At 48.5% G+C, this 70,613-nt stretch overlaps 2 protein-coding genes and 1 long non-coding RNA gene across 5 annotated transcripts in view; 2 read left to right on the forward strand and 1 right to left on the reverse strand.

The window, feature by feature from the left end:
- Window positions 1-13,013, reverse strand: part of LOC136571183 (serine/threonine-protein kinase PAK 3-like) — a 19,201-nt gene extending 6,188 nt beyond the window's left edge. The window contains 7 exon segments of the mRNA XM_066571522.1: window positions 3,533-3,868; window positions 4,149-4,283; window positions 7,712-7,843; window positions 8,301-8,338; window positions 9,264-9,485; window positions 11,938-12,093; window positions 12,980-13,013. Of these exon segments, the coding sequence (XP_066427619.1) occupies window positions 3,533-3,868; window positions 4,149-4,283; window positions 7,712-7,843; window positions 8,301-8,338; window positions 9,264-9,485; window positions 11,938-12,093; window positions 12,980-13,013 (1,053 nt within the window).
- A 13,598-nt stretch (window positions 13,014-26,611) lies between these two features.
- On the forward strand, window positions 26,612-31,835 carry LOC136571189 (uncharacterized). Of its 3 annotated transcripts, XR_010785685.1 has the most exons (5): window positions 26,612-26,637; window positions 26,889-27,076; window positions 28,536-29,767; window positions 30,208-30,315; window positions 31,168-31,835. It is a non-coding gene; the product is annotated as an uncharacterized lncRNA (long non-coding RNA). The 3 variants fall into 3 exon arrangements; XR_010785684.1 differs by lacking the exon at window positions 26,612-26,637 and having other exon boundaries at window positions 26,673-27,076; window positions 30,673-31,835; XR_010785683.1 differs by lacking the exon at window positions 26,612-26,637 and having other exon boundaries at window positions 26,675-27,076.
- Window positions 31,836-34,849: 3,014 nt separating this feature from the next.
- On the forward strand, window positions 34,850-54,050 carry LOC136571184 (serine/threonine-protein kinase PAK 3-like). Its single transcript, XM_066571523.1, is given in 13 exon segments — window positions 34,850-34,883; window positions 35,770-35,925; window positions 38,378-38,599; window positions 39,525-39,562; window positions 40,020-40,151; window positions 43,580-43,714; window positions 43,995-44,330; window positions 48,175-48,287; window positions 48,953-49,070; window positions 49,889-49,988; window positions 50,437-50,633; window positions 52,457-52,594; window positions 53,964-54,050. Coding segments are annotated over 13 exon segments (1,806 nt in total).
- Window positions 54,051-70,613: the final 16,563 nt, after the last annotated feature.

The raw sequence follows: 70,613 nt of genomic DNA on the forward strand, positions 1-70,613 counted from the left end.
GATACATCTTGGCCTATGGGCAGGGCTTCTAGGGACACCTTGCAGATCTCTCCCTACGTGCAGTTCCCAAGGGCAGCACTGCAGGTGGCTAAGGAACTACCAATAACTTTCAGATGTATTTGCTGGCAGCCAGAAATGAGAATTCAGGACTCTGAAGCTGTAGCCCCAAAGAGCAGTGAGGTGCTCGAAGGCACCACCTTTGTTTTAGCAATGGAGAGCGAGCAAGCGCGTCCTTCTCGGAAAGGAACCGCTGCCCTCCGTGCCTTCCTTCCGAGGAAGGCTGAGGAGGACAAAGTCCCAAATGTATTGTGCAGGCTGGCACCAGTCTGTGCTTCTTGTGCCTTTCAGCACAGCTCTGCCCAAAGCTCCAGCCACAGCTCACACCAGAGGGGAAAGCCCTCGAGTGCAGCAAAGTCTGCAGGTGCTGTTGACATTTACCTCTCCTCCTGTGGCAGTGTCAAGTGCTTTACAAACATCTCCAAAAGTCCTAGAAACAAAACAGAAGCAGAGAAAGGAGAAGCCATTTAGATCTTGCAGTGAAAGCCAGCCCACACAGGAGATCTGTGCTGTAAATGCCTAAGACCTGCAGAACACTGGAAGAATGGAGATGTCTTTGACAATGCCTTCTGAGCACACTTAGAAATTCTGATCCGCACTGACAATCTAAGACCAGTGCCTGAACACACTTGCAGCTTGTCTGACTTCACACTTGATACCTATTCCACCAGCAAAACACCTGATGCATAGTTTTGTAAAATTAACATTGCTTGGACTCACCCACTGCCAATATTTTCCAGCTCAATGTATTTTATAATAGGATTTTCCATCTTCACCATTCTCCCTGAGGGAAACAAAATGCAAGATGTTCACTTTAAAGCAGAGATCCCACCTTCTAGGAGATACAAAAGGCAGCCCCACTGTCTGGGGCTCTGAGGCCTCCCTTTGTGGACAGCTGGCTAACAACAACAGGAACAGGAACTGGAACAACAAGAAAAGAACAGCAGGTCCAGAGCACAAGTGGCTGGCACAGAGACTGATTTCTAGCATCCTTTGAAGTGAGAGACCTCTTGACAGCCGACACACAGGGAAGCACAGGGAGATACATTCAGAGGAGACTGAGACCAGAAGGGAATACCTACCAAGGCAAGTAAGTTTGTCATCTAGAAACATTAAGGAGAGCTGGAACTAACAGTGCCTTTGTTTTCTTGGGAATAAACACTGTGAGATTTACAAAAGGTTTCCTACTTGCTAAGATTAAATGCACCTGGACATCCAGAATCAATTCCTCTAAACAGATGTCAAGTTCAGAACAGAAGGAATATTGCCAAGTGTTCCCATCTTTTCCACCTTGCAGCAGTTTGCCAGAAGAATGCCTCTGTGTTTTGTAAACCAGAGCAGCTCATGCTAGAACCAATCCCGATGGGGCTTTCAGCATTAGGACCCTCACCCTTTATGAGCAGGCTGAGCTCAAAGATGCCCTTGCCCGTGCCCCGCGTGAAGAACCACGCCGCTTCTCTTCACCCTGACAGCGCGGATCAGTCGCTCCCATTGCACTCGCCCTCTCGGCACCGTACACGTCCCCATCTTCCCATCTCAGCACGGCGGGCACAGGCAGAGAGGACAGCAGTGCTCCTCAGGCGCCCCTATGACACAGAGAGCTGCCCAGAGGAGATGCTGACCCTCTTGTGAGTCCAGGCCGTGTGACGCAGAAGCCAGCCCAGAGAAGGGGCTGCTGCCTCAGGCAGCTCCGCGCTGCAGCAGCCGGGCAGCAGCGGGACCCTCCCAGCCAAGGAAGGCTCCAGCCTCTGCAGTCCCTCCAGCCCTCAGGGGCAGGGCAGCCAGCACAACAAGGCTGGCAAAGCCCAAGCATGAGCACTGACAGGCACTGATGGGAAGAAGCCAGAGTGAGCCTGAGCCCTGTACAAGCTGCTGCCTCCATACAGGACACAACAGGATGGGCTTTGAGATCAGCCACACCGAGGTGCAGATCAGTGCCCTTTTGGTCCCAACAGGTGATGGTAGACACAGAATCCCCTGGGCTCTGGTTTCAGCCCCACCAGGTCTTATCTGAGAGCACAGCACTGGCAGCTGTTCCGGGCAAGAAGCAGATTCATTGGGTGGTGCTGCAGAATCACAAAGGGCTTGATGTGTTCTCCTGTGATGTGATCTCAGCAGGGCTTCTGCCAGTGGCTAGGACTCAAGCAGTCACAGCCTTCTGCTGATCCAGTAACAATCCCTGCTTCTGCCTTCGGCAGAGAGGGAAACCCAGGCAAACTCCAGCCAGTCTAAGCTGCCCTCAGAGGCAGCAGGAACTCCCAGAGCTCTCTCTTGCTGCCTCGGAGCAATACCAGCACTTCTGTGACACTAAACTGAGGAGAACCCCTTGGTACAGCTATGCTGACACATGCACACAATACACTGTCCCTCAGATAAGAAAGATACCAGACATACTCTGTTGCTCCAGGGAGTCACCTGCCATCTCCTGTTGCTGAGCAGCAGCTGGGTCAGCACGGGAGGTGAACCAAGTGCTCAGGCTCCACTTCTTCAGCTGGGGAGCAAAGGCTCCTTGGGACGGCGCTGCTGCTGCTGCAGCAGCTTCAGTGTCAGAGTCGGTGTAGATCTGAGACAAGAAATGAGTTTATGTCAGGAAGGTGTGGCAGAGATTGCCCTGAAATGCAAGAGAGATTGCCATTTGAAATGCAAGCCCTTAGGAAGCTGCTGTCAGCCACATGCAGAGCTCTTCAATTGGATTGCTTTGGATGTCCACTTGTGAAACCAAATGGTCAAACCAAAGGGCTGGTTTTACTCAAATTCATAGCCAGTTTCTTGTTCTAAAGGATGACTGCTCCACTTCCTCCCAAAGACTCCTTTCCTCCTCCTAGGTCTGCAGATACATTTGCAGCTCCTCATTCTAATGTTCTACCTCCTGCCATGAAATTTTCTTTTTCTGCACCTTCCTCGGGACGTGCTTATCCTGCAGCATCTCTGGATGGTTCAGTTCCTGGGCCTCATGCCAGCCTCGAGGATCTTGGTTGCCTGTCATTTGCTGGAACTCTCTGCAGGCTGCTAGGTAGGATGGTGACACTTCCACCTCAAGTCAAACAGAACAAAGCAGTCAGGGACTACAGCTTGTCCCCGTCAGCCAGGGGTCATCAACTGGGAAGAAAGTAAAGAAAAGGACAGGAGCAGATTCACGAGGGATACAGACAGCTTGTAGCTCGTATTCCAGATCTATGTGAGCGACCATGTTCACCTGCAAAAACACCTCAAGAAACAAGGTCACCTGAAGAAGCCAGCAGGAGTTCATTCAGATGACTGCTGGCTAAATGGCCAAAGGAGTAGTGCCTCTGTCTAGAGCATCAGCTGAGATTCAGCAGACCAGGAAGTGTCCTTCAGAGCAGCTCTGATAGAGGCCTCATCAGGATGGCACTCAGAGGCATCACCCCACCCCCCTGCTGCTCTGCACTGCAAAGGCAAGGAGGGCAGAAACCACCCCTTGGGTGACTGCAGTGGCTATTGCTATTTCACTCACTTGCTTTTCTAGAGCCTTTTGTTCCTGAAGGAGGCGATTAATTTTCTCTTTGATGATTTTATTTTTTTCGTCTAGCCTCTTCTTCCTTGCCTTGATCCTAGCCTCAGTTTCCTGCAGCTGTGCCTGCATCTGTTCGTCAATTTTCTGTAAAGAACAACAGAAAGGACTCTCTTTCATGAGTGGAGTGGCTGCCATTCTTTCATTCACCTGTTTTTGTTGATTGCCCCTCTGCATAGGGAGATTCTTCTCCTCTTGGATGTCTTCACTCCTCCTCTTCACTGCCATGATGTCACTCTGAGCTTCAGGCAGCTCTGCTTGTGGCTCTGCCTTGATGTTCTGTACACACAAAAGCACAGCAAGTGACTGAGAGCTGCCATCAAGCTCAGCTTTTCCCTCTTTTAGCCTCAAAATCACATTTATTCAGCCCCTTCTTTCTGCTTCCCTACCCAGCTCTGCTTCCACTGTAACCATCCTGTCCCGGTGCTGATCTCTCTGCAGATTCCAAGGCTCTGTCCTTCCAGTGCCTGTGGGACTTCCTGGCCTCCTCAGACCCAAGAGCTCTAGTTTATGCCCCTCTTCCTGCCCTTCCCTCTGTCCCCTGGCCAGTCAGGCTTACCTGGCCATTCTCCTGTGGCTCTTCCACCTGCTGCCTGAGCTGCTCTTCCTGCTCTCGCGCTGGGAACAGCTCTCCCTGAGTCTGCCATGGCATCTCTGATGAAGCAATCTGCTCCTGCTCTTTCTCTAGAAGCACCTGCACAGAAAGCAAGAGAAGATGGGTTTCAACTTCCCATATGAGCTTTGTGGGCCAAGACTCAAAGACTGCTGGGCTCACACGTTCCCAAAGCACTGTGCTGCTGCTCTGCTGGGTCATTCTCTGCTCGAGGGGAGGCACAGATTCTAAAGTGACCTTGGACCTACAATCAGGGGCCATCTGGGACTGAAGCTCCAACAGCCTCTCAGGCAGCTGACAGGGAAGGTGTGGCATTTCTCAAGGGTCTGCTGAGGGCCTCCCTCTGCTTCTGCCATGTCCTGTTTGTCTTTCAGTAGTGACTGACACCCTGCCCTGTCCCACAGCTCCATCCTAGCTCTGCAGGTGGCTTCCTGGGTGAGCTTACTCCTTTGTGAGAGACACTTCTGGAGTTCATGTTCTCTTCAGGCCTGCACCAGCATTCCTCCTTCCTGACACCTACACTCTTGTTAGAAAACCTGGTCATTCAAGAGATGAGGATGCATGCAAAGATCTCTGATGGAAGTCAGAGAACCTCTGTGGCCATCTCAGTATATGGAGGAGGACCAAGAATTCTCAGTCTCTGTCAACTGAGAATTCTGACCAGCCCTAACATAGTTTCTCCTAAGGCCCCATCAACGAATGCACTTACACAGCCCTGGGGATGCCAGTGAAGGAAACCATGTGTCATGTATGGCACGTATGAGCAAAGTTGCTAGACCCCAACTACAGCATGGGATACTTCCACTCCCTTAGGACATGCAAAATTTTAAAGGATAAAAAGAAGGCTTCAGGTCAGAAAAGGCTGGAGTAGGAAAACATGAGGGGAAAAAATAACCATCTCTGGAGGGGGAAACATCTCTGCCTGCTCAGAATCAGTCAATGGAACTTGTCTCTACTCCTCTCCTGAAGGGATGCCTTTAGCTGAGCTTTGCATCTTCCACTGCTTTGGACAGAACCAGGAAGATTCAAATAGATGGACAGATTGACAGATCTCACTTTCATAATCTCTCTTTACTGTACTGTGGTATTTACATTTTCTTAACAGAGAGAGATATAATTCTCTCTCCTAGGTTTTTTTAAGGGAAGATAGTGAGACACTTAGAGAAAACAATTATTATCTCTACTTGCTGTTCTTGTTGTTTAGTACATGTAGAATGTGTTATAGTGATTTTTTACTGAAAGCAATTTGTTAAGTGGCTTTTAGTGATAGTTGTTTAGCTTGATTAGCTAATTAGATAAAAGCTGTGTCGTGACTGTCTCCAGACAGTCACGAGTTTTTCTTTAGTATTTTTTTAGTATAGTATCTCTTTAGTATAGTTTTAATATAGTACTAGTGTAATATAGCTAAAGAAAGCATTTGTTTAACCTTTAAATCACAGAGTCAAAGCACATTATTCGCCACGTGGGGGTAACCCTGAATCAATACTGTCCTTTCTGTCGCTACACATATCAACATTCGGTAGCACTGCCCCGATCAGCAGCCATCCTGAACTTGATCTCCTGTTGCTTCAGTAACCCACACTCTTGGGGAATTTGAAGCATGGGGTCCATAAGTGAGTCCTTATGGAATGCAATCAGACCCAGAGCATTGCACTGGGAACTGCACTCTTTGCGCATGTGTGCTCGGGCAAGTTCTTCTCTTGGACTCGACCACACTCATGGTGCTAAAGTGGCTGGAATCAGAAATGCAGCCCAGCCCCTCCCAGCTCCTCTAATCTCTGAGGACCAGCTGGAAGGCAAGGGCATTGATTTCCTGCTCAATTCCCAAACACAACACACACTGATTCCCTCAGCTGCCAAAAGACACGGGAGCTGTTAACCTGAAAGTGATGTGCAATCCCTACTGGCTGGTCTGGCACCAGAACAGCTCCTTCTGCACCAACATCCCTGCCCCAAACTATGTGTTCTTGTGCAAAAATACTGGATCTTCCAGAACTGCTTCCTTGCAAACTAAAATTCTAGCAGAATTTCTGCCAGTGCTGGAAAAGGGCAGGAAAGATTGAGAAAAAGCTCCCTTGCTCCCTGGAGAAGGAGAAATTACACAAGGCTTCTCCTTCTAGCAAACAAACAAACAAATAAACAAAAAAAAAAAAAAAAAGAAAGCGTTACCTACTCCAGTGTCTAAAGCACTTGAATGCAGTGAAGGGATGTTTGGCAGGGAAACAGCCCTTGTGTGGAGCATTGGATCTATGGATCTAAGGCAGGGATTGATGGAAGTCTGCCTGAAGGTCCCTCAAGAGCCTCCCATTGTCCAGGCTAAAGCTCCCTCAGCACCTCCTCACTGGCCTTGTGCTGCACCCCCTTGCCCAGCTCCCCTGTCCTTCTGTGCACGCGCTGCAGCCCCTCAAGGACTTTCTGCTGCCCAGGGGCCCACAAGTGCACCCAGCACTGCAGCTGTGGCCGCAGCGCTGCCCAGCACAGGGCCACGCTCACTGCCCTGCTCCTGCTGCCCCACTGCTGCTGACACAGGCCACCATGCCCTGGGCCTTCTTGGCCACCTGGCCACACGCTGCCTCATCTTCAGCTGCTCAAGGCCGCCAGCACCTCTGGCTCCTTTTGGCCCACGCAGCTCCCTTGCCACTATGGTGCCCATTTCACTTCAGATACAGCAGGCACCATTGCAAGATGTACATCCTGGTTTTAGCATCACAGGACAGCAGTCAAGGACTTGCAGCTTTGCTCCCATTCTAGGCTCCAATGCAGTTTTCAAAGCAAACTACACAATAGAAAGTACCAACAGACACATGCAGCATCTGGTTTTTGCCTCAGAAGAAGGGTTCAGAGTTACTCACTTTGTTTCTTTTGCTACACTAGACAAGAATGGCCCCCCCAGCTTCATGGACAACACAGTCATCTCCTTGCAGCTTATCAAAGACCAAGAAACAGGCAGACTCAGAGCACCTATCTGCTCTGCTACTGGCTGCTCTGCCTGAAGAGGCAACAGAGCCACCTGGCAACAAAGGCACCCAAATCCCTGACTTCAAGCAGCAACTCTCCATCCCCAGTGTGTCTCTGAAATAGTCCCAAGTAAGCACACCCAAGAAGTTTGTGGGGACAAAGCACCACAAAGAGTTTGTGTGGTCAGATCAACATTTTTTTATGCCTGCAGCTACTTGGCCAGTCTGGGCAGGGGGACAGGTCACTCAATGCCACAGTGTCCCCTGTGTATCTGACAAGGCTGAGCACAGTGTCTTTGACATGCTCCCTGCTCTGGGAACAGGGAGCCTTCATGCTTCAGGCTGGCCCCTATCAAAATGCCGGGAAGCTGGTGCCTAAACATGACAGACCAAAGCCCATTGTCCAGCTGTCACAGGCTGGGGGCAATCACTAGGTTCTGGCAGGACTCCAGCACCCAGCATCCTCAGCCAGCAACAGCAAAGTGCTGGCTGGTCAGAAACTTGCAGCTCTGCCTTGCACTAAAGACAGCACTGCACACAACTGGCACTTACTGGCTCAGAATGTTCAGGCTGTGGTGTGACCACAGCTGGAGGCTGGCGCTCATCCACCTCATTTGCCTCCTCTTTGGCCTCCTCTCCGTGAGCAGAGGGAGCCAGAGGAGAGACTGCTGTTGATTCTGTGATCTGTGGACAGACATCAGTGTGAGGGACATTGGTTACCTATAATTTATAACCTTATTTCTATTCAGCACTTTATTCTATTCAGCTCTATTTCTACAACCAGCTGTACTAAGGACAAATCAGAAACTTTGATAACAATGGGATTCTAAGTCACTGCGACTAAATTTAAATGGGCTAATTCAACAGAATTGCTAATCGTTCTGAATTAGACATTATGCCCTGGCTATAGCAAGAAGCAACATTCTCTCTGCAAAATGAGCTTTTCATTCCTTGAAAGTTCTGAAATGGAAAATTAGGAAATAGCCAGCGATGCCTTTGTTATTGCTGCTGCAGACATGGAAATGGATTTTCTTTCAGCCTACCCAGCTGGCCCTCTACACTCTACTGCCACAGGCCAAGCTCACAGCTTGCTCTACAATTCTTAAGCACCAGGAACATGAAATGTTCCTATCTCACTCACCTCAGGATCAGCACCTCTGAATACACGGATCATGTGATCTGGAGTGGGCAAGGGAAAATAAACAAGTGCTGTGAGAAAACTGCCTGGGCTGCTGAATCCCACAGAAGAGAAGTCAACCCAAAGAGAGAGTATTTTTCTTTATCAACATCCCTCCACGTGACATAGTTCTTTCACACAGCCAGCAAGAGATCAGGACAATAATCTTGGATGTGCCTACACTTCGGCCTGTTTAACCAGTAAATGAATACAAACATGATCAAGAAAATGCAAATTGTTCTTCAACACTCACTGCTTCTGTTCTGTCCAACAGATAAAGCAACTTTTGCTCTCTTGTCTTTCATGTACTTTAAAAAAAAAAAAGAAGTTGCATGCACTAATTCCCATTAAGTTGCTGAAAACAGTCACCCAGAAAAGCTTCCCCCAAATCCCCCTGAGCTGTGGCAGTTCTATTGTGAAACAGCACAGCAGCATCTCCAGGGCTCAGGACTCACTGTTTTAGAGTTTGCACTTCGCTGCAAAGGGAATCACTATTTTAGCACTCAGTCAAGGGTCAAAATAGACAGTCAAACCCTTTCATTACAAAATTTAGAATAAAAGAAGCTTTCCCTGAGTTCTGGGGAGAACTACAAAGTCTTTAGAAGGCCTTCTGAGAAGGCCTCCCAGTCTGCATTTTGGAAGTTGTCCTGCTTGATCCAACAAACTGAGGAAATGACAGACTCTGCTGCCACAGACTCTCCCGTGGAGGGAACAGAAGCCCTGCAGGTTCCTTTGCAAATGCTGTCCCTGTGGCTACAGACACCCCCTTTTTAGCTGAACACCTTGACAGGAGCTTTACCAAAGCAGTGGCATCCTAATGCTCTTTCTCTTTCAAAATCAATTTAGTCACTAAGAAAGAGCAGGAAGACATGCAAAAGCCAGGTTAGGTTACATCCTAACCTAAATAGAGTTGAAACCTCTACTTACTTGCCAGGCTAGTTGTGAAATAGGCAAAATAAACAGTGCCATACATGGTGCAAACTGCAGCAGCGAGTTGTTCAATCATTGTAGCACTGTTGTTCAAGTTTACACTAACACTAGAAAAACGAAGACTCCTGTCAGTGTGCAGCTACACACTGACAAAGGCCACAATCAGGAGGATGCTCCTGATCTCAGCAAGCCCTAGGGTTGCTCTGGCACTGAGGCCTTCTGTGCAACAAGGCAACCTTCAGATGTCACTACGACGATGTGGCAACCATGCCCTGACATCACAAAGCAAAGTATGACAAAGCAAAGCATCACAAAGCATGTTAGTCTGTGAATTTATGCCAAGCACTAACCAACCTTCCCTACAGCAAACACAAAATGGCCTTGGAAGTTCTCCTCTGTCACAAAGCAGCACAAATTCCCCTCATGGGCCAAAGCCTGTTGTTCAAGGGATCCAAGAGGAACTTCAAGAGTGCCCCAAGCACCTACAGCCTGTACCCCAACCGAGCCCTCAGATGGGACACAAGCAAAGGAAATCAGACCAAGAAAATGGCCCAAAGCATTATACAGAACCAGGAGAGAAAGCACTATTGGCATAGCGGCTAAAGTAATTCCTAACAAATTACCCCATATATCTGCATGTTTATTGGATATCCCCAGGGCTGCCCTGTATGTACATCTCTTCCTCTGCTCTGCCTTTCTTCCCCTTTGGAAGCAGTCAAATTGGCAGCATCTGCCCAGCAGCAGCAGCTGCTCCAAGCTGGGAACGCGACTGGCGGTGCTGATTTCCAGAGGCTCCTGTGTCCCAGGGGAAGCCAAGGCAGGAGCAGTTGAACGGTGCTGGCGCTGCTGCTGCTCTGTGCCAGAGAGCCCCGGCTGGGCAGGGCACGGTGCCCACTGCGCTGCGGGCTCCTTCTCCTGCCACAGCTGGGCAGACCTGGGAACAAGGCACGACAACTTGTGGGCAAACCAAGGGGTTTCTGGGGCTGCACTGCTCTGCACACACCCAGGACACCTGCAGCACAGAACCTTGGTCCCCTGAAAGGTAAACAAGATGGAAACAGCTGGAAAATATTTCATTTCAACCATTCTTTACGCTTCAATAGAAATGACCAAAATGAAAGTTACCGAGCAGGGAGTGATCTACACTGCCAGCTCAGTGTGAGAACAGAGGCATTATTTTATTTCAGTGCTGGGTGCGTGAGGAATCGCTTCCCTGAAACATGCACACCCACGTGTTAGTATCCATGGAACTAGGACATTACTTTCATTACTTTTATTCATTACTTTGCTCAAACTCACAGACTAAACATTCTCACAAAGTATTTGACATGCTTAAATCACTTCCACCAAATTACTGACATTTAGAGTAGGGGTCTCTTGAGGGTCTCTGGTGGACATGTGGTGAACATCCCATTCCTCAAATTCTCCTTCCATGGTTAAGAGCTTTCTTCTCCTTGAATGCATTTTTTGGCTGGAAATGCAATTGCACTTTCTGCCTCATGTAGAAATACCAGGGCTGCACAAACAATGGCCAGCAGGCCATATCCCAAAGGCACTGCAGCATGGAGTTGAGAAGGAAAAAGACCCTTCCCCAATTCCTAACCATACCAAAACCACCATAATTGGGACTTTTCATCTTCTGAATGTAGAGTTGATTCACAGGGTGACAAGGGAATCTTCCAATGGAGTTGAAATTTGGTAAGAGTTTTTATTCTGAGTCCTACTCAGACTGTTGATTTGAAAATTTATTTTAGAACATTTTTTAAAAGGCTGTGCAGTCATACGGTTTTGTTCTAATACCAAAATGGCTCTATGGAATGTACTGGCATTTTAATTACATCCAAACTGATTAGTCTGTAAAAGCTTTTCTGCAGAACAGCCACTAAAGAAGAAATGAAAATCTGTGGACTGTTGACTTTGCAAATTTCTACTAAATTTATCAGACAATGGGGCATTTTTAGTTAGATTATAGAGCAAATTAATTCCTATGGATAACTTGATTTGGATAAACCTGTTGATTTCAAATTAAAACTGCCAGCATGTACTAAGTGGAAATCTGAATGCTCACTTCTATGAGGTCTGAATTATGAGATAGTCATTGTTCGCCATATTAACAAAAATTAACATTCTGGCTATTTTTTTTACTTACAGTCAGCTCTTTGATACTCTCTGTAACAGCAGAAAGAGAGTTTGTAGCAATGTGAACCATGGGTTGGTGGAGCATTGCAGAAGGCTCCTACGCCAGCACTAAATGTTCCCATTTACCATGGCATCACTTCTTGCCTTTAATTCCGAGCTACAGCTCATTTCCTGCAGTATAGATTCACACTTGTAGTCTGTATTTGCAGCTGGTTCTTATTTCCCTGTCCAGAAAAAAGTCAGGCTTGGATCTCAAAAATAAAACGAAGAGAGAGTCAGGTTCTGGATAGGTATAGCAAGAACTAAGAGATTTTTTTGCAAATATGTTGAAAAGTTTTTTTTACATGCTGCAAAAACAGCAGATTAAAGACTTGCACTCTAACTTGCAAGCTGAGGTTTGCCTGTTCTTTCTGGACTGATTTCTTGAGACCAGACACTGAACCTAATCAGTAAGAAAATCAAAACCACAGGAGTAGTGCAGCTGTCCAGCCAATGAAAGATGTCCCAGCTAGCAGCACAGGGGGCACTTCACCCGATAGCGCCTCAGGCAAACGCCCAATGTTATAGCTGCAGGCGCTGGCAGGTGCAGGACAAGGCCGATGTGTGGCTGCAGTCAGCAGGGAAAGAAGAGAGCGCTCTCTGGTCGGGGCAAAGTCCAGGTTATTCCAGATCCCAGGGAGGCCAGCAACTGAAGAGAAAGGGGGAGAGATTACATAAGGTTATAAAGGGGGTGGGCGGCAGGGGTGGAACCAGGTTGGGAGCAAATAGGAATCCAGGGGGGAGTGGGTAACATGGAATTGACACACCGGAAAGACAAATAAAAATAACTTGCAGGAGGGTCCCTGCCTCCTGATCCAATCACTCTGAGCCCTGGATAGAAGTTTCTGGAGAAAAAGGTGGAGGCAGGGAGTGACTGGCAGGGCACTGGGGTGGGGTTAAGAGAAGGATACATTCGGTAACCAGGGAAACTGGGGTGGAGTGTAAAAAGATACAACGGTTGCTATAACAACTGGGGTGATAACTGAGTAACTGGGAGGGGAGAGAGAACCAGGGCAGGACCATTTTAACTTAGAGAGGGAATGGAACAAATCAACACAATACAACAGAGTAGTTTGGAGAATATTGTAAATTATTCTGTCATGATGCTTTTTGCCTAAAAGTTCTGGCCATCATCCGATTGGAGTAATTAGAGGAGACAGAAGCCATCATACTGTGCCTGTGCACACAATTCCTCCCCAGGAGTAATCCATGAAGAAACGCTGACAAATCCACACCAGCAGCTGTTGCCACACAGTCATGAAGCAGAGAATATGTATTTCTGCTACACTTGGACAGCCGAAGATGCCTCTGCTGAGCTAATTTTAGTGACTGCTCACCACAGATGAGACCTTGTGGTCAGTCTCCAACAAGTCAGGGCGGTTAATATTCTCTCTAAATGAGGTAAGTCTAGCAATACATAGACCATGGAACCTGAGGAAAGCCAGCAGCTGTGGGAGATTTAATTTGTTTCCGTATCTTTCTTTTTACTAATTTATTGCAGTCTACTATTTAAAGAATGGAAACTTTTGGCATACCATTGGCTGGAGGGCTGGTCAATCTTCCATTCATGACTCCTCTGAAAGCATCACCCCAGTGTTTTTATCAGTAACTCTTCCATCATCATGGCTCACACAGAATTTCCTACAGCCCTGGAGCTCCTGGTCAGTGCTAGGATGTGGGGTCAGGGAAAGGCACCAGGAGAAGGGGGAGAAAGCTGTGTGCAGAGACTGTGTCAGCTAAAGAGACATTTGTTTCCTCTTATTTGACTGAATGCCTGCAGGAACCTTGCTAGCACTGCTAGCAAGGTTGTGGAGAGCTTTGTGGACAGTTGGCTAGCTGAGAAAGGTCATGTAGACATGATACCGCTGGTTAAGATAGAAGAAAGCAAGTCTAGGAGTCAGCAGTCAGTGTCCAATCACTGATGTGACCTTGCATCAACATTAGGATGGGGGAGAGGATCTTTTGCCAGAAATATGGAGATAGTTTCAGCAGAATAACCACAAGAATGTAGAAGTAGTAACAAAATAACCATAAGAATATAGAAGAAGGTGTGGTTGCCTGATAAGTAATTAACCAATAATGAGCTCAGCTTTGCAATATGTATAAGCTTCATTAATATAAATATGTGTGAACTATCAATAAACTTTGAGACTTGCTGATCACTCATATCGAGTGCTGCATTTCTTCCACCGATCCAACACAGGTCTCATGCTAAATTGGCTGCGTGGGGTTTTTTTGGTGGTGGGGAGGGTCAGAGATGCAGACACAGACACCAGCTGAAGGAACAGTGTAATTTACTGTAATGCAAAAGTGCAAAAAAGAGTCAGGAAAGGATAAGCTAAGCAATGCACCTCAGCATCATTCCAAAAGGGTGCCTCTGGTGATTAAGGAAGGTACATCACCAGGTACCCCAATGCTTTCCCCTTCATCCAGAGCTGCACATCAGCTGGGGGAAGCTGTCCCAGCCAAGCCCTGCAGAGCCACGGCGGGAACCGGGAAATCCTGCGGTGCCTCCACCTTTGCTGGCCACGAGGCTTCCGAGTGCGCTGTGAGAGTAGCCCGGCTCTGATAGTGCTGGACGAGCAATGTGCCAGAGCTTCTGCTGGGGGGACAGCTGGTTTCATTCTCCTCTTGGCTTTCTCCCTGAGCCTGCCTAGGAACCAAGGGAGCTGGCTTGGCACCAGCACCCCCAGGCAGGGCCAGATGTGGCCTTGTCCAGATTCTAAATGCTGAAAGGTTTCCCCAAGGAGCGGATACCTCGATCCTACTGCTAACAACACTTTGTTAATGGGTGGATACATAGATCCAATTGCTGTCTGTGTCCTTACAAAGTGCACCAGTAGGGTTGAGTTGCTGAGCACATGCACAGTTCCATGCAATGCCTTGTGTTCCTGGAAGCTGTACATCCCAGTCTCCTCTGCAGAAGACACAGGCTATGAAAACAAGGCCCAGTTGTTACCTACTTTTTTCCCCTCAGGACTTGTTAGACACAATATTTTTTCAAAGGATTGCATTTGCCTCTCCTCAGCTTTCTAATTTAAAGAAGAGAGCTGAAGGAGTTTCAGGCATGTGAGTGCCTGATCTCTCTTTCCCTCTAAAGGCTCTGCCTCTCAGAGCCCCAGTTACCTGTCGGTGCGTTGGCATGGGAGTCATTCATTCCCTAAACTCCACTGCCTAAACACAAGTGGACTTCAGCTGCAAAGCCTCTCTTTGCAGTGGGATTGCTTTTGCCCTACAGCCTCCATGGGCAAGGGCTTTGTGGGAGCAGGGGTCATCAGTGCCTGTGTCCTGAAACAGAGCCAGGAAAAGGAGCAGATCCTGCTGCCTTCTGCTACTGCTGATCCCAGCAGCAAGTCCCCTGGCAGTTCCTTCAGGGAGCTTCACACAAAGGGCTTCCATCATATTAGTGCTTGTGAGACCTTCTTGATTCCCAGTTGTCCTGGATTTTGGAGCATCTCAGCCCTTGTGTCCATGGCCTTTCCTTCATGCCCAGCCTGCAGCAGTCACAGTCACTGCTGCCTCCCCCTTGCTGCAGCTCATTTGCCACAGTGCTGCCAAAGGCAGCGGAGCTGGCTCAGGATCCCTGCTGGCTTCTGGTCTCTGGGATGAGCTTCAGGGGGACACTTGGAGCACTTCCTAAAGAGCTGCCCGTGGGATGGGGGGTGGATTTGTCCTCCCCGCTGTCAGAGGCTGAAATACAATAGCTTATGGTTTAAACATTTTCATGAAAGACTTTTGCCTACTACAGCAGAGCTGTGTTACAAAAGCTGCAGAGATGACCACCACACCCTGAATGGGGCTCTGGGAGGCCCTACAGGGTTCTCTGATGAAGAGGAGATAAAGGAACAGCTCAGGGGCATTCAGGAAGCACAAGCCAATGCCTTCAGGGTGGAGATGACGGCCCCAGGGCTATCAGCTGCCAGGTTCACACAGAGCTTGGCACCAAAGCTGGGGGCCAGAGGGGCTTTGGGTGAGTTTTGGAAAGCCTCTGGTGAGAGGCAGTGGCCGCCCATCCTCTGCTGGGCAGGGCAGCCCAGCTGTGGGGCCCTTCACCAGGGGAAAGCTTGTCCACAACAGAGGGGGTGATGTGCCCCATCAAAGGGCCCCCAAAGGGGTGCCCAGACCCTGCACCAGAGCACTGCAGCACGATGCCACAGACGCTCAGTGCAGCAAGGGACAGTGTCCAACTGGCCCCCTGCAAGGGAGGCACCTGGGCATTCCCACCTCCCAAAGCGTGTATTAATCCAGGGAATCCCTCACTCGTCAGGACGTGTGGCAGTGTGGTGTGGGACCCTCACCACCAAGGAGACCAGATGGAGGAGAGCAGCGAGACATGGTGGGACCCTTGGATGGGTGATAAAGCTGTCACACATAACCCCTGCCACCCTCTCCCTGTCCCCCCACCGCCCATGCACACCTCTTTCTCCTCCTTTCTTTTCTCTTTATTTCTCTTTGCCTCTTTTACTATTCAATAAAATACACTAATTTAGCACAAATCACAGAACGCCCATCGCAGCTGACAAATGGCATTTCTTGCAGATCGCTACACCAGCACTGCTGATCCACAAATACACAAGAACCAATTTCAGCTGAAAAATGTCATTTATTACAAATTGCTACACCCACGCTGACAATACAGAACTATACAAATCTCAATTTAGGTTAAAACCAGGAATTTATTAGATTATTACAACCAGTCTGTGTAAAAATATACAAATACTAACTTCAGTTAACAAAACTAAATTTATTGCCAACCTCCACAACAACTCACTATACACAAAGATCAATTAAGGCATTTAACAACTTAATTTATTACATATAACTACAAACGAATGAATAGCAACACAACTATATATAGCAAACAGAACTAAACACAGATATAACAACGTCCATGTATACTTAGATAGAAATATACACAGAGATGTAATTACAAACAAGTATGTATACATACATGTACATATATACAGAGCGTACATCCCTAAACACCACACATACAGAAATAGTCCTATACAAGTAGCAACCCAAAAACGTGCATATCCAAATGATAATCCATCTCTAGACATTTCTACGTAACAGACATGTCTAGAGATGGATAGACATATCTATCCAAATGGATAATCCAATTCTAGACATGTCTACACGGAACTCAAAGCAGAGGGGGATCCCAGCTGCCCCATCTTCAAAGTCTCTCGCTCGGTCTCCTCCTGCCGTGCAGAGCAACTCTCCCAGACAGCGACAGCAGATGGGACATCTGGCAAGCAAAGGGAACACTGAGTGAGTATGGGCAGGTTTCCCTTGGCAGCAGCTGCACTTCCATCAGGGAAGAGGAAATGTCAGAGCCTCCCCAGGGGGGTCGGAAAGAGAAAGCAGCCGAGCGGGCCAGGCTGTGGTGAGCGCAGCCGCGGCGGGACTGTCCCGCAGCCCCGGCAGCCCGGCAGAGCCGGCACAGCTCCCGGGCCCTGCCGGCACAGCTGCCTGGCCCAAGGACAGCCCCTGTGCCAGCCGGGGCAGCTGCGCTGAGCAGCCCCAGCACGGGCAGGGCCCGCTCCTGCCCCGCCGGGCAGTGCCCACGGCCACAGCCCACGCCAGCCTCAGCCCCAGCCTGCCTCCCCGGGCCTGTGGCCTCAGCCGGGCTCTCTCCAGGTTGGCAGCAGCCGGTTCCCGTTCACTGCTCTTGCTGCCGGCCTTCAGCTCCTCCCTGCTGGCTCCCGTCAATCTCCGGCTGTCCTCAAGGTCTTCCTTGCAGCTGTGGCCAAAGTGGAGGCTCTGGAATTGCTTGCAAGGCCTGGCACAGCTGCAGTCCCGGAGCCCACTGTGCTCCCTGCTGGCCCCCTCCATCCCCTCAGCCCCGCCATGCTCTCGGTGAAGCCCCAGCCCCCTTCAGTTTCTTCAGCCCCTCACAGTGCTCTCACCCACCTCAGTCCCTTCTGAGCCATCCCGTCCCCTGAGACCCGCCAGCCCCTCAGCCTGTGCCACTTCCCTGTCACCTCAGTGCCACCATGGCCCTCGGCTGCCCCACAGCCCTCAGCCCCAGCAGCAGCTCAGGGTCACCGTCCCTTCGGCGCCACCGCCCCCTCAGTCCCCTCAGCCCCCTCTGTCTCACCGTCCTTCAGCAGCTCCTCAGGGGACAGTGCCTGGGGCCAGCGGCAGCTCCCACCGCTCCAGGGACAGCCGGGGCTGGAAGTGCTGCTCCGCCCGGCCCGGCCACCAGCTGGGACCCAGCACAGGGACAGGGGACACAGGGAGCACCGGGGGAAAAGCAAGAGGTGAAAAAGGCAGCCGAGGGGGGAAAGAGCTAAAAATGCAGCCTAGGCCTACACAAACAGCAATCTATCCATCAATCTCTCCATCTAAACATTCCTATTCCTCTTACTCTATAACTATACACATTCATAAATGTAACGTCATACATATCTATATTTTTTACTCTACACATATAAAAATCTAACTCTGAAAATCTATAAATGTAAATTTATAATAAAATATAATTATATCACATCTATAACTATATACATATCCACATTTAACTATACAGATCTATCAATATATGCCCATATAAATACAACACTATCATCTATAAATGGAACTATAACCACTAATAAATAGAACCACAGAAATCTATAAACATATCTACAAACAGAGGAATTCTACCTGCCCGATGGCCACAGGCTCTCCCCTGTCTCTTCCTGCCATGCAGGGCAGCCCTCCTGGAGATGTTGGTCAGATGGCATCTGGGAAGCAAAGGGAACGCTCAGTCAATATTGGGCCTTGTGCACCTTTCCCTTGGGCAGCAACTGTCCTTCTACCAGGGGCTGTCAAAGATGGCCTGAAAGGCAGACTCTCACTTGGCAATTTGAAGCAATCTGCCCCTTAAAGAACAGGGACCATTCCAAGTGTTCAAAAGTGTGTTTCAAAGCATTGAAGTATCTTGATAAAGTCTCAGCCCCCGCAGTGCAAAGGGCACCCAGGAGAGCTTGAAACACAGCCAGTCCCAGCTGCCACAAGGAAGCCCAGCCTTGTTCTTTCTCTGAGCTGACAGAGAGACCTCAGTCCTCGCTGAAATGGCTGAAGCCGAAGGTGCTGGGAGCTGAGACATGAACCAGCTCCATTACCTGGCATCTACAAACTGCCCTCTGCAGTGAGCAGCAGCTGCTCCACCTCGACCATCAGCTCTGGCAGAAGGGCTGGGAGGGACAGAGCTCCCTACGAGGCCTGCAGGCTGCACCAGCTCTGCTAAGGAATGGATCCAAAGTGCTCCTTCTCTCCTCTTAGGTCTCACTAATCAGGGGTCATTCAAGCTTTTCCTTTTGTTACTGGAGTTACTGTGATTTTTCAATTGGTTGACCTCTGCTGTTGTGCTCCTTGTTTTTCTTGTGGGTCAGGACCAATACCAGCAGACTGGTATTACATTTAGTCAGTGATTTGGACTTCTACCCTGACTTTTTGCACTTTTTTTCCCCCTGCTCCTTCAAGAGTCGCTCAGCCTGGCCTCTCCTGGCACCCTGCAGCAAATTTATCCACCAACTTCAGCACAAAACTGGGACACCCGAGTTGGTGACACAACTCCCACAAGGTCAGGTTTACTCCCTGCTCTCTTGCCCCAGCAGAGGACTCAGTGTCAGAGCCTCTGGAGAAGCGTGGAGGGCAGGGCTCAGGCAGGTTGTGCCCATGCAGGATTTGAACTCAAGGCACCAGGAAGCACCAAGCCTGCTCAGAGCAGCCATCTCACAGCTCTCTGAACCAGTGGGGGCTCTGTCCTTATCAGGCTCCTCGGACTCCTGGGAACTGTTCCTGCAGCTCTCCGTGCCAGATGAAGCTTCCTCTGCTGCAGCTCTGTTCACAGGCTCCCCTCCTGAAGAATCAGGGGCAACACCAACATTGCCCTGAGCAGAAAAACAGAAAGAAAGGAACCCAAAGATCACTCACTAATTTGCTGGAATCATATCAGGGATACAATAACTCTCCTTCTCCACTCCCAAAGGACACGGAGCACAGAGGAGGGAACACTGCCCCCACGGTTCACATGACAAGCCTTTTTTAAACTCAGGATTCAGGGGGCCAAGGTGAAACTGAAGCTCTTACAAAATGACCTTTGAGACAAAACATGATTGCAGAAAACCAGAAGACTCCAAGTGGGGGGACGTGCCCCCACGCTCTGACCCTGCCTTACCCCAGAGCTGGGAGAAATCAGCCAGCGCAAAGCCAGGGGCTCTCCTTGCTGCCAGCACGGCTGCCAGCAAGGGCAGAGCTCGCTCCCAGCCCTGCCCAGGGCTGTGTGCTGCAAACCCACAGGCAAAGCGCACATTTCTGCCTGGGAGTCTCAGCACCCCCAGCCAACTGCTCACACAACCCATCACAAGGTGCTGCTTCTCGGAGCCCTCTGCTGCTGCCCCACGTGTGTGATCCAGGCAAACATTTATGCACCCAGGGTATTTCCAGGATCACATTTGTGATCACTGGCAAAAATCTGTAAATCGGGAGGGTAGGGAAAAAAACCAACCCAAAAGACAGGAAAAGCCAGACAACCAAGTAGTGTTTCTATTCCACTGAGGAAGTAAATGTCCACAACAAAGCAAATTACCTTTGGACACAAAGATATTCTCACTATGACCAGTTTCAGAATATTCATCTCTTCTGCCATAGCCCGTTCATCAGAACCCTAAAGATTCTAAAGATGGTTCCAAGCCTGCAATTTTTTTTTTTTATTATGGAATAAAAAGCTTCTCTAAACTGCTACGTGTGACTTTACAGAAGACAAAAGTCATGCCACTTGAGAATAAGGTATTGGTAAATCCAAAAAATCCCACTCTCCCCCTTGAGTCATAATCACAAATGTACTGCAGGCAATGGGTCAGCACATCAACAGAAAGAGAGACAGACATTCTTTGGCCAACACGTGTAATAATCTGCAAAAGGACAGAGAGCTGCAGCTCCAGCCCAGCCCCAGCCACGGCTCTGGGAGCACCTACACGCACGGCAGGGCTCACACAGCAGCAGCAGCTGCAGCCCAGCCCTTGCTTTGCCTTGGCCTTCCCACCCAAAAGAGGCACAGCCCGCATCTGCAGCTGGAACAGAGGCACCTCTGGCACGCCCCTCCCTGCACGGGACACTTGGCCTTCAGTGCCCCTTCTCCAAACATTCTTCTCTTCTTTCCCAGCAAGTAAAACCTCTTCTTCATTTCTTCTTCATCCCCTCTTTCAGAAACCTTTCTTTACCAAGAATAATTCAATAACTAAATAATGATGAAATAAGTTCGATTAAAGAAGCCTTTGCTTCTCAACCGTGTAACAAGGTTCAAAAGCTCTCAGTCCAGCCCCTTTTATCCCCATCCAATGGAATTACCTGAGCAGTGGAAGATCTTTCAGACAGGGACCTCCTGATCTCCCGAATCATTTTCTCTACGGCAAGGCCCAGATCTGCTGGTGGCCATTCCTCCTCCCCAGCTGTGTTCTGTGCTGAGCTGGAGGCTGTCCATGCTGCACAGGCTGCACTGACGGCAGGAGCGCTGGGCCCTGAAGTGCTCGGGGTGGCTGCAAGAATCCAAACGCACTGGTCAGGCTCCCCAACGTGGCTGTGGGACACAGCTCTAGAGCTGCTGTGGATCAAACATCACGGGAAGCACACAGGGAAATCAGGCAGAGAATCTTTTGGCCTCCTAGGTGCCCTTTCCTAGTAGGCTTGACAACTTCTGGCCGAGAATGACAGAGCCTTGCGGCAAAATACTTCAAACGGTCACTTTTCACGACCTTTTGGAAAAACAAGGCTCCAACTCTTTTTGTACCTCGTGCCTCGTAGGCTGGGGGCTGCTGCTCCCCGGGGAGCTGCTGGAAGCTGCAGGGCTGGATCACCAGCACCTCCCGCTCGGCCGGAGGCAGCTGCTCCCCGCAGAGCTCCTGCGAGCGGCTGCGGGGCCCCTCCCGCCCGAGCGGCAGCGGCCGCTCCCCGCAGAGCTCCTGGAAGCTGCTCGGCCCCTCCCGCTCAGCCGGCAGCGGCCGCTCCCTGTGCAGCAGGTGGAAGCCGCAGGGCGGGCGCCGGGCGAGCAGCGGCCGCTCCCCGGCTCCTGGAGGCAGCCGGGCCGGGGCCTGCGCAGCTCCCGCCCGTCCGGCAGCGCCCGCTCCCTGTGCAGCAGGAGTAAGCCGCTCGGCGGGCGCCCGGCCGGCAGTGGCGGCCGCTCCCTGGGCAGCGGCTTGAAGCGACCGCGCCTGTGCCGCCCGTCCGGCAGCGGCCGCCGGGGGAGCTGCTGGGAGCCGCAGGGCGGGCGCCTACGGCCCTCCCGGCCCGCCGCCGGCCGCTGCCTGTTGGCCCTGGTCAGGCGCTTGATGCGGAGCAGGAGGTCGGGGCAGTCGCGACGAAAGCAGGGGTTGCTGTAGTGGAGCCAGGCCGCGGCATCGCCCGGCGCAGGCGAGCCGAGCCAGCCCGGCACCTCGCGGAAGCCGTAGCGGTAGAGCTGCCGCACGAAGCTGCGGAACTGCGTGGCCCTGAAGGTGTGCGGCACCGGGGCCGGCCCATCGCCACGGCCCCTGTGGGCGTGGCCCGAGCTGAGCAGCTCTCGCTCCAAGAGGGAGCGGTCGACGAGCAGCCCCTGGGCGCGGCTGTCCCAGCGCACGGAGCGGACGCGGGGGCTGTTCACCAGGCGCCAGAGCTTGGCGGGGAAGGTGCTGGCGCTGAGCCCGGCGGGCAGCGGCAGCTCTGCCATGGCGTCGATCGCCGACTGTGCCCACAACGCCCGCAGCGCAACGGCCGCGGCTGCACCAGCGGTGCACGGCCTGAGGGGGGCGCTGCGCTGGGGCCCGCGCGCGCCCAGCGCGGCCCCGGCGCGGGCCGGACTTGGCGGGGACGAGCGCGGCAGAGCCGGGGCTGCGGGCACAGCGCGGGCGGGGCGGCTCGGCAGGGCCAGGTGCGAGCCCCCTCTTTCTCTGGCTGCAGTCATCCTTCTGCATTGGCTTTGCAGCACAACCCCGAACCAGCAAGACAAGCGCTGGAACTTTCAGAAAGGTCTAAATTGAAGAATCCCATCGGAAAGTCTTGCCCTTTGTCCAGTAAAGGCAAAATCACTCATTTCCGCGTGCCTGAAGGGACGGAAAAGATGTTAGAAAGAGCAACTTCAGTATTTTAGTTGGGGTTGCACACAGAGTTCCCCACTTTAAAGTAGAAACGTTAAATCTGAGAAGGGGAAATGGTGAAGAGAATTGACATTCTTTTTGCCCCTTTTTCCACCAACTGGTTCTTTCTCGCGGTCCCCACCTGTCTTCAGCAGATTTGGCACATTTTTGATTCTTTGAAGATAGAAGAAGCAACAGGAAGGGGCAGCAAATTTGTCAACATTTTCATCAAAGCTAAAATCCTGCTCCTGGAAGGATGTTGCTTTACGCAAGAGGTTAATTGCCTGCAGTTAAAGTGTACTCATGCTGGTGTTTTCACCAAGAGGTTTTACATTTTTCTTTCCTCAGTAAAAATTTCTTTTTTTTTTTTTTTTCCCAATCAGGGGAGACTTACAACGCAAAATCCCTTCTGCAGCCAAGTCTTTTCAATGTAACCTAACAAAGGTGGTCTTGCAATGATCTGTGCTTAGTGTCACTTGTTATTTTTATTTTAAATCCTCTCTTGAACTAGAAACAGTTTTCATAGCAGGAAAAAAATAGACTTTTCATCTAATTTAGTTTATGCCCTTTTTTAAGGGGCAGTGGGGGGGCACTGGGGCTTTTTAAAATGTCTTTACATCATTTAACCTTGAGGGCTCAGCCCTGTCACTTCAGTTGCTGCCCTGAGGGTGACATGCTGACACAGGGATTGTTGGTCTCATCACATTCTGGAGTGGTTTTTTACACTGATTGTTTTAAAGATGCTCTGTCATCTCTGTGTGCTGGCTTTCTCAGAAAAATTAAAACCCACTACCAGAAAATGTCTTCCCAATTCATCTTAAATAGCTTAAAACAGACCCTGAATTTCGAATGATCCACCTCAGTGGGATGTGGTTTGTCTGTCTTTAAACACAGGGTAACAACCTTCACAAAAATTATCCCAGCAACTGAATTACTGCACAATTTCTAATGAATAGGCAAAAAGGAGAAGACAGGAGTTCAGAAAAGAAGGGATATCTTTCTTCATGTTTCATGGCCCTTATTTCCCATGTGTCCGTCTATGTGGTGCTTCATCAAGAAAAGCCTCATTTTGAAGACCTCCTTTGTAATCTCTGTGGCTCTTGAGAAGCACATGAATACTAGCCCTGTGCCCTACTAGGGATGAGGAAACACGTGGCTGAAAAGTGGATTGTCCATTGGAATCTCGAGTCACACATGTAGTATACTTACGGTTACATTGACTTCTCCACAGTACTCTGTGGCTAAGAATGAGAAGTAACCCTTAGCTGTGTTTTAAGGATACTGAAACTTAAAAAGAAGTGTGCTTATCTTGTGTCTGGCAGCATGATTCTTCCCCATGACTCTTTTCTGTGGTACTGTTAGAATTTAATGTCAGTTACAAACTTCACAAGGTAAATGATGGACGTCACATTTCAGTGTTTGGGCCAAAAATTGGTTTAAAAATTAACAACAGAAAAGGTTGTTAATTTTCAGGAAAGAAAAGTCCTTAAAACTGTGGTATATGGTTTTAGATTAAGATTTTTTTCTAAAAATTACTTCTTTCCCCTTTAAAAATAATTTGTAAAGAACATAACTAATGTACAGGCCTGATCATTTCAAGTATTATTTTTCCATATCTTTCCTTTTTCCCTATATGACACTGTAACTTTTGAATCAGTTTTTACCACTTTGAAAATGCAATTTTAGTGTTTTTCCTACTGGTGAATATTTACCAGTTCCAAGTTAAAGAACAGAGAGTTCTGAAAGTGAAATATGTTTTATGTAAGTATTTTTTTCACTAGTCTCCTGGTATTACATGCAACAGGGGCAACATTGAAACAGTCTATACGTACTTCTTTTTGAGAAGCTGTTAGAAATTATTAATATTTTCAGTATATCTGCCATACATTAGTGTGTGTTTCAGCTGAAACTCTCCTCTGGGCTCTACTGCTAGCATGTAAGATCTCCTTGCACTGCAGGAAGACACAATTTTCACTTTCTGATTTGTACACAGCTATGTCACTGCCTTCACCTTTTCATCTCACATGCTTTGACAAATTTTCCTCCTGTGACAGCAGTATCCCTTAAGGTGATGTAGGTGTGGTGGGCATGCAGCACCCAAACACTTCCTGATCTTCTGGGAGCTGGTCCTGAATCCATCCTTTCCTGTTTATTTCTACACTATACTGAATCATGATTTTAAAAGGGTTAAGATTTTAGCTGAGGCTTGGAACCAATTCGTATTGAAGTTAGATACACCAACAATAGGTTAATGATTATTAGATGCTTAAGCTAAAGCTAATTGTTTTATTATGAGCTCATTTGTAGAAGGAAGTGGAGCAAGCGAACCATTCTAGGAACATACTGAAACCAGTAAAACAATGCCCAGCACCTGGACTCTGTGTCAATCCATCACGAAGCAGGGGACCTTGGATCATGCCAGAGGGTCACAGAGACCTGATGAAGACGTTCCTGACTTCATCCAGGGGACCACTGTGTGGAGAGCTTTGTGGATAATTGGCTATCTGAGAAAGGCCACTTCGATGTGATACCGTTGGATAAGGTTCGGGGAAACAAGCAGGGGATTAAGTAGTCAGTGTCCAATCACTGACAAGGGTCATGATGACCTTGCTGCAACATGAAGATGGGGGAGAAAATCTTTTGCCAGAAAAATGAAGATAGCCTAGGTAGAATAGCCACAGGAATGTAAACATAGAAACAAAATAATCATTAGAGCATAGAGGTAGGTGTGGTTGATTCATGTGTGTTTTAACCAATAATGAGCTCAGCTTTGCAATATGTATAAGCTTCATTAACACCAATATAAATATCTGTGAGCTATCAATAAACTTTGAGATTTGTTGTTCACGCATACTGTGTGCTGCAATTCTTCCGCCATCCCGACAAATGGTGACCCGAGACGTGTTTGCCGGTAGCCACGGTGGATCGGTGTAAGGAGTTCGGGTCCTACCGCAGCAAGGACAGCAAAAGCACTGCTGAAAAAGGGAAAGTGCCGTCGCCCTGGGTGACCTCAATGGAGAGCCCCGGCCGATACGTGCTGCCAAGACCTTGAAGGGCTGCAAGAAGCGCACTGTTATTTTTAACATGGATAAAGAAAGGCAAGCAGCATATGATTTATTTACTGGCTTTTTACAAAAGCGTCAGGTTAAGGGCATAGATTTGCAGAAAGAGCTTCCTGGGTTGTTAGCTTATGGGTATGAACAGGGACTTTTTCAAAATCCTCACACAGTACATGAGTTAACAGAGTGGCGTAAATTTGGGGATAAGTTGTGGCAGGCAGTCATAGATGATGATAAAACTGCAAAAAAGTTGCGAAAGTTGTGGCGAGTCGTGCATGATGAATTGTTGAAATATCAGGCAGAGGAAAAGGCTGCTCAGCAAGCTAGCATGGTGCATGAAAAGAACAAGAGTTATGGGGACTGGTTTAGTTCCCCGTTACCCCGTCATGTCCACAGTCAATCTACCACCAGCATTGGCTTCTGCTTCAAGCAGCAGCTCCCCGCCAGCATCGGCTTCTGCTTTAAGCAGCAGCTTCCCCCCCGCGTGTGCTCTAAAAGCACCGTCCACACCGCCTCCGCCTGTGTCAAACCCTACATCTCCTCCTCCTGGTAATGCGCCGATCCCTGGGTCAGAAAATGACCTAGCGGGGGCCATTGCACAGGAGTGAAGGAAGGCATGGGCGGCGGTAGCAAAAGATATCATGGAGACGGGGGATGACGAAGCTATAAAAGCTGCTATGGAGGTTGCCTGTCCAGTGATTTATTCTCCCCTGGCGGGGGGAGGGTTCCAAGCTACAATAACTGCTTTGGATTGGAAATTGTTGTCACAGTTACGATCCATGGTTAGTCAATTTGGGGTAACCGGTGAGCCCACAAAACAAATGTTGGATTGTTTCTGGGGGACACAGGTTCTGCTGCCGGCTGATTGCAGAGGATTAGCGAAGCTTATATTCACTCAGCATCAGCAGCTTTTGTTAAACGCTCACTGGCAGACACTCTGTCAGGAATGCGTGGCAATAATACGGCAGCCAGGCGACCCGTTACATGGGGTAAACCTGGAGCCGCAGCAGCCCCCAGCCTACGAGGCACGAGGTACAAAAAGAGTTGGAGCCTTGTTTTTCCAAAAGGTCGTGAAAAGTGACCGTTTGAAGTATTTTGCCGCAAGGCTCTGTCATTCTCGGCCAGAAGTTGTCAAGCCTACTAGGAAAGGGCACCTAGGAGGCCAAAAGATTCTCTGCCTGATTTCCCTGTGTGCTTCCCGTGATGTTTGATCCACAGCAGCTCTAGAGCTGTGTCCCACAGCCACGTTGGGGAGCCTGACCAGTGCGTTTGGATTCTTGCAGCCACCCCGAGCACTTCAGGGCCCAGCGCTCCTGCCGTCAGTGCAGCCTGTGCAGCATGGACAGCCTCCAGCTCAGCACAGAACACAGCTGGGGAGGAGGAATGGCCACCAGCAGATCTGGGCCTTGCCGTAGAGAAAATGATTCGGGAGATCAGGAGGTCCCTGTCTGAAAGATCTTCCACTGCTCAGGTAATTCCATTGGATGGGGATAAAAGGGGCTGGACTGAGAGCTTTTGAACCTTGTTACACGGTTGAGAAGCAAAGGCTTCTTTAATCGAACTTATTTCATCATTATTTAGTTATTGAATTATTCTTGGTAAAGAAAGGTTTCTGAAAGAGGGGATGAAGAAGAAATGAAGAAGAGGTTTTACTTGCTGGGAAAGAAGAGAAGAATGTTTGGAGAAGGGGCACTGAAGGCCAAGTGTCCCGTGCAGGGAGGGGCGTGCCAGAGGTGCCTCTGTTCCAGCTGCAGATGCGGGCTGTGCCTCTTTTGGGTGGGAAGGCCAAGGCAAAGCAAGGGCTGGGCTGCAGCTGCTGCTGCTGTGTGAGCCCTGCCGTGCGTGTAGGTGCTCCCAGAGCCGTGGCTGGGGCTGGGCTGGAGCTGCAGCTCTCTGTCCTTTTGCAGATTATTACACGTGTTGGCCAAAGAATGTCTGTCTCTCTTTCTGTTGATGTGCTGACCCATTGCCTGCAGTACATTTGTGATTATGACTCAAGGGGGAGAGTGGGATTTTTTGGATTTACCAATACCTTATTCTCAAGTGGCATGACTTTTGTCTTCTGTAAAGTCACACGTAGCAGTTTAGAGAAGCTTTTTATTCCATAATAAAAAAAAAAAATTGCAGGCTTGGAACCATCTTTAGAATCTTTAGGGTTCTGATGAACGGGCTATGGCAGAAGAGATGAATATTCTGAAACTGGTCATAGTGAGAATATCTTTGTGTCCAAAGGTAATTTGCTTTGTTGTGGACATTTACTTCCTCAGTGGAATAGAAACACTACTTGGTTGTCTGGCTTTTCCTGTCTTTTGGGTTGGTTTTTTTCCCTACCCTCCCGATTTACAGATTTTTGCCAGTGATCACAAATGTGATCCTGGAAATACCCTGGGTGCATAAATGTTTGCCTGGATCACACACGTGGGGCAGCAGCAGAGGGCTCCGAGAAGCAGCACCTTGTGATGGGTTGTGTGAGCAGTTGGCTGGGGGTGCTGAGACTCCCAGGCAGAAATGTGCGCTTTGCCTGTGGGTTTGCAGCACACAGCCCTGGGCAGGGCTGGGAGCGAGCTCTGCCCTTGCTGGCAGCCGTGCTGGCAGCAAGGAGAGCCCCTGGCTTTGCGCTGGCTGATTTCTCCCAGCTCTGGGGTAAGGCAGGGTCAGAGCGTGGGGGCACGTCCCCCCACTTGGAGTCTTCTGGTTTTCTGCAATCATGTTTTGTCTCAAAGGTCATTTTGTAAGAGCTTCAGTTTCACCTTGGCCCCCTGAATCCTGAGTTTAAAAAAGGCTTGTCATGTGAACCGTGGGGGCAGTGTTCCCTCCTCTGTGCTCCGTGTCCTTTGGGAGTGGAGAAGGAGAGTTATTGTATCCCTGATATGATTCCAGCAAATTAGTGAGTGATCTTTGGGTTCCTTTCTTTCTGTTTTTCTGCTCAGGGCAATGTTGGTGTTGCCCCTGATTCTTCAGGAGGGGAGCCTGTGAACAGAGCTGCAGCAGAGGAAGCTTCATCTGGCACGGAGAGCTGCAGGAACAGTTCCCAGGAGTCCGAGGAGCCTGATAAGGACAGAGCCCCCACTGGTTCAGAGAGCTGTGAGATGGCTGCTCTGAGCAGGCTTGGTGCTTCCTGGTGCCTTGAGTTCAAATCCTGCATGGGCACAACCTGCCTGAGCCCTGCCCTCCACGCTTCTCCAGAGGCTCTGACACTGAGTCCTCTGCTGGGGCAAGAGAGCAGGGAGTAAACCTGACCTTGTGGGAGTTGTGTCACCAACTCGGGTGTCCCAGTTTTGTGCTGAAGTTGGTGGATAAATTTGCTGCAGGGTGCCAGGAGAGGCCAGGCTGAGCGACTCTTGAAGGAGCAGGGGGAAAAAAAGTGCAAAAAGTCAGGGTAGAAGTCCAAATCACTGACTAAATGTAATACCAGTCTGCTGGTATTGGTCCTGACCCACAAGAAAAACAAGGAGCACAACAGCAGAGGTCAACCAATTGAAAAATCACAGTAACTCCAGTAACAAAAGGAAAAGCTTGAATGACCCCTGATTAGTGAGACCTAAGAGGAGAGAAGGAGCACTTTGGATCCATTCCTTAGCAGAGCTGGTGCAGCCTGCAGGCCTCGTAGGGAGCTCTGTCCCTCCCAGCCCTTCTGCCAGAGCTGATGGTCGAGGTGGAGCAGCTGCTGCTCACTGCAGAGGGCAGTTTGTAGATGCCAGGTAATGGAGCTGGTTCATGTCTCAGCTCCCAGCACCTTCGGCTTCAGCCATTTCAGCGAGGACTGAGGTCTCTCTGTCAGCTCAGAGAAAGAACAAGGCTGGGCTTCCTTGTGGCAGCTGGGACTGGCTGTGTTTCAAGCTCTCCTGGGTGCCCTTTGCACTGCGGGGGCTGAGACTTTATCAAGATACTTCAATGCTTTGAAACACACTTTTGAACACTTGGAATGGTCCCTGTTCTTTAAGGGGCAGATTGCTTCAAATTGCCAAGTGAGAGTCTGCCTTTCAGGCCATCTTTGACAGCCCCTGGTAGAAGGACAGTTGCTGCCCAAGGGAAAGGTGCACAAGGCCCAATATTGACTGAGCGTTCCCTTTGCTTCCCAGATGCCATCTGACCAACATCTCCAGGAGGGCTGCCCTGCATGGCAGGAAGAGACAGGGGAGAGCCTGTGGCCATCGGGCAGGTAGAATTCCTCTGTTTGTAGATATGTTTATAGATTTCTGTGGTTCTATTTATTAGTGGTTATAGTTCCATTTATAGATGATAGTGTTGTATTTATATGGGCATATATTGATAGATCTGTATAGTTAAATGTGGATATGTATATAGTTATAGATGTGATATAATTATATTTTATTATAAATTTACATTTATAGATTTTCAGAGTTAGATTTTTATATGTGTAGAGTAAAAAATATAGATATGTATGACGTTACATTTATGAATGTGTATAGTTATAGAGTAAGAGGAATAGGAATGTTTAGATGGAGAGATTGATGGATAGATTGCTGTTTGTGTAGGCCTAGGCTGCATTTTTAGCTCTTTCCCCCCTCGGCTGCCTTTTTCACCTCTTGCTTTTCCCCCGGTGCTCCCTGTGTCCCCTGTCCCTGTGCTGGGTCCCAGCTGGTGGCCGGGCCGGGCGGAGCAGCACTTCCAGCCCCGGCTGTCCCTGGAGCGGTGGGAGCTGCCGCTGGCCCCAGGCACTGTCCCCTGAGGAGCTGCTGAAGGACGGTGAGACAGAGGGGGCTGAGGGGACTGAGGGGGCGGTGGCGCCGAAGGGACGGTGACCCTGAGCTGCTGCTGGGGCTGAGGGCTGTGGGGCAGCCGAGGGCCATGGTGGCACTGAGGTGACAGGGAAGTGGCACAGGCTGAGGGGCTGGCGGGTCTCAGGGGACGGGATGGCTCAGAAGGGACTGAGGTGGGTGAGAGCACTGTGAGGGGCTGAAGAAACTGAAGGGGGCTGGGGCTTCACCGAGAGCATGGCGGGGCTGAGGGGATGGAGGGGGCCAGCAGGGAGCACAGTGGGCTCCGGGACTGCAGCTGTGCCAGGCCTTGCAAGCAATTCCAGAGCCTCCACTTTGGCCACAGCTGCAAGGAAGACCTTGAGGACAGCCGGAGATTGACGGGAGCCAGCAGGGAGGAGCTGAAGGCCGGCAGCAAGAGCAGTGAACGGGAACCGGCTGCTGCCAACCTGGAGAGAGCCCGGCTGAGGCCACAGGCCCGGGGAGGCAGGCTGGGGCTGAGGCTGGCGTGGGCTGTGGCCGTGGGCACTGCCCGGCGGGGCAGGAGCGGGCCCTGCCCGTGCTGGGGCTGCTCAGCGCAGCTGCCCCGGCTGGCACAGGGGCTGTCCTTGGGCCAGGCAGCTGTGCCGGCAGGGCCCGGGAGCTGTGCCGGCTCTGCCGGGCTGCCGGGGCTGCGGGACAGTCCCGCCGCGGCTGCGCTCACCACAGCCTGGCCCGCTCGGCTGCTTTCTCTTTCCGACCCCCCTGGGGAGGCTCTGACATTTCCTCTTCCCTGATGGAAGTGCAGCTGCTGCCAAGGGAAACCTGCCCATACTCACTCAGTGTTCCCTTTGCTTGCCAGATGTCCCATCTGCTGTCGCTGTCTGGGAGAGTTGCTCTGCACGGCAGGAGGAGACCGAGCGAGAGACTTTGAAGATGGGGCAGCTGGGATCCCCCTCTGCTTTGAGTTCCGTGTAGACATGTCTAGAATTGGATTATCCATTTGGATAGATATGTCTATCCATCTCTAGACATGTCTGTTACGTAGAAATGTCTAGAGATGGATTATCATTTGGATATGCACGTTTTTGGGTTGCTACTTGTATAGGACTATTTCTGTATGTGTGGTGTTTAGGGATGTACGCTCTGTATATATGTACATGTATGTATACATACTTGTTTGTAATTACATCTCTGTGTATATTTCTATCTAAGTATACATGGACGTTGTTATATCTGTGTTTAGTTCTGTTTGCTATATATAGTTGTGTTGCTATTCATTCGTTTGTAGTTATATGTAATAAATTAAGTTGTTAAATGCCTTAATTGATCTTTGTGTATAGTGAGTTGTTGTGGAGGTTGGCAATAAATTTAGTTTTGTTAACTGAAGTTAGTATTTGTATATTTTTACACAGACTGGTTGTAATAATCTAATAAATTCCTGGTTTTAACCTAAATTGAGATTTGTATAGTTCTGTATTGTCAGCGTGGGTGTAGCAATTTGTAATAAATGACATTTTTCAGCTGAAATTGGTTCTTGTGTATTTGTGGATCAGCAGTGCTGGTGTAGCGATCTGCAAGAAATGCCATTTGTCAGCTGCGATGGGCGTTCTGTGATTTGTGCTAAATTAGTGTATTTTATTGAATAGTAAAAGAGGCAAAGAGAAATAAAGAGAAAAGAAAGGAGGAGAAAGAGGTGTGCATGGGCGGTGGGGGGACAGGGAGAGGGTGGCAGGGGTTATGTGTGACAGCTTTATCACCCATCCAAGGGTCCCACCATGTCTCGCTGCTCTCCTCCATCTGGTCTCCTTGGTGGTGAGGGTCCCACACCACACTGCCACACGTCCTGACGAGTGAGGGATTCCCTGGATTAATACACGCTTTGGGAGGTGGGAATGCCCAGGTGCCTCCCTTGCAGGGGGCCAGTTGGACACTGTCCCTTGCTGCACTGAGCGTCTGTGGCATCGTGCTGCAGTGCTCTGGTGCAGGGTCTGGGCACCCCTTTGGGGGCCCTTTGATGGGGCACATCACCCCCTCTGTTGTGGACAAGCTTTCCCCTGGTGAAGGGCCCCACAGCTGGGCTGCCCTGCCCAGCAGAGGATGGGCGGCCACTGCCTCTCACCAGAGGCTTTCCAAAACTCACCCAAAGCCCCTCTGGCCCCCAGCTTTGGTGCCAAGCTCTGTGTGAACCTGGCAGCTGATAGCCCTGGGGCCGTCATCTCCACCCTGAAGGCATTGGCTTGTGCTTCCTGAATGCCCCTGAGCTGTTCCTTTATCTCCTCTTCATCAGAGAACCCTGTAGGGCCTCCCAGAGCCCCATTCAGGGTGTGGTGGTCATCTCTGCAGCTTTTGTAACACAGCTCTGCTGTAGTAGGCAAAAGTCTTTCATGAAAATGTTTAAACCATAAGCTATTGTATTTCAGCCTCTGACAGCGGGGAGGACAAATCCACCCCCCATCCCACGGGCAGCTCTTTAGGAAGTGCTCCAAGTGTCCCCCTGAAGCTCATCCCAGAGACCAGAAGCCAGCAGGGATCCTGAGCCAGCTCCGCTGCCTTTGGCAGCACTGTGGCAAATGAGCTGCAGCAAGGGGGAGGCAGCAGTGACTGTGACTGCTGCAGGCTGGGCATGAAGGAAAGGCCATGGACACAAGGGCTGAGATGCTCCAAAATCCAGGACAACTGGGAATCAAGAAGGTCTCACAAGCACTAATATGATGGAAGCCCTTTGTGTGAAGCTCCCTGAAGGAACTGCCAGGGGACTTGCTGCTGGGATCAGCAGTAGCAGAAGGCAGCAGGATCTGCTCCTTTTCCTGGCTCTGTTTCAGGACACAGGCACTGATGACCCCTGCTCCCACAAAGCCCTTGCCCATGGAGGCTGTAGGGCAAAAGCAATCCCACTGCAAAGAGAGGCTTTGCAGCTGAAGTCCACTTGTGTTTAGGCAGTGGAGTTTAGGGAATGAATGACTCCCATGCCAACGCACCGACAGGTAACTGGGGCTCTGAGAGGCAGAGCCTTTAGAGGGAAAGAGAGATCAGGCACTCACATGCCTGAAACTCCTTCAGCTCTCTTCTTTAAATTAGAAAGCTGAGGAGAGGCAAATGCAATCCTTTGAAAAAATATTGTGTCTAACAAGTCCTGAGGGGAAAAAAGTAGGTAACAACTGGGCCTTGTTTTCATAGCCTGTGTCTTCTGCAGAGGAGACTGGGATGTACAGCTTCCAGGAACACAAGGCATTGCATGGAACTGTGCATGTGCTCAGCAACTCAACCCTACTGGTGCACTTTGTAAGGACACAGACAGCAATTGGATCTATGTATCCACCCATTAACAAAGTGTTGTTAGCAGTAGGATCGAGGTATCCGCTCCTTGGGGAAACCTTTCAGCATTTAGAATCTGGACAAGGCCACATCTGGCCCTGCCTGGGGGTGCTGGTGCCAAGCCAGCTCCCTTGGTTCCTAGGCAGGCTCAGGGAGAAAGCCAAGAGGAGAATGAAACCAGCTGTCCCCCCAGCAGAAGCTCTGGCACATTGCTCGTCCAGCACTATCAGAGCCGGGCTACTCTCACAGCGCACTCGGAAGCCTCGTGGCCAGCAAAGGTGGAGGCACCGCAGGATTTCCCGGTTCCCGCCGTGGCTCTGCAGGGCTTGGCTGGGACAGCTTCCCCCAGCTGATGTGCAGCTCTGGATGAAGGGGAAAGCATTGGGGTACCTGGTGATGTACCTTCCTTAATCACCAGAGGCACCCTTTTGGAATGATGCTGAGGTGCATTGCTTAGCTTATCCTTTCCTGACTCTTTTTTGCACTTTTGCATTACAGTAAATTACACTGTTCCTTCAGCTGGTGTCTGTGTCTGCATCTCTGACCCTCCCCACCACCAAAAAAACCCCACGCAGCCAATTTAGCATGAGACCTGTGTTGGATCGGTGGAAGAAATGCAGCACTCGATATGAGTGATCAGCAAGTCTCAAAGTTTATTGATAGTTCACACATATTTATATTAATGAAGCTTATACATATTGCAAAGCTGAGCTCATTATTGGTTAATTACTTATCAGGCAACCACACCTTCTTCTATATTCTTATGGTTATTTTGTTACTACTTCTACATTCTTGTGGTTATTCTGCTGAAACTATCTCCATATTTCTGGCAAAAGATCCTCTCCCCCATCCTAATGTTGATGCAAGGTCACATCAGTGATTGGACACTGACTGCTGACTCCTAGACTTGCTTTCTTCTATCTTAACCAGCGGTATCATGTCTACATGACCTTTCTCAGCTAGCCAACTGTCCACAAAGCTCTCCACAACCTTGCTAGCAGTGCTAGCAAGGTTCCTGCAGGCATTCAGTCAAATAAGAGGAAACAAATGTCTCTTTAGCTGACACAGTCTCTGCACACAGCTTTCTCCCCCTTCTCCTGGTGCCTTTCCCTGACCCCACATCCTAGCACTGACCAGGAGCTCCAGGGCTGTAGGAAATTCTGTGTGAGCCATGATGATGGAAGAGTTACTGATAAAAACACTGGGGTGATGCTTTCAGAGGAGTCATGAATGGAAGATTGACCAGCCCTCCAGCCAATGGTATGCCAAAAGTTTCCATTCTTTAAATAGTAGACTGCAATAAATTAGTAAAAAGAAAGATACGGAAACAAATTAAATCTCCCACAGCTGCTGGCTTTCCTCAGGTTCCATGGTCTATGTATTGCTAGACTTACCTCATTTAGAGAGAATATTAACCGCCCTGACTTGTTGGAGACTGACCACAAGGTCTCATCTGTGGTGAGCAGTCACTAAAATTAGCTCAGCAGAGGCATCTTCGGCTGTCCAAGTGTAGCAGAAATACATATTCTCTGCTTCATGACTGTGTGGCAACAGCTGCTGGTGTGGATTTGTCAGCGTTTCTTCATGGATTACTCCTGGGGAGGAATTGTGTGCACAGGCACAGTATGATGGCTTCTGTCTCCTCTAATTACTCCAATCGGATGATGGCCAGAACTTTTAGGCAAAAAGCATCATGACAGAATAATTTACAATATTCTCCAAACTACTCTGTTGTATTGTGTTGATTTGTTCCATTCCCTCTCTAAGTTAAAATGGTCCTGCCCTGGTTCTCTCTCCCCTCCCAGTTACTCAGTTATCACCCCAGTTGTTATAGCAACCGTTGTATCTTTTTACACTCCACCCCAGTTTCCCTGGTTACCGAATGTATCCTTCTCTTAACCCCACCCCAGTGCCCTGCCAGTCACTCCCTGCCTCCACCTTTTTCTCCAGAAACTTCTATCCAGGGCTCAGAGTGATTGGATCAGGAGGCAGGGACCCTCCTGCAAGTTATTTTTATTTGTCTTTCCGGTGTGTCAATTCCATGTTACCCACTCCCCCCTGGATTCCTATTTGCTCCCAACCTGGTTCCACCCCTGCCGCCCACCCCCTTTATAACCTTATGTAATCTCTCCCCCTTTCTCTTCAGTTGCTGGCCTCCCTGGGATCTGGAATAACCTGGACTTTGCCCCGACCAGAGAGCGCTCTCTTCTTTCCCTGCTGACTGCAGCCACACATCGGCCTTGTCCTGCACCTGCCAGCGCCTGCAGCTATAACATTGGGCGTTTGCCTGAGGCGCTATCGGGTGAAGTGCCCCCTGTGCTGCTAGCTGGGACATCTTTCATTGGCTGGACAGCTGCACTACTCCTGTGGTTTTGATTTTCTTACTGATTAGGTTCAGTGTCTGGTCTCAAGAAATCAGTCCAGAAAGAACAGGCAAACCTCAGCTTGCAAGTTAGAGTGCAAGTCTTTAATCTGCTGTTTTTGCAGCATGTAAAAAAAACTTTTCAACATATTTGCAAAAAAATCTCTTAGTTCTTGCTATACCTATCCAGAACCTGACTCTCTCTTCGTTTTATTTTTGAGATCCAAGCCTGACTTTTTTCTGGACAGGGAAATAAGAACCAGCTGCAAATACAGACTACAAGTGTGAATCTATACTGCAGGAAATGAGCTGTAGCTCGGAATTAAAGGCAAGAAGTGATGCCATGGTAAATGGGAACATTTAGTGCTGGCGTAGGAGCCTTCTGCAATGCTCCACCAACCCATGGTTCACATTGCTACAAACTCTCTTTCTGCTGTTACAGAGAGTATCAAAGAGCTGACTGTAAGTAAAAAAAATAGCCAGAATGTTAATTTTTGTTAATATGGCGAACAATGACTATCTCATAATTCAGACCTCATAGAAGTGAGCATTCAGATTTCCACTTAGTACATGCTGGCAGTTTTAATTTGAAATCAACAGGTTTATCCAAATCAAGTTATCCATAGGAATTAATTTGCTCTATAATCTAACTAAAAATGCCCCATTGTCTGATAAATTTAGTAGAAATTTGCAAAGTCAACAGTCCACAGATTTTCATTTCTTCTTTAGTGGCTGTTCTGCAGAAAAGCTTTTACAGACTAATCAGTTTGGATGTAATTAAAATGCCAGTACATTCCATAGAGCCATTTTGGTATTAGAACAAAACCGTATGACTGCACAGCCTTTTAAAAAATGTTCTAAAATAAATTTTCAAATCAACAGTCTGAGTAGGACTCAGAATAAAAACTCTTACCAAATTTCAACTCCATTGGAAGATTCCCTTGTCACCCTGTGAATCAACTCTACATTCAGAAGATGAAAAGTCCCAATTATGGTGGTTTTGGTATGGTTAGGAATTGGGGAAGGGTCTTTTTCCTTCTCAACTCCATGCTGCAGTGCCTTTGGGATATGGCCTGCTGGCCATTGTTTGTGCAGCCCTGGTATTTCTACATGAGGCAGAAAGTGCAATTGCATTTCCAGCCAAAAAATGCATTCAAGGAGAAGAAAGCTCTTAACCATGGAAGGAGAATTTGAGGAATGGGATGTTCACCACATGTCCACCAGAGACCCTCAAGAGACCCCTACTCTAAATGTCAGTAATTTGGTGGAAGTGATTTAAGCATGTCAAATACTTTGTGAGAATGTTTAGTCTGTGAGTTTGAGCAAAGTAATGAATAAAAGTAATGAAAGTAATGTCCTAGTTCCATGGATACTAACACGTGGGTGTGCATGTTTCAGGGAAGCGATTCCTCACGCACCCAGCACTGAAATAAAATAATGCCTCTGTTCTCACACTGAGCTGGCAGTGTAGATCACTCCCTGCTCGGTAACTTTCATTTTGGTCATTTCTATTGAAGCGTAAAGAATGGTTGAAATGAAATATTTTCCAGCTGTTTCCATCTTGTTTACCTTTCAGGGGACCAAGGTTCTGTGCTGCAGGTGTCCTGGGTGTGTGCAGAGCAGTGCAGCCCCAGAAACCCCTTGGTTTGCCCACAAGTTGTCGTGCCTTGTTCCCAGGTCTGCCCAGCTGTGGCAGGAGAAGGAGCCCGCAGCGCAGTGGGCACCGTGCCCTGCCCAGCCGGGGCTCTCTGGCACAGAGCAGCAGCAGCGCCAGCACCGTTCAACTGCTCCTGCCTTGGCTTCCCCTGGGACACAGGAGCCTCTGGAAATCAGCACCGCCAGTCGCGTTCCCAGCTTGGAGCAGCTGCTGCTGCTGGGCAGATGCTGCCAATTTGACTGCTTCCAAAGGGGAAGAAAGGCAGAGCAGAGGAAGAGATGTACATACAGGGCAGCCCTGGGGATATCCAATAAACATGCAGATATATGGGGTAATTTGTTAGGAATTACTTTAGCCGCTATGCCAATAGTGCTTTCTCTCCTGGTTCTGTATAATGCTTTGGGCCATTTTCTTGGTCTGATTTCCTTTGCTTGTGTCCCATCTGAGGGCTCGGTTGGGGTACAGGCTGTAGGTGCTTGGGGCACTCTTGAAGTTCCTCTTGGATCCCTTGAACAACAGGCTTTGGCCCATGAGGGGAATTTGTGCTGCTTTGTGACAGAGGAGAACTTCCAAGGCCATTTTGTGTTTGCTGTAGGGAAGGTTGGTTAGTGCTTGGCATAAATTCACAGACTAACATGCTTTGTGATGCTTTGCTTTGTCATACTTTGCTTTGTGATGTCAGGGCATGGTTGCCACATCGTCGTAGTGACATCTGAAGGTTGCCTTGTTGCACAGAAGGCCTCAGTGCCAGAGCAACCCTAGGGCTTGCTGAGATCAGGAGCATCCTCCTGATTGTGGCCTTTGTCAGTGTGTAGCTGCACACTGACAGGAGTCTTCGTTTTTCTAGTGTTAGTGTAAACTTGAACAACAGTGCTACAATGATTGAACAACTCGCTGCTGCAGTTTGCACCATGTATGGCACTGTTTATTTTGCCTATTTCACAACTAGCCTGGCAAGTAAGTAGAGGTTTCAACTCTATTTAGGTTAGGATGTAACCTAACCTGGCTTTTGCATGTCTTCCTGCTCTTTCTTAGTGACTAAATTGATTTTGAAAGAGAAAGAGCATTAGGATGCCACTGCTTTGGTAAAGCTCCTGTCAAGGTGTTCAGCTAAAAAGGGGGTGTCTGTAGCCACAGGGACAGCATTTGCAAAGGAACCTGCAGGGCTTCTGTTCCCTCCACGGGAGAGTCTGTGGCAGCAGAGTCTGTCATTTCCTCAGTTTGTTGGATCAAGCAGGACAACTTCCAAAATGCAGACTGGGAGGCCTTCTCAGAAGGCCTTCTAAAGACTTTGTAGTTCTCCCCAGAACTCAGGGAAAGCTTCTTTTATTCTAAATTTTGTAATGAAAGGGTTTGACTGTCTATTTTGACCCTTGACTGAGTGCTAAAATAGTGATTCCCTTTGCAGCGAAGTGCAAACTCTAAAACAGTGAGTCCTGAGCCCTGGAGATGCTGCTGTGCTGTTTCACAATAGAACTGCCACAGCTCAGGGGGATTTGGGGGAAGCTTTTCTGGGTGACTGTTTTCAGCAACTTAATGGGAATTAGTGCATGCAACTTCTTTTTTTTTTTTAAAGTACATGAAAGACAAGAGAGCAAAAGTTGCTTTATCTGTTGGACAGAACAGAAGCAGTGAGTGTTGAAGAACAATTTGCATTTTCTTGATCATGTTTGTATTCATTTACTGGTTAAACAGGCCGAAGTGTAGGCACATCCAAGATTATTGTCCTGATCTCTTGCTGGCTGTGTGAAAGAACTATGTCACGTGGAGGGATGTTGATAAAGAAAAATACTCTCTCTTTGGGTTGACTTCTCTTCTGTGGGATTCAGCAGCCCAGGCAGTTTTCTCACAGCACTTGTTTATTTTCCCTTGCCCACTCCAGATCACATGATCCGTGTATTCAGAGGTGCTGATCCTGAGGTGAGTGAGATAGGAACATTTCATGTTCCTGGTGCTTAAGAATTGTAGAGCAAGCTGTGAGCTTGGCCTGTGGCAGTAGAGTGTAGAGGGCCAGCTGGGTAGGCTGAAAGAAAATCCATTTCCATGTCTGCAGCAGCAATAACAAAGGCATCGCTGGCTATTTCCTAATTTTCCATTTCAGAACTTTCAAGGAATGAAAAGCTCATTTTGCAGAGAGAATGTTGCTTCTTGCTATAGCCAGGGCATAATGTCTAATTCAGAACGATTAGCAATTCTGTTGAATTAGCCCATTTAAATTTAGTCGCAGTGACTTAGAATCCCATTGTTATCAAAGTTTCTGATTTGTCCTTAGTACAGCTGGTTGTAGAAATAGAGCTGAATAGAATAAAGTGCTGAATAGAAATAAGGTTATAAATTATAGGTAACCAATGTCCCTCACACTGATGTCTGTCCACAGATCACAGAATCAACAGCAGTCTCTCCTCTGGCTCCCTCTGCTCACGGAGAGGAGGCCAAAGAGGAGGCAAATGAGGTGGATGAGCGCCAGCCTCCAGCTGTGGTCACACCACAGCCTGAACATTCTGAGCCAGTAAGTGCCAGTTGTGTGCAGTGCTGTCTTTAGTGCAAGGCAGAGCTGCAAGTTTCTGACCAGCCAGCACTTTGCTGTTGCTGGCTGAGGATGCTGGGTGCTGGAGTCCTGCCAGAACCTAGTGATTGCCCCCAGCCTGTGACAGCTGGACAATGGGCTTTGGTCTGTCATGTTTAGGCACCAGCTTCCCGGCATTTTGATAGGGGCCAGCCTGAAGCATGAAGGCTCCCTGTTCCCAGAGCAGGGAGCATGTCAAAGACACTGTGCTCAGCCTTGTCAGATACACAGGGGACACTGTGGCATTGAGTGACCTGTCCCCCTGCCCAGACTGGCCAAGTAGCTGCAGGCATAAAAAAATGTTGATCTGACCACACAAACTCTTTGTGGTGCTTTGTCCCCACAAACTTCTTGGGTGTGCTTACTTGGGACTATTTCAGAGACACACTGGGGATGGAGAGTTGCTGCTTGAAGTCAGGGATTTGGGTGCCTTTGTTGCCAGGTGGCTCTGTTGCCTCTTCAGGCAGAGCAGCCAGTAGCAGAGCAGATAGGTGCTCTGAGTCTGCCTGTTTCTTGGTCTTTGATAAGCTGCAAGGAGATGACTGTGTTGTCCATGAAGCTGGGGGGGCCATTCTTGTCTAGTGTAGCAAAAGAAACAAAGTGAGTAACTCTGAACCCTTCTTCTGAGGCAAAAACCAGATGCTGCATGTGTCTGTTGGTACTTTCTATTGTGTAGTTTGCTTTGAAAACTGCATTGGAGCCTAGAATGGGAGCAAAGCTGCAAGTCCTTGACTGCTGTCCTGTGATGCTAAAACCAGGATGTACATCTTGCAATGGTGCCTGCTGTATCTGAAGTGAAATGGGCACCATAGTGGCAAGGGAGCTGCGTGGGCCAAAAGGAGCCAGAGGTGCTGGCGGCCTTGAGCAGCTGAAGATGAGGCAGCGTGTGGCCAGGTGGCCAAGAAGGCCCAGGGCATGGTGGCCTGTGTCAGCAGCAGTGGGGCAGCAGGAGCAGGGCAGTGAGCGTGGCCCTGTGCTGGGCAGCGCTGCGGCCACAGCTGCAGTGCTGGGTGCACTTGTGGGCCCCTGGGCAGCAGAAAGTCCTTGAGGGGCTGCAGCGCGTGCACAGAAGGACAGGGGAGCTGGGCAAGGGGGTGCAGCACAAGGCCAGTGAGGAGGTGCTGAGGGAGCTTTAGCCTGGACAATGGGAGGCTCTTGAGGGACCTTCAGGCAGACTTCCATCAATCCCTGCCTTAGATCCATAGATCCAATGCTCCACACAAGGGCTGTTTCCCTGCCAAACATCCCTTCACTGCATTCAAGTGCTTTAGACACTGGAGTAGGTAACGCTTTCTTTTTTTTTTTTTTTTTGTTTATTTGTTTGTTTGTTTGCTAGAAGGAGAAGCCTTGTGTAATTTCTCCTTCTCCAGGGAGCAAGGGAGCTTTTTCTCAATCTTTCCTGCCCTTTTCCAGCACTGGCAGAAATTCTGCTAGAATTTTAGTTTGCAAGGAAGCAGTTCTGGAAGATCCAGTATTTTTGCACAAGAACACATAGTTTGGGGCAGGGATGTTGGTGCAGAAGGAGCTGTTCTGGTGCCAGACCAGCCAGTAGGGATTGCACATCACTTTCAGGTTAACAGCTCCCGTGTCTTTTGGCAGCTGAGGGAATCAGTGTGTGTTGTGTTTGGGAATTGAGCAGGAAATCAATGCCCTTGCCTTCCAGCTGGTCCTCAGAGATTAGAGGAGCTGGGAGGGGCTGGGCTGCATTTCTGATTCCAGCCACTTTAGCACCATGAGTGTGGTCGAGTCCAAGAGAAGAACTTGCCCGAGCACACATGCGCAAAGAGTGCAGTTCCCAGTGCAATGCTCTGGGTCTGATTGCATTCCATAAGGACTCACTTATGGACCCCATGCTTCAAATTCCCCAAGAGTGTGGGTTACTGAAGCAACAGGAGATCAAGTTCAGGATGGCTGCTGATCGGGGCAGTGCTACCGAATGTTGATATGTGTAGCGACAGAAAGGACAGTATTGATTCAGGGTTACCCCCACGTGGCGAATAATGTGCTTTGACTCTGTGATTTAAAGGTTAAACAAATGCTTTCTTTAGCTATATTACACTAGTACTATATTAAAACTATACTAAAGAGATACTATACTAAAAAAATACTAAAGAAAAACTCGTGACTGTCTGGAGACAGTCACGACACAGCTTTTATCTAATTAGCTAATCAAGCTAAACAACTATCACTAAAAGCCACTTAACAAATTGCTTTCAGTAAAAAATCACTATAACACATTCTACATGTACTAAACAACAAGAACAGCAAGTAGAGATAATAATTGTTTTCTCTAAGTGTCTCACTATCTTCCCTTAAAAAAACCTAGGAGAGAGAATTATATCTCTCTCTGTTAAGAAAATGTAAATACCACAGTACAGTAAAGAGAGATTATGAAAGTGAGATCTGTCAATCTGTCCATCTATTTGAATCTTCCTGGTTCTGTCCAAAGCAGTGGAAGATGCAAAGCTCAGCTAAAGGCATCCCTTCAGGAGAGGAGTAGAGACAAGTTCCATTGACTGATTCTGAGCAGGCAGAGATGTTTCCCCCTCCAGAGATGGTTATTTTTTCCCCTCATGTTTTCCTACTCCAGCCTTTTCTGACCTGAAGCCTTCTTTTTATCCTTTAAAATTTTGCATGTCCTAAGGGAGTGGAAGTATCCCATGCTGTAGTTGGGGTCTAGCAACTTTGCTCATACGTGCCATACATGACACATGGTTTCCTTCACTGGCATCCCCAGGGCTGTGTAAGTGCATTCGTTGATGGGGCCTTAGGAGAAACTATGTTAGGGCTGGTCAGAATTCTCAGTTGACAGAGACTGAGAATTCTTGGTCCTCCTCCATATACTGAGATGGCCACAGAGGTTCTCTGACTTCCATCAGAGATCTTTGCATGCATCCTCATCTCTTGAATGACCAGGTTTTCTAACAAGAGTGTAGGTGTCAGGAAGGAGGAATGCTGGTGCAGGCCTGAAGAGAACATGAACTCCAGAAGTGTCTCTCACAAAGGAGTAAGCTCACCCAGGAAGCCACCTGCAGAGCTAGGATGGAGCTGTGGGACAGGGCAGGGTGTCAGTCACTACTGAAAGACAAACAGGACATGGCAGAAGCAGAGGGAGGCCCTCAGCAGACCCTTGAGAAATGCCACACCTTCCCTGTCAGCTGCCTGAGAGGCTGTTGGAGCTTCAGTCCCAGATGGCCCCTGATTGTAGGTCCAAGGTCACTTTAGAATCTGTGCCTCCCCTCGAGCAGAGAATGACCCAGCAGAGCAGCAGCACAGTGCTTTGGGAACGTGTGAGCCCAGCAGTCTTTGAGTCTTGGCCCACAAAGCTCATATGGGAAGTTGAAACCCATCTTCTCTTGCTTTCTGTGCAGGTGCTTCTAGAGAAAGAGCAGGAGCAGATTGCTTCATCAGAGATGCCATGGCAGACTCAGGGAGAGCTGTTCCCAGCGCGAGAGCAGGAAGAGCAGCTCAGGCAGCAGGTGGAAGAGCCACAGGAGAATGGCCAGGTAAGCCTGACTGGCCAGGGGACAGAGGGAAGGGCAGGAAGAGGGGCATAAACTAGAGCTCTTGGGTCTGAGGAGGCCAGGAAGTCCCACAGGCACTGGAAGGACAGAGCCTTGGAATCTGCAGAGAGATCAGCACCGGGACAGGATGGTTACAGTGGAAGCAGAGCTGGGTAGGGAAGCAGAAAGAAGGGGCTGAATAAATGTGATTTTGAGGCTAAAAGAGGGAAAAGCTGAGCTTGATGGCAGCTCTCAGTCACTTGCTGTGCTTTTGTGTGTACAGAACATCAAGGCAGAGCCACAAGCAGAGCTGCCTGAAGCTCAGAGTGACATCATGGCAGTGAAGAGGAGGAGTGAAGACATCCAAGAGGAGAAGAATCTCCCTATGCAGAGGGGCAATCAACAAAAACAGGTGAATGAAAGAATGGCAGCCACTCCACTCATGAAAGAGAGTCCTTTCTGTTGTTCTTTACAGAAAATTGACGAACAGATGCAGGCACAGCTGCAGGAAACTGAGGCTAGGATCAAGGCAAGGAAGAAGAGGCTAGACGAAAAAAATAAAATCATCAAAGAGAAAATTAATCGCCTCCTTCAGGAACAAAAGGCTCTAGAAAAGCAAGTGAGTGAAATAGCAATAGCCACTGCAGTCACCCAAGGGGTGGTTTCTGCCCTCCTTGCCTTTGCAGTGCAGAGCAGCAGGGGGGTGGGGTGATGCCTCTGAGTGCCATCCTGATGAGGCCTCTATCAGAGCTGCTCTGAAGGACACTTCCTGGTCTGCTGAATCTCAGCTGATGCTCTAGACAGAGGCACTACTCCTTTGGCCATTTAGCCAGCAGTCATCTGAATGAACTCCTGCTGGCTTCTTCAGGTGACCTTGTTTCTTGAGGTGTTTTTGCAGGTGAACATGGTCGCTCACATAGATCTGGAATACGAGCTACAAGCTGTCTGTATCCCTCGTGAATCTGCTCCTGTCCTTTTCTTTACTTTCTTCCCAGTTGATGACCCCTGGCTGACGGGGACAAGCTGTAGTCCCTGACTGCTTTGTTCTGTTTGACTTGAGGTGGAAGTGTCACCATCCTACCTAGCAGCCTGCAGAGAGTTCCAGCAAATGACAGGCAACCAAGATCCTCGAGGCTGGCATGAGGCCCAGGAACTGAACCATCCAGAGATGCTGCAGGATAAGCACGTCCCGAGGAAGGTGCAGAAAAAGAAAATTTCATGGCAGGAGGTAGAACATTAGAATGAGGAGCTGCAAATGTATCTGCAGACCTAGGAGGAGGAAAGGAGTCTTTGGGAGGAAGTGGAGCAGTCATCCTTTAGAACAAGAAACTGGCTATGAATTTGAGTAAAACCAGCCCTTTGGTTTGACCATTTGGTTTCACAAGTGGACATCCAAAGCAATCCAATTGAAGAGCTCTGCATGTGGCTGACAGCAGCTTCCTAAGGGCTTGCATTTCAAATGGCAATCTCTCTTGCATTTCAGGGCAATCTCTGCCACACCTTCCTGACATAAACTCATTTCTTGTCTCAGATCTACACCGACTCTGACACTGAAGCTGCTGCAGCAGCAGCAGCGCCGTCCCAAGGAGCCTTTGCTCCCCAGCTGAAGAAGTGGAGCCTGAGCACTTGGTTCACCTCCCGTGCTGACCCAGCTGCTGCTCAGCAACAGGAGATGGCAGGTGACTCCCTGGAGCAACAGAGTATGTCTGGTATCTTTCTTATCTGAGGGACAGTGTATTGTGTGCATGTGTCAGCATAGCTGTACCAAGGGGTTCTCCTCAGTTTAGTGTCACAGAAGTGCTGGTATTGCTCCGAGGCAGCAAGAGAGAGCTCTGGGAGTTCCTGCTGCCTCTGAGGGCAGCTTAGACTGGCTGGAGTTTGCCTGGGTTTCCCTCTCTGCCGAAGGCAGAAGCAGGGATTGTTACTGGATCAGCAGAAGGCTGTGACTGCTTGAGTCCTAGCCACTGGCAGAAGCCCTGCTGAGATCACATCACAGGAGAACACATCAAGCCCTTTGTGATTCTGCAGCACCACCCAATGAATCTGCTTCTTGCCCGGAACAGCTGCCAGTGCTGTGCTCTCAGATAAGACCTGGTGGGGCTGAAACCAGAGCCCAGGGGATTCTGTGTCTACCATCACCTGTTGGGACCAAAAGGGCACTGATCTGCACCTCGGTGTGGCTGATCTCAAAGCCCATCCTGTTGTGTCCTGTATGGAGGCAGCAGCTTGTACAGGGCTCAGGCTCACTCTGGCTTCTTCCCATCAGTGCCTGTCAGTGCTCATGCTTGGGCTTTGCCAGCCTTGTTGTGCTGGCTGCCCTGCCCCTGAGGGCTGGAGGGACTGCAGAGGCTGGAGCCTTCCTTGGCTGGGAGGGTCCCGCTGCTGCCCGGCTGCTGCAGCGCGGAGCTGCCTGAGGCAGCAGCCCCTTCTCTGGGCTGGCTTCTGCGTCACACGGCCTGGACTCACAAGAGGGTCAGCATCTCCTCTGGGCAGCTCTCTGTGTCATAGGGGCGCCTGAGGAGCACTGCTGTCCTCTCTGCCTGTGCCCGCCGTGCTGAGATGGGAAGATGGGGACGTGTACGGTGCCGAGAGGGCGAGTGCAATGGGAGCGACTGATCCGCGCTGTCAGGGTGAAGAGAAGCGGCGTGGTTCTTCACGCGGGGCACGGGCAAGGGCATCTTTGAGCTCAGCCTGCTCATAAAGGGTGAGGGTCCTAATGCTGAAAGCCCCATCGGGATTGGTTCTAGCATGAGCTGCTCTGGTTTACAAAACACAGAGGCATTCTTCTGGCAAACTGCTGCAAGGTGGAAAAGATGGGAACACTTGGCAATATTCCTTCTGTTCTGAACTTGACATCTGTTTAGAGGAATTGATTCTGGATGTCCAGGTGCATTTAATCTTAGCAAGTAGGAAACCTTTTGTAAATCTCACAGTGTTTATTCCCAAGAAAACAAAGGCACTGTTAGTTCCAGCTCTCCTTAATGTTTCTAGATGACAAACTTACTTGCCTTGGTAGGTATTCCCTTCTGGTCTCAGTCTCCTCTGAATGTATCTCCCTGTGCTTCCCTGTGTGTCGGCTGTCAAGAGGTCTCTCACTTCAAAGGATGCTAGAAATCAGTCTCTGTGCCAGCCACTTGTGCTCTGGACCTGCTGTTCTTTTCTTGTTGTTCCAGTTCCTGTTCCTGTTGTTGTTAGCCAGCTGTCCACAAAGGGAGGCCTCAGAGCCCCAGACAGTGGGGCTGCCTTTTGTATCTCCTAGAAGGTGGGATCTCTGCTTTAAAGTGAACATCTTGCATTTTGTTTCCCTCAGGGAGAATGGTGAAGATGGAAAATCCTATTATAAAATACATTGAGCTGGAAAATATTGGCAGTGGGTGAGTCCAAGCAATGTTAATTTTACAAAACTATGCATCAGGTGTTTTGCTGGTGGAATAGGTATCAAGTGTGAAGTCAGACAAGCTGCAAGTGTGTTCAGGCACTGGTCTTAGATTGTCAGTGCGGATCAGAATTTCTAAGTGTGCTCAGAAGGCATTGTCAAAGACATCTCCATTCTTCCAGTGTTCTGCAGGTCTTAGGCATTTACAGCACAGATCTCCTGTGTGGGCTGGCTTTCACTGCAAGATCTAAATGGCTTCTCCTTTCTCTGCTTCTGTTTTGTTTCTAGGACTTTTGGAGATGTTTGTAAAGCACTTGACACTGCCACAGGAGGAGAGGTAAATGTCAACAGCACCTGCAGACTTTGCTGCACTCGAGGGCTTTCCCCTCTGGTGTGAGCTGTGGCTGGAGCTTTGGGCAGAGCTGTGCTGAAAGGCACAAGAAGCACAGACTGGTGCCAGCCTGCACAATACATTTGGGACTTTGTCCTCCTCAGCCTTCCTCGGAAGGAAGGCACGGAGGGCAGCGGTTCCTTTCCGAGAAGGACGCGCTTGCTCGCTCTCCATTGCTAAAACAAAGGTGGTGCCTTCGAGCACCTCACTGCTCTTTGGGGCTACAGCTTCAGAGTCCTGAATTCTCATTTCTGGCTGCCAGCAAATACATCTGAAAGTTATTGGTAGTTCCTTAGCCACCTGCAGTGCTGCCCTTGGGAACTGCACGTAGGGAGAGATCTGCAAGGTGTCCCTAGAAGCCCTGCCCATAGGCCAAGATGTATCCACAGAGTATTAAGGCATGGATTACTTCTTCTGAGTGCCAAACAAAGTAGCAGAGAGTGTGGTCAGAGTGATAGTTGAGACATAATTGTTACCAAATGGTCAAGGCAAAACATCACTGGCCCCACATGTCCTGTAACTGGCTCCCAAGGGAGCAGAGAAATGGGCTGTTGGAACATCTGTTCCCATTCTGATGTCTAATCACAAGAGAGTTGGCACAGTTTGGCTGTGTCATTCCAAAATCACTCGCTCCATGTGAGAAATTGTTCTCATGCCACCAGCTTTTAATGTTACTGATTTTCAACATCATTTTAGGTGGCCATAAAGAAAATAAATCTTCAAGGACTGGTCAGAAAGGAAGGAACCTTTAATGAACTCATGGTCATGAAAATCAATAAGCACCGAAACATTGTGAATTATTTAAAGAGGTGAGTGGTTGTTATTTTATCCCAGCAATGTTTGTTTACATGCTGCAAGCATGCAGTTAAAAATCCACTTTGGTCACTGTCAGAAAATAGAGCTGATAATTATTGGTTAATTATTATTTCTCTACTTATCACCAATGGATGGGAAGAGAGTGCATTTTGTCTGCATTAATCCACCCTGACAAATGCAGTTCGAAATTTTTTCAAAAACCTGGATCAGCCCTATTTTACTGATTCAATACCCTCAAAGTTCACTGCCTCCACATTGTTTTGAGGCTTGATTTTTTCAAATTTTTCTCAGCACCTTTTAAGTTCGGATAAACCATCCTACAGAGGATTTCCCTTGGATGGTTGTGCCTTTTCCATTACTGTGTATGCCAGGACGAATAGGTGTTTATTTCCAGAAACACCATGTGTAACAGGTTTTTTATCTGGGCTGTTGCTAAAGTGCAGATTTTGCTTGCTGCCCATCTAAGACATCTCCTTTTCCACAGCTGTGCCTTTCTCCTTGAAACTGCACAGATTGCAAGCAATGCACAGCCAAGAGAGAATGTCTATTTCTTTTATTCTGTCCTCATCACAAAGGCATCCAGAAACAAGCGTTGCTGTTTCCAAACTGCAACCTAGCCATGCATGTTCATCTCCACACCCTTGTTTCCTTCTTTCAGCTACCTTGTGGATAGGCAGCTCTGGCTGATTATGGAGTACATGGACGGAGGCACTCTGAGCGATGTCATCAACGAGACTCACGTGTCTGAAGGAGAGATTGCAACCATCAGTCGGGAGGTCAGGGATCCTACCTGTGCTTCACAGGGCTTGGGCAGGATTGTCTGGGAAACAGAGGCTCAGAGCTGGAGTGATTTCCTGTGCCAAGCTTTGTTTCTGTGTGGCTGGTATGCAAAAGCATCTCAAGTGAAAGGCCTGCCAGTGCCCCTGCACTCACTGTACTCTGTTCCCATACTCTTACCTTCTTCTGTTGTATTCTCACTCTTTCTCTTGTATTTGTATTTGCTGTTCTCCACCTTGCCTCTCTAAACATTTATCTCAAGGCTTTCTGCACTGCATTTCTTGCCTGTAAAAGCAAAGGTGCTGGTGGCAGGATTTGAAACGATCAGCAAAGAAAGAGACTCATTTCTCACAGTCCTTAACTGAAAAGGACAGTACTCAGACAAAACAGTGTTTGCTTCAGGAAGGTGACTGATGTGATACTTCCAAGTCTGTGCTGATGCCAGCGAGAAAACCTTTGTCATGCAGCCTCCCACCCAAAAGTGATCTGCTTCATACCACAGGGAGGGACTTTTTCTTTCTTGGCAAACCCTTGTTTGGAGAGAGCACGTCCACTGCAGCAGCAGTCATTCTGGCTGGTTTGCAGGGGACAGCCTACAACAGCAGGTGCTGTTGCTCTTTCAAAAGCTGACATGCCTTTCCTCAGAAAGGTCCTGCTCTGCAAGTGTTGGAGCAGCAAGCTCTTCCTCTCAGTGGCACTGTGCTCTGCCATTACTGCCCATTCCCCTGGAGAGGGAATCCTTTGGAGCTGTTTCCTTTCTTGTGTGATGAAATCCCATCACTCATTTTTGGCCTCCTCTTTCTGTTTTCTCTCTCAGTGCCTGCAAGGACTTGATTTTCTTCACTTGAATGACGTGATCCACCAAGATGTGAAGAGCAGCAACATCCTTCTCAAAACCGACGGCTCTGTCAAGCTGGGTCAGTATATTCTTGGTCAGGTGCAGCGTTCCAGGCATGTGGGTGTGGGGCTGCTTGGAGTGACAGCCAGCTCCCCAAAAATGGTGCTGGTGGCAGTGCAGGGACACCCACTGTGAGCTGATGACATGGTTGCAACATGCACAGAGGTATAAGGAACCACAAGCAGTCAAGAGTGGTGTTGGTCTGTGTGTGTCCCCCTTCCAGAGGAAGGGAGTTACAAGCCTAAAGCTTCAGGAAAATAAAGACCACTGCTGGAGGTAGTGTAAAACATGAGGGGTTTTTTTTGAAGTGGCCAATTCCATATTTTCTTGGCTAAAGCCCTGAGGAAATAGAGCAGGGACTGATTTTCAACAGATGACACAGCGCATTCTTAGCCTGAGAGTGGGGAATTCTTTTGCTTGGTTTCCTAACTGGAGCTGACTTTCATGGTTTGTTGTTTTCTCCACAGCTGATTTTGGCCTCTTTACTCAGCTCACCCCTGAGCAGGGCAGACGGAGCTCCGTGGCCCGCACTTCTGGGTGGCTGGCGCCTGAAGTGGTGACAGGTCAACCATATGGCCCCAAAGTGGACATATGGTCTTTGGGAATCGTGGGCATCGAAATGGTGGAACGAGAAGTTCCTTACTGGAATGCAACTCCTGTCTTGGTAAGGTGCAAATACTCACTGATCCCACTGTCTTTTTCACCTGTCCCGTGTTCTGTGTCCCATTGGACAAAATCCCATTGCCATCAGCTGGCACCACTTCCACCAAGGTCCCCTTCTAAAAATGTCCCTGCAACACATCAGCACCTGCTGTAGCTTTGGTTGCATCAGAAAGGGAAGTGGCAGTTCAGAAACCTAACCAGTTTAGAAACCTGCCATTTTGGCCTCCAGCCATGCTTGACATTTCTCATTTGCTTTTTGAACCCTGTTGGAGTTCTGTCTCTGAAGGACAGGAATTTTTCAGTGGAACGGTTGGATGTGTGATAAATAGCCTTTGAAATGGAGGTTGAGTCTTCCCAGTTTCAGTTTTATAGAAAAAGTAAAAAAGAAACAACCCTCAAAGCAATACCAAAGTAGTTCTGCTTTCTTTTTCTTTTTGAGCCACAGCACATCAATCTTCCTCCACAATGCATCATCTTTTCCAAATCCTGTGGGTCTTTGAAATTTTCAGCCTTTCAAGTCATCTGTACACTGTTCAGTCATGTGTCTGGATGGCCTGGATAAGTTCAGGATGTGTTTTTCTCCGACTGCAGTTAGAATTGTATGCCAAACTCTTGGCTGTTCCTTGGTACTTAAACAAGTTGATAAGCTTGCAGGCAGGTGCCTGGGCTGGGATCCAACGTGGGCAGTTGACACCAGTGCTGTGTTTCTTTACTACAGGAGCAGGGCTGTCCCTGGCCTGCACAGTTCTAATGATAGGGAGGACTCCAGCTCCCCACCATGGCCAGTGGCTAAGCATAGCTGCAGAGGGACAGGATAAAACCCCCTTTGTGACCTCTGGTGGTGTGGGAAAAGGAAAGAAAGCTGTCCTAATTATTTCTACTCAAGGGGAGTGTGTTTGTTGTTTTAGGCTTGGAAATTTTCCTCTGGGTTGAAGAGGATAATAATAAAGCCTCTTTGGTCACCATCTATTTCAGTGCCACCAGCACAGAGCTGTTAGTATTGTGATGGGCACTATTATGGAGACCAGGCCACAGCCTGGAGTCATGGAGATCCTGCCAAACCTCCCATTTCTTACCCGACACTTTCTGCGATGGGCACACCTTTAATGCATTGACTTGAGTATCCAAATGAGCAGAGGGTGACCATAGGCACAGCAGTTCTTCTGATTTGACCCTGAAAAGGTTTCCTTTTGTCACATAGAGAAGCTAAAACTTGGAGCCGAGAGACAGAGCTGCAGGTGGCACCTGTGCACCCAAGCAGGCATTTTCACCTCAATATATTTGTGCATGCATCTTAATGTGTCTGTGTTGAATATGAGATTCCAAATGTTTGTTTCCTTACCTGAGGAATACCTGGTGGATTTCCTTTCTTTCCTTCAATTACCACTGTTTTCTAGAAGAGGACAAGAAGCTTGATGAGTTTTGTTTTATGGCAGCTGTGCTTAAGGGACCAACAAGCACTGAAGAGATATTTTTCACGTACTAATCCTTGGGAAATAGTAGAGTTAGTATAGCAAAGTCCCTCTTCCAAAAAGCCTCTCAAGTTGGTGTGAATGCTCAGGGAAGGAAATGTGCTTTTGCTGATGTAGTTCCCACTAACTAGGTCAGTCAGTGAAATCAGCTGCCAAGGCCAGATCTGTGGGATGTTGGAAAAGCTGTGGCTGCATCGGAGTTTGGGGTTTTGGTTGGTAAAGGAAAGTCATCTCTGGGTCTCTGCCAGGGCAGAAACTGCCACTGCAGAGTGGAGCTTAATCAATGGGATCTGGGAGAGCAGTTACAGATGGGAAAGAAGCAGGTGGAGTCTCATGTTTCCTTTTTCCCCAGCCTCAACTCCTGATCGCCATACAAGGGACACCAAAGCTGCAGCAGCCCAACCTATTTTCACCTTGCCTGCGTGACTTCCTGGGCTGCTGCCTGCAGACAGATGAGGAGCAGCGCTGGCCTGCCAAGGACCTCCTGCAGGTAAAATGTGAAGGGGCTGCAGGTGAAATAGGCTCTGAGGGATGGGCTCCTCCTCCACTCAAGTCCAAGGCATCAGATGAGCCCCCTTCATCCTCACCTCCACTCTTGCTGCTCTTCAAATGAAAATCTGGAGAAATCCCAGACTGGGCTGGTCTGGCAGGGCCCTGTAAAAGTCCTGTGGTGCAAGTGTCCTGCAATGAGCAGGGACATCTTTAAAGAGATACAGGTTGCTCAGAGCCCCTTCCCAGCTACCCTGGAATGGTTGCCCCATCCCTGCCCAGGGATGGGGCACCAACCAGCTCTAAGGGCAACCTGTGCCAGGGTTGCACCATGCTCCAAGTAAACAAGATCTTCCTTAGACCTAATCTGACTCAATCCCCATTATATATTATAAATACTATCCCATGTCCTATTGCAACTGACCCTGTTAAAAAAGGTGTCTCTTACTTCCTGAGAATCCCCTTTGAAATACTGGAACATAGCAATGAAGTCTCCCTGGGGCCTGTTCTCCTCCAGGCTGAATAACTCCAGGTCTCTCAGTCTGTCCTCAGAGAAGAGGTGCTCTGTCCTGTTTCTGTTGCCCTGTTTTGTAATTTGGTGGAGTGTTCAGTTTTATCTAATGGCAAAAGAATGGAAGTAGAGCAATGCAGGGTACAGAGACATGAAATGGTGGTGGTGGAACCCAAGGAAGCCAGGCCCAGCTGAGCAGTCAGAGATTTGGCTGTGGGCAGGAGGGGCTGTGGGGGGCTCACTGGGAGCCTCGGAGGGGCCCTGGTTTGTGCCCCCAGCCCACCCTTAGAGGTTTCTGCCACACAAACAGGGACAGCTGGGAGGGACTTGTCCCAGCCCCATCTGCTGCCTGGCACGCCCAAGCAGACGGGAACTGTGCCAGGGTTACTGCCAGGTTGTGTGGCAGAGAGGGAACTGCAGGGCCCAGTGCCACTGGGCTGGCCCTGCTGGGAAGGAGGGTGCCATCCAGCACACGAGGGGCAGGGCATGGAAAGGCAGACACTGCTCTGTCTCCCTGTGGGAATCAGCACAGTGCCTGTCTTGCAAAGACAGGGACCTATGTGAGTCATTGGAGTTTCCTGAAAAGAAGAAACTCCAAGGACAGAAAGCACCATTTCTAGAGCACTGGCAGGGCAAAAATCTCAGCAAGATGAAGACACCTGGATAAATGGATGAGTGGGATTCTGGGCCAGGTTTGCCTATGATGGCAAGGTCCTGCACATAAAGATGGAGGTGCAGATGGTCCCATTGGTCCTCTTCCTGCATCCTCCTAGGAGCCAGAGGAATCCTGTGAAGCACTGAGTTTGGAAAGTCATGGTTCATTGTTTTTTGTTGATTTGGTTTCTTTCCCTTTGGGCAGCATCCATTTGTAAGATTTGCTGAGCCTGCGTCCAGCCTGGTGCCACTGATTGTTTCAGTGAAGAAGAGGAAGGAGACAAGAATGTGACAATCACATCAGGATCATTTATTCCTCAACCTTCTTAGAGTAGGATTGTAGGTTAGGATTAGGATTAGGACTAGGACTGGGATTAGGATTAGGATTAGGATTAGGATTAGGATTAGGATTAGGATTAGGGTTAAGGTTAGGGTTAGGGTTAGAGTAGGATTGTCTAATAGGACTGCAGAGTAGGATTGGAAATTAATAAAATTTATGAAACCACAACTTGCCTTGAAGATTCCCTTCCTTCTCACTCTGCGAATAAACTCGAGAATTCCTTCTGAATTGTCTGTTGTTTCTTAAAGGTGGAATGTCGGGTCACCAGAAGAATTGCAGCACACAATATGCATGAACAACAAATTTCAAAGTTTACTGATAGCTCACACATATTTATATTGGTGTTAATGAAGCTTATACATATTGCAAAGCTGAGCTCATTATTGGTTAAAACACACATGAATCAACCACACCTACCTCTATGCTCTAATGATTATTTTGTTTCTATGTTTACATTCCTGTGGCTATTCTACCTAGGCTATCTTCATTTTTCTGGCAAAAGATTTTCTCCCCCATCTTCATGTTGCAGCAAGGTCATCATGACCCTTGTCAGTGATTGGACACTGACTACTTAATCCCCTGCTTGTTTCCCCGAACCTTATCCAACGGTATCACATCAAAGTGGCCTTTCTCAGCTAGCCAATTATCCACAAAGCTCTCCACAGTGGAAAGTGACACGGTGTCTTCGGCATGGTGTGAAAGTGGGGAAGGATCTTCTCCATTCATCCTCTCCAGACCACACTGCCTTTGGAATATGGCCCACTGGTCTGTTTTTGGCCAGCTTTGGTACTTCTATTTGAGGCAGAAAGGGCAATGGCATTTGAAGGCAAAACCAAAGGAGGAATGAGGCAGGCCAAACATCCTGTGCAGATTCAGGCCTTCAGCTGTGACTGGAGAGCATTGGGGTTCCTGCCACCTGGATTTGTGTCCCTAAATGCAATCTCTTTGGCTGGAGGAGAGCCTTGCTCAAGTGAGAAAGCAGAAAGATCAGAGAGGGTGCTCGGCAGGGTCTCCTGAGGTGCAGAGCTGTCAGTGCCTGTGAGGTGAGAGCGGGCTCGGCCTTGGCCGGGCTGGAGCCCCAGCAGAGCCCAGGCAGAGGCGGGAGCAGGCTGAGCCCCGGCAGAGGCAGGCTGGAAGGAGGCCCTTGGAGCTGCGAGAGGCAGCAGCCGGGCCCTGCGTGCCTGTTCCTGGGAGCGGGCGAATCCTGCGCTCTCAGAGCCCAGGTGGCAGCTGGCTGCTGCCAAGGGGAAGCGCAGCCATGCTGGGCACAGCCCGGCCTGGAGGCATTGGCCGTCTGGAGTGTGCCCAGGAGCAGAGAAAGGCCAAGGGCAGCTGAGGGCCGCTGGGCTGGCTGAGGATTCCTCCTCTTCTGCCGGCTGCCCTGCAACTCCTGGCCAAGGTCAGCAGTGTGTGCAGCACTCTGGGCACCGGGGCAGGGAGCCGGGCTGCTCGGCAGGCTGGAGCACAGGGCAGCCTCCTTCAGGCCCGGCACTTCTGCCAGGGGAAGCGAGGCCAGCGTGAGGCAGGGGCAGCTTGGCAGGGCACGTCTGCAGGAGCCAGCGCCTTACGCAGCTCTGGCAGGAAGCGCCTGCAATCCTGCAGTTCTGCACTCAGCCAGAGCAAAGGTGTGAGATGCAGAGTGTTTGGCAGAAATATTCAGGCCCACCAGGCCAGCCTGCTTTGTGCTCTCTGGCACGCAGCAAGCGCTGTGCAATGCAGCCCTGAGCTGCTGGGAGAGGGAGTCAGGGAGGTGCCTGAGGGTTTTGCTTGAGTAGTGAACTGATTTGGAAGGGAGGAGAATGTGTTTTCTTTATTCCTTTCTGAAAGACAGATACAATGTGGCTTCATTAAGAAAAAGCACAGCCTTTTTTTTTTTTCTGTGTTTTAGTATGCCAACTCAGGCAAGCCCTTCAAAACAGCAACTGAAGCATTTCCCACCCAGTGAGCAAAAAAAACCCCAACGCCCCCCCCCTCCCCCCCCATCTTTCTATTGTAGATCTTGAGATTTTGGGCTGGTCCTGCAAAGGACGAAGCAGCCTTTAAGGTCTGAAGCACCTTCTTGTCTTGCCAGCAAGGACACAGATGCTTGAGCAGTTCTGGAATCAGGCTATGAGCTTGTTTGCTTTTGGCTTCTCGTGTTGTTGCAGCCCCTCTGTGCAAATAACCCTGCGAGCTGACTGAGCCTTGCTCACTCTGTCCCTCCCAGTGTCTCGGCAGAGGCAGCAGATGGAAGTCTCTTCTGCTGGAAAGGGAACCTATTTGCAATGGTGTAGTGATCCCAAAGTCCATACAGTACCACACCAAAGGATTAGGCCCTTCACTCTTCAAAAGCTTGTTACTGATCCTGCCTAAGGTGGTTCTACTGCGTATCAGCCAGGGCTCACACCTCTATTGCAGGGCTGTTCTTCTTCTCAGTAATCATCGCTCAGCTGTCTCTCACTGACATATTGCTGACTGAAGACCTGTCTCTTCCATATCCCCTATGAAAAGACCTTACCTTAGATTCTCAAATTTAGCATGCATGCGTGTGTGAAAAAAAACAAAACCACAAACCTTTAGGAAAATCAAGACATTAAAGTAGATTTCATTTATCAAACCCACACCAACTGCATTAAAATGTGGGCCTATGAGCCTTTCTTCAAAATTTTCTTAATCATAGCTCTAGAGTAATTTTTGAGAGGTAAGTATGCTGTCCCTAACAAGTCCAGATTACTTAGCAAGGGGTAATTAGTCATCCATTAAGCATTCCAGCAGTTGTGTAGCATTTTATTCAGATAGTTGATCCCTGGATATTGCATCCAGCTTGTGATTTGTGTCTGCTCACTTCTTTTCCATGTTCTGAGCCAAGAGCAATAGTATCCTTGTGAGTGCATCTGAACACATTTGACAGTGACACCTCATCCTTGCTCTTTTTTCTCTGCCACCAATGGGGATCTGCAGTCCCTGCCCGGCACTGCTCCTTGTGGCTTGTCAAGGCAGAGGCGATGCTCTGGTGCACCTGGCGCAGGTGAGCCTCGGGCCCGGGCAGGGACCGATGCTCCGAGCTGCCGCGGATACGGCGGCGAAGGCGAGCGGTGCCGAGGCCTTGCTGGGAAGCCGAGCGGCGCCCGTGGCGCTGCCTCCCCGGGCAGGGCTGTGCTCTCAGCGCCACCGGGGCTGCCGAGCAGTGCTTTCCACGCGCCTGCGGCTCCGGAGCCAGCCCCGCAGCCGCGCTCTCCCGAACCGCACTGACCCGCGCCCATTCTTGGCCCGGCTGCAGGACTCCCTGATTCTGGGCTCTCCGGCTTCCCGGTCCGCCTGCAGGAGCCTCCGCTCCCGAACTCCCGCCGCTGGGCTCTCTTCTCCCACGTCTTTCCCCCGTTCCCAGGCCCTCTCCACTCTACTCCTGTTAAGAATAAGAAGCTTGACTAGGCCAGTATTCAAGCAGCAATCAATTTATTATTTAATATGGTAAAGTATGAGCAATACAGCGCTGGGTACAGTGGGGGAAGTTTTCCCTCCAACTGCACGCCGATAATTGATGGTTACAGGTATTTATAGGGGTACTCATCAGTTTTTTTTTTTAATAGTTTCTATTTCCAATTTTTACTCATCAGCAATTTTTATTCCAAATCATTACATCACAATTCTATACACTATTGTGATTTGAATTTCTCAGGATGTATTTTCAAAGGAGTATCCCCAGATGGTGATGGTCCAGTTTCCGAAAGAAGAAAGACGAATCCCATCTGGTGGAGTCCAGCTCCCCAGATGGGATTTAATTGCAGAGACTATAAATCTCATAACAGTGATGTCCAGCTTCCCTTTGGTTGAAACCATAAGTCCTTGAGGTGATGTTCATCTTCCTTTCTCAAACTGTTTTTCTCTGCTTCAATAAGGCGTGAGATAAGCATATTTCCTATATATCTTCCAAAGCTATAGTTTCAAGGATACAAGTAATATTCTAAAATTATACTTCAAAAGGTTATTATTGCAGAGCTTTTTTTTTTTTATGGATTAAATGCAAGCAAAAAGCAACATCCTTAACACCTTAATTCCAATGCTCCTAAATCAACCAGGGTTAATTTCAAACAAAAGATAGGTTCAAAGGCCTTTTTCCATGCTTTATTTTCCTCAGTTATTATTAGAATTCACAACTATCCCATTGTCGATGTCCACACATTTCGCATTTGCAAGTACACACTTCGCCTGTTTGCACCTGACACGAAACACAGCCTTGCATCTCACACTCTGGATCTCCCCCCTGTTCTCAGGTTCTCCCCCGTCTCCTGGTTTCTCCCTCCTCTCTCGGGTTTTCCCCAGTCCCGAGCTACCCCTTGTCCCAAGCTCCCCCCTTTCCCAGGCTGTAGCCAGTGCTTTTATTCGTCTCCCTGGATCTCCCCTTCTCCTGATTACTCCTCCCTCTTCCAAGATCTCCCCCCTCTCCCAAGGCTCTCTCCTCTTTCCCCGGCTCTACCCTCTTGGAAGGCTACCCTGGGAAAGGATCTCACCCCCCCTCTCCCGTGATCTCCCCTACTCCCAGGCTCGTCCCCCTCTCTTGGGATTTTCCCCCTCCTCCCAGCATCTCTCCGCTCTCCCGCTCACTCCTCCCTCTGCCAGGTCTCTCTCCCCTCTGCCGGGATGTCCGCCCATTCCTGGAGCGCCCCATCCCCCGGCCCCTCACCGCCCGTCCCTCGCCGCCTCGGCCGGGCTGCTCTGGGGCCGCGCTCGGAGCGCAGCGGGGCCGGGCCGGGGCCGCGTCAGCTCCGCCCCGCGGGAGGAGCCGCGACAGCGCCCGGCAGCGGCCCCGCGCAGGCGGAGCGGCCCCGGCTGCGCCCGGGGCTGTGCCTGGGGAGGGGCTGCGACACGTGGGGGCTCCTCCGGCCTCGCTCCGGACACGAGGAGCTCCGACCTGTGCTCGCTTTGTACCTTCAAGGCTGCCGGCTGCCTTGCACTGAAGCTGGAGTGCCCGGGCTATTCCGGTCGCTTCTGGTCCTCAGCTCAGCAGTGTTATAAATGATCAATCAAAAGCCAAATTATCAAAAATGCGAAAAGATTTCTCTTTTTCTGCGACCAAAATACGATCCTTAAAACCACCACAGCCAAAGAGACAGCGTCGAGCCCGGGATCAGCGCTGGGTGAACCTGGATCCGACCTCTATCGCATCGGACCCCCCCCCTCGTTCATGAGAGCCGCTTCTTGTGGGGATATTTTATACAGTTTATTATGCCTGAGGCAAAGGAGTCCAAGTTTCTTTTGTAACTCTTCATAGTTGGTTCTTTCACTGTGCAGAGCTGGACAATCGCCGTTTCCTGGTCGACAGCCAGCGTTGATCAAATCCAAGAAGTCTTGTATTCACATGCATCTTTCTGGCGACTTTGGCTATCTTGATCGATGTTATCAACAGGGCGATGATCGATGATCACTCTTAGGCGTCTTCCGATGGCTCGGGATAACAGTGATCATCACGCTGGGTGTGTCTATTCATGAGCTAACTGCTGATTATTCTCCTGCCACCTTCAGGAACTTCAGAATTTGAATAGACGTCCGCCTCTCTGGCTGCTTGTGGTCTGAGACTCGTTTGGATTTCACAATCTTTATAAAATACATTCTTTTATAGCATGAATTATTTCTAACATATATTGCAGCAGGAAGATGGTTCAAGCATGGGTGTGAGGGATGTGTGTGCAGTTTGTGTCCTTGAGTCCCTGTGTGTTGGAGTTTGATGTGTTCACTCTGGCAGTAAATTCTTGGGTATCATGATTATGAGCCTGGATTTACCCAGGCTTTTAAGTGAAGAGAACATGGAGACATTTTTCTGTGCAGTTCCTAGAAAACAGGTATATTTTCCATGGAGGTTCTGTCCTATTTTGATTTGTCTCGGAGGAGCTTGTGGTTTTATTTACTGCTGGAGTAGTTGCTGAATATGAATGATTTTGAGTAACTAGAAGAAAATATTACCTCGTGAAAAAGGATGCTCACTTTTAAAATTTCAGAGGTTTATTATAAAATACAACAAGACTGCACCAGTGAAAGCATGGAATCAAACTGCCATGTGCTTGTTTACACAGTGGCTGCTCCGCCTTTTATACCCCTGTGGGTGCATCACTAACCCTGGCCCGTCCCAAAGTCTGTCTGTCAACTCTTTTTTACCATCCATTGGTGGAGGCTACTTTCTTGCACCTTGATTGGAGGTGAGGTGGTGTCACAGCCGCGCCTGCTAGCAACAAGCTTTTCCCATCTCCTGCAAAGGGCACAGTGTACTCATCCTCCCTTTGAAGCAAAGTAGAAATTTTCCAGGGTAGAAATCCATTTTGATTTAGGTGAAATGTACATTTTTGAGTTGAGTCTGTGGTTAGAAAACATAGCTATTGCTATTTAGCCTGATTGCAAAACCTAGGCTCAGAGAAACTGCTTCAATGAAGGACAGAGATAAGGGGTGGGGGGGGAGACTGAGAGACTGCTGTGAGATCCGGTCAACCTGACCTAGGAATTCTTCCTGATAAGGAAGAACTAGCGGCAAATGTCAAGCAAAATTCGTAAAAATGAATATGTATGAACCTATTGTGAAATTGTATGCATATGTATCTGAGATATGTATCTGAGAGGGGGATAGAAAAGGACCTGAAGTTCCCAGAAGTACGCATGTCATTTTGAGGGGAGCGATTCCCACATGCGTCCAGTGCTGTAATAAACATACCGGCTTTACAACTTTCACAAAAGTTGTGGAGTTTTGAGTATCTCCGCAAAACATTCTGGAGACCCAGATGGGACCGTCTCTGTCCCCTCAGGGGCAGAGGGGAAAGACGGACCTCCAAGGCGCGCCCCGGGATTTTCCCGGAGGAGCTCTGCTCATCTCAGCTTGTCTCCTGCGGAGACAGACAAGGCCCTGCTGGTGTGCGGAGGACACGGTGTGTACATCACCTTCACAAGTCTTTCGCAGCCAAGGCTGTCTGGTGGTGACAATAGCGAGGGGGGAAGGGGACTATGGGTAGAACAAAGGATGTCTAAACAAGATTATGATAACATAACTACATATCAATAAACTTATTTTAACATATATACAATTTTAATCCCTTAATTCTGAAAGTAAATCCATCACATTACGTATCTATAACACTGAGATGTCGAGGGTTTTTTGTTGCCAGGTAGTAGTGGCTTTCCAAAGTGTTGTTTGGGTTGATTAATTCTATGCTTTGGGATTTCGTTTTGTTTCGTTTTGGGACTTTTCTTTCCCAATGGTTTATGAATAGCTAGCATAGTTTTGAATAGGAGGCTCCCATTGTGGTACTTCAAAATAGGAAAGATTCCAGGAAATGATGGAAGCTGCAGTTTTTCTTGTAGTAGTGTAAAAATCTATTTAATGATATAGTTAATCACTTCTGTGTATAAATATTCAATAACTAAAGCATTAAGAATGAAATATTGTAGGTGTACAGGCAAACTATTCTTAAAAAGATTTTCTGTGTCCTGGTGCTGGTGCATCAAGGATCTCTATTGCTTGCTTCCAAGGATTACTGTTTCCAATTTGGGGTTGCTTTTTTATTGTAACAGTGCTATTACTGTTGTTGAATCTCAGCATTTGAGTAAAATCTGTATGCAGTGATCTTTGTGTTTTAGGCTGTAGCAGATCTGAGTCACTGCCATCAGGATTGAATTGGTCTTGTGAACGGTGGTGTGAAAATGTTTAAGGGCAGTCTCTGACACAAAGAGCTGCATTGTTTGCTGTTCTAAGTCCCATTCTTAAATAGTTGATGTGATTCTGTGGAAGTGCCATCTCCTAACAATCCCGGTATAATATAGTGCTGGCTTACAGATGAATCCTGTGAAAAATGAATTTGACATCTCTTTCAAGAGGTGCTCCTAAACAAGACGTTTGTAGTCTGTACTTTGACAAGATCTATGGACAATAGTTTTTTGGGAAGTGGGTGAATGGTGTTCTGCTGGTGAATCACAGGCATCCTGTACAGACCATCAGTGTGGTGTGAGCTTGCTGGATCAACATCTGCCTCAGATTCATTGGTCATTTAATTATTGGCATTTTGTAGCACTTTTCCCTCTGTCACATTAAAATATCCCCATGGACAAGGTCCTACATTAAGGTTGAGGGAGATGGGGATTTGGCTCAAAATCTTTGCAGTGTTTCACTTTCTGTTCCAAGTCAAAACTTGGTTCTGTGGCACTTGAAACAAAGTTTTTAAGAAGCAGCCTCTAACCAGTCTGGCTGTAAGCAATTCCTTTTCCATCTCACTGCCTCTTATGCAGTAGGATCTGCATTGTTGCTGTAAACCCCGAATATTTTGCCCGAATGTCAGTAAAGTCAGAAACAAGAAGAAAACCATTGCAGTTCTCAGTTCATATATATATTTGAACATTGTATTTCTGCCTCTTCTAAGGTACATAGTCATTCATGGGATTACAGGTTGTGAAAAATGTGTATTTTATGATTGGCTTCTCACAAATATTAAAATTAATATTATATGTGTTATGTTAGAAAGTTATGCTGTATTAATTTTCTTAAGTAGTGTGTTAAATATAGTTTTATGTTATAACGTAATGTTAAAATAGAGACTATGCTATGTAAGATAGTTTTTTTAAAGAGAGGAATGAAGTACTCACACTGAGATAGCAGCTACAAGACACCTACATCTTTCAGAGAGAAAAAAATTATTACTCCCTTATCAAAAGAAACTAACTTCTTCCTACCTCACTCAGCCCTGAGACACCATCAAGATTAAGAAGTTAACACTAACCAGACAGAATCCTTTGTTTAAATAAAAGTTATGCTTCATATATAAAATATATGAATATACAGCAAACTATTACTTTTAAGAGTTAATCCTCTGTTAATGTGTGTCCTTTTTCAAGCTTATTTTGCCCAGAAAAAGGTTCCCAGGCTGTCCATCACTCTTTGTTTTTATTGTCTCATATTGTCCTAATCCTAATTGTCCAAATTTTTATTACTCTAATTTTATTGCTATTTTTATAACCACTTTATTACTATTAAACTCTTAAAATTTTAAAAACAAGTGATTAGCATTTTTCACAAGGTTAAACCCAAGAAGCCAACACTGTAATACTGAGTGTGAAATGCATAGGAATGTGAATGTATGATGTTCTGCCTTTGCAGTGTGTGCTTCTAAACCAACATTTTCCTTCTGAATGAAGTTATTTTTGTCGGTGGTGGCAGTGTTGATTAAGTTCCTGTCTGGTAACTGAATTCCTCTTAAGAATTTAACATTCATATCTGATGTATATCCTAATCTAGATGAAGAAAAGTGGACTGCCATTGCTTTTTTGAGATTTTTTTTTTGTGAAATGTACCTGCCTATTTGACTTGTGGAGCTTGGTTGGAGCTGATTCGAAGGCAAATACTCATTTCCCTTAAATGAGTATTTATAAATAAATAAATAAATACTCATTTCCCATTAAATGCAAAGCTGGCATTTAATGCTGAAATCTGTCCTTAGCAAGAAGGTAACCAAATGAAGGCTGAAGGCTGGAATTCCATAGAAAAAGTGAAGACACTTAAAAGGTGGGTTTGGGGTGTGATAAAAGTTGTATATGTCAGTGCAAACAGACTTCTGAACTCTCACCTTTCCTCTGGCTGTCCAATAATCTGATTTTCATCATTCTTCCAACTGATATGGGGTTGTTAGCCACTTGCTGGAAGAATGTGCTGCCAGGTCTGCCAGATCTCCGGAAGGTTTTGCTTCAGGTCTCTGAAAGAAAAATAAAGTCTTTATTCTTTAGCACTGCAGCTGCACATGGAACAGCCAGTACTAGAGTGTGTTCCACATCACTACTTTCATGATATACTTTTTCATGATACAGCTATGCAGACCATGGGAGAATAACTTAAAATAGCGTATGAGCTAATGAACTTGGGCAAGTGCTGAGGGGCTTCTTTGTGAGCTACAGACCTGAACAATAGCAGTGCCCCAACTGAGAGTTTTGGAGGGTCTTTTTCTACTTCACTTTGAGTCACTGTGACAAATGTTGCAGCCCTGGTTGTTTGCCCTGGTTGTAAGTGACCTAATTATGGAGAGATCATGTTAATCTCCTTTCTCACTTAGACCATGCAGATTCCAAGTAGTATTTAGCTGAAAAGGAATGTCTCTCCACTATATTGTCTTCAATTGCAAGTGACCTGGAAGCAAAATTCAACTGTAGTTTTTTCCATAAGGTAATTCAGCTGTGCACATTCTTCTCTAGGCCACTCTTTTCTTCTTTCACCTCTCTTGTTGATGAAGATCTCTGTCTGGTGATGCAAAATATGGACAGAGGCACTTTAGAGGATGTTGTTGAAGACACTTGTGTGGCTGAAGGACAGGTCCTGGTTTCAGCCAGGAGAGGGTTAATTTTTGCAGCATCCAGGAGGGGGCTTGCTTGGATCTCAGATGTTGGTCAGTAACAGCTCACTTTCAGGACCACCTCATGTCTTTGCCAGAGGTGGGGGACATGACTCTCTCTCTTCTGGGGGAAGGGAGTCCCTTCTGGTTGAGAAAATGTGGTGCACAGAGCAGTCTGGCATGTGTTTATTGTCAGGGCATGCCTGTGTAATTAATTTCTTTTCTTATACTTTTTATTATAGTATCAGTGCTATTACTGGTAATTTTCTTACCTCATTGCTGTTTCCTGTAAACTGTCCTTATCTTGACCTGTGATCTTTACCTTTTGTGCATTCAGCTGGAGGGGGCAGGGGATGTGGAGGTGACGTGGCAGTGTTTTTAGTGGGAGTACTAAATTGGAGAGCACCCTTTGTAAACTACACAGTCTTAATTGACACCCAGTATGCAGCACTAGAGGTTGAGATAACAACAGATCTGCCCAGAACAGGTTGGACACCAAATTGATTTAAGCATTTGTTGTCTTAGGTAGGGAGCCACTGGTTTCTGAGAAAAGAGAGAGGATAATTCAGATCCTCCCAAAATCTGTACTGTGTCGCAAATTGGTGCTTATGTGCCCTCATCACTCAGCATCCCTCTATTACCCCTACTGGGTGAATATTGCCCTCCTTGGGGCATTCCTTGATCAGGGAGATCTCCTCCATGCTCTCAAAATCAAACCAACCATTTCTGTCTACACAGTTATGTTCTACATAATGGTATTTTTTTATACAATGGGACAAGAACTCTAAGCCTACTGATGCCAATAGCCAAAGCAAAAGTATGGACACCTCTAAAAAAGAATGAAGCAGGGGCTACCCTTTATTTGCCAGTGGGCATCACAAAGAAGATCCACAGGAAGAAGGAATGTCTGATATGCAAAAATTGCAAGGCAAATGCTCCACCTCTACCTTTGTGGAGCATCTAAGACAGGCAGACCTGAAGCTTTGATGTGGGTGAGCCGTGTCAGCAAATGTACTTCTGGAAATGAAGCACTCTCAGCAAAGGTGTTCTTACAAGTTGTATTGAATATTCTGTGACTATTGGTATTACAGCCATGCTCTGTGTCTAAAACCAGCGACTGCCAACTATGGAGAAGGTCGTGTGAGCCTTATTATTACCATATGCAGCTTCTTCCAAGTACAAAGCTCTGAAGGACCTTTTCAACCCCACACAGCTGGTGTTCTCTGGCTTTTTAAAGATCTGCTTGTGGCCGTGCGGCAGAAGCTGCCAAGACCACCGCCTTGCCAAGAGCATCTCCTCTAGGAAAGGGATAGACACCAGACACTCGCACTACATGTTGTACCTTGAAGGTCAATGGCTAAGAAACAGGTGGGAGGGACTCTTTCTTTGGAGTTCCAGTGGTGGTTTATTGGCCAACACTCTGAAGAGGTTCAGGGACAAAAGAACCAAGAACAAAGGAGGGTTTAGGGTTTTATATGGGACAAGGAAGGCAGAGCGTCAGATCTGTGGGCCAATGGGTAGAGGGAAGAGAGGCAGTACAAAGGTGGGCTTGCAAAGGGACAACAAACTGGAATTCAGGGGAGGAGCTGTAAGGAATGGGGGCCAATAGGAAAAGCAGGAGCGTGGAACATTGTAGAACTGGGGAGGAGAACAGAGATGATGTGACTTGGGTCATCAACATATAATGGCAGTGAACTGTGAGAGAGCATCTTTTGGTCTCACTCTGACCTAAAGGGGTGTCTTCTTCCAAGGCATCCCTGCCTTCACATCTCCCTCTGTGTCCTGGGATGCAACATCTGCTTATCACAAGGGTCAAAATTCTGCTTTTTTGCAGGACTTAAAGCAACTTGTACTGCCTCCACACACCCTGTATCATCAAGGGAACAACCAGACCACTTCATTCAAGTAAAATAGCAGTTAACTCTTGCCACTCTACAATGAGGAGCAGTCGGAAGCTCTTTCCTGTGTTGAAAGTGTGTGGAAGACCACACTCTGAAAAGCCAGTGTCCATGAAAGAGAGAGCAGTCCTACAACTTTTTTCAAGTAAAGGGAGAGAGTTCACTAGCTATTACCCCATGGGGTCCCTCTTGAAGTTTTGGAGGATGTAGCCTCCTTTTCTCCTAAACTTCTGGCTGCATGTTATCCTCTTCCTTTCCCCAATGGCTGAGGTACCGGTAAGGTGCAACCTTCCTGAACTGCCAGCCACATATTGCCATGTTTGTGAGGGACCAAGATCCACCCAGAGAAAAGGTTGCTGTGCTCCCCTGGAGGGCCAACCCCTGAGCCACTGACTTTGTAATCAGGGAGAGCAAATACCACCCCCAGAGGCCTTTGCAACTTTATGTTGATCCCCCATTACTCATTGGCCCTTCCCTTTGTGCTCTGGCCCCAAGCCCTTACCCCACTGGTTACCAGTTTTGTCCCATGCCCTCACCTTCCCTATATAGTCCCCTGTTTTCCTTTGGTTCAGAGAGCTTCTGTCCACCAAAACAGGGCTCCCTTCACAGAGGGCCCTGCTCTTAATAAGGGCTACTACTCTGTGGAACACCATACAGTGCTCTTGTGTCTTTCTCCATGTCACTCAGAAGAAGGAAGCCAAAACCCCACATTGCATGCCAGGCTGGGAGAAGGATGTGCCTGTGCCCCTGAGCCGTCCTTCTCAGGACACTCTTCAAGAATTCAGGAAGGTCGTGGCACCCTTATCACCCCCTTGCTGCAGTGGCAAGTGGCACCCAACCATGGAGCAGCTCTGAAGAGCCCCTGAAGAAACGTCCACTGCAATTCTTACTGCAGAGCACACCACTGTTGGGACTGCCACCCCTGGAAGAGAACCCCTCACATTCTAGTGGGGACTCTCCAATGGGCAGTGACTGAGACCTTCACTGCCCATCTGGGGAAAGAAGATCCCTTGAGGACTGGCTGTTGGATGACCACCCATCCACGGGCTTTTCGTTGACCACCAGGCCTGAAGAAAAACTGTGAGTTTCATTCAGATATTTGGGTCTTTTACATTTTCCTTTTGCTGTTGGGTGGGGAGTGAGACTGCCAGGATGAGAAACAAGCTTAGTAGGTCTAAGCTCAGCCGTCCTGAGAGAGACATATACCACCAAGTTGTAGGTACCCTTGTTGGGGGAGATTTTAAATTTTCAAAGAGAAATTTTTAGAAGTTCATTCCTTGGGTTTTTAAATATTTTCCTAGAGTTAATTGTGATGCTGTTCATATGGGGTCATTTTGGGATGAAGTGGGGAAAAAGTTATATATTGTTCAAGAAACGGGGATTTTTCAGTTGCAAAGTTTTTTCCTTTGTTCCACATTATTGTTCAATCTGTTGATAAATTGGGGAATACTCTGGGGAGTGTTTTGTGAGAAACTTTGAGTCCCCAGTTAAAAACTCCTTCCCCTTTGACCTCTCCCTTTACTCCCAAACTCTCTTTCCCATCGGAGGGGGAATCAGTGGGTGGTTGTTGCCAACAGCACAGGGTTGCTGCCGTGTCCCTGACACCCCCCAGTCACCTCTCTCCCCTTGCCAGGATGGCACTGGCTATGCTGCCCTGGACCTTTCCCTCAACCCTCTCCCTGTGCCCACCTACCCAGTTGTGTCTCCCCCAGTTAAAGTTCTCTCACAAAATGGCACCAGCAACGTGGACCCTGCCATTTTGTCTCCCCTATGTCCAGATTGTCCTGCCCTTGCATCCCAAAATGGTCACTTTCCCACATCTCCTCCTCCTTTTCCGCACCTTCCATTGCGCCCTCCTCCTCCTCCTCCCTTCCCACATCGTCAGTGGGTGTAACTGTGTCAGGTCCCTCCCCTTCCATTGGGAAAACTCTCCCCATCACATCCCCATGCACATCTGCTCCAATCTGAGCTCCTCCCCTGATGGTCCCTCCACTGTGGTTCCCACAACACTGGGACCAGAAGTCAGGATGATGGCAAACAGGAAGGAGGCCATATTGGCTTCCACTGTCACACATCAACAGGCAAGTTCCAGTTGCCCGAAGAGGCCCCGCGCTGTTATCAAGTGCCCTCCATCCTCTTCAGAGGATGAGAACAGCAATTCCTCAGGCTCCAATTCTGACCTTGGGTCTGAGGATCGCTGGGCCAAAATTCAAAGGGAAGCCACTTGGGAAGGAGACTCAGAGCTGGCCAAAAAGATCTTGGCCTTTCCAGTTGTATGCAAATGCAGCAGGAGGGCAACTGCGATCAATTCGTGGGATCCCCTACCCTATGGGGAGTTAAAGGAGCTATGCAAAGCAGCCAAAGAATACAGTTGAGGCTCACATTTTTTCAAGAACTTACTAGAAGCTACTTTCTCCGCTCATGTCCTAGTACCACATGATATTAAAAATATTATTAACTGTCTCCTCTCCCCGGTTGAATATATGCTGTGGGAGAGGCAATGGAAGAAACACCTCAAACAATTGGCAGACACGTACTCCAAACATGCCAACAAACCTAGTTTAACTACTGAACAAATGGCAGGAGAAGGTGACTCCCAAAAGCCTCAAGACTAGGCCAAATATTTAGATGAGGCAGTCCTCAAAGATATTGCTACTGCCACAAAAACATCCCTGCTCATCACCCCTGATGACAATGTGCCAACACAAGGCTTCACCAATATTAAACAAAGGGCTAATGAGTCCTTTATTAAGTATATAGACAGGTTAAAGATAGCACTCAAAAGACAAATAAAAAGCCCAGAAACTCAAAAGGAATTCTTGACAAAAATGGCCATGGCACATGCCAATATCGAGTGCAAAACAATATTAACAGCCCTTCCCCTTGACACAGAACAGACTGTTGAGCAAACGGTTGAAGCCTGCACCAAGCACACCTCCACTGACAACACTGTAGCCCTAGCAGCTGCTAAGGGAGTTGCAGAGGTAATGTCTGGCGCATATCCAGTAGCAGCAAACAAAGAAACCAGCTGCTGTTTTAACAGCAAGTAGGTGAAGTAGGTGAAGTAAGACATTACTTTAAAGATTGTCCCAAAAGATCCTTTTTACAGGACCAACAACACCATCCTACTAACCTCCAGTGGCCCCCAAGACAGAACTGGTACCAGCAACATCCAGGAAACTTCAGCAGAGCGCAGGATGGCCCCGCGCTCCAACACCAAATCAAATGCTGTATCACTCCATGCCGCCCATGAGGTCCACCTGCGAGATCCACTGATGACCATCAGGAGTAAGGAAATGGACCACAAGCAACACCATCACCGTGGGAGATCCCCAAACACATGAAAAAGATCCAACACATGGAGCGATACAGATGGGAACCCGGCGCCAGCTGGTAACCGATCTGTCCATTGTCTTCAATGATGAATGTGTTCATAAAATTCCAGTGGGAAAATATGGGCCACTGGGTGGTCCTTTAAACATTTTAATTCTTGGAGACATTTTCCACGGTCCTGAACAAATTTATGTTTTTCCTGAAGTACAAACCATTAATCCAGGAGAAAAAAATACTTGTACAACTTTGTTGCACAGACTTACCCTTTTATCTTTCTAAGGCAGCTCAAATGTTTCTTCTACCACCAAACTGTCCAGAATAGGTCCCTCTCAACCCCACCATAATGTTGTGGGCTCAAGTAAACCCATCATAGAGTGCGGCCTGTTCTGTAAAGGAGAGAAGATCCACTGCCCAGGCATGCTGGACATCAGGGCAGATGCCACCATCATTGCCTGCTCTGAGTGGCCAGCCAACTGGGAACAACAGGCCATGGTGAGGATGATCTCAGGAATTGGAGGAGTCACAGTCTCCATGAGAAGCAAGAGGAATGTCATCATAGAAGGTCCCGAAGGTGAGATGGCAACCATCAGGCCATTTATGGTAAGGGAACCAATAACACTCTGGGGCAGGGACCTGTTGTCGCAGTGGGGGGCCCCTGTAGATTGTGTGAAATCTCCCGTCCTTAAACTCACCTAGAAACAACAACATCCAGTGTGGGTTGATCAGTGGCCCCTGTCTAACACCAAGCTGCACGCCCTAGTGGCCCTTGTGGAGGAGCAGCTTATCAAGGGCCATATTACTGAAACCAACAGTCCTTGGAACTCCCCTATCTTTGTTTTATACAAACCTTGCAAAGATAGCTGGAGGCTCCTCCACAATCTCAGAAAAATAAATGAAGTCATTGAAGACATGTGTCCCCTGCAACCTGGCATGCCCTCACCTTCCATGCTGCC

The sequence above is a fragment of the Molothrus aeneus genome, unplaced genomic scaffold, assembly GCF_037042795.1.
Source record: "Molothrus aeneus isolate 106 unplaced genomic scaffold, BPBGC_Maene_1.0 scaffold_92, whole genome shotgun sequence".
In the NCBI taxonomy this organism is placed as follows: Eukaryota; Metazoa; Chordata; class Aves; order Passeriformes; family Icteridae; genus Molothrus; species Molothrus aeneus.